Source organism: Papio anubis, chromosome 15, assembly GCF_008728515.1.
Source record: "Papio anubis isolate 15944 chromosome 15, Panubis1.0, whole genome shotgun sequence".
NCBI classification, from domain to species: domain Eukaryota; kingdom Metazoa; phylum Chordata; class Mammalia; order Primates; family Cercopithecidae; genus Papio; species Papio anubis.
Genome location: NC_044990.1, coordinates 1,805,817 through 1,877,905, shown reverse-complemented (window position 1 = coordinate 1,877,905; position 72,089 = coordinate 1,805,817). Strand labels below are relative to the sequence as shown.

The 72,089-nt window shown below is 42.8% G+C and overlaps 1 protein-coding gene across 1 annotated transcript; it reads right to left on the bottom strand.

Moving 5' to 3' along the window:
• Positions 1-34,684: 34,684 nt before the first annotated feature.
• Positions 34,685-66,898, bottom strand: FGF9 (fibroblast growth factor 9). The gene is made up of 3 exons (XM_003913664.5): positions 65,785-66,898; positions 56,818-56,921; positions 34,685-36,359 (listed from the first exon to the last, which is right to left on the bottom strand). The coding sequence occupies exons 1-3, from the start codon at positions 66,059-66,061 to the stop codon at positions 36,114-36,116; spliced, it is 627 nt and encodes a 208-aa protein (XP_003913713.1). The 5' UTR covers positions 66,062-66,898; the 3' UTR covers positions 34,685-36,113.
• Between the last annotated feature and the right edge of the window lie 5,191 nt (positions 66,899-72,089).

Sequence of the window (72,089 nt, the reverse complement as noted above, 5' to 3'; positions counted from 1 at the left end):
CAGTTCTCCCAGCCTCTGCTTCCTCATCTGCAAAATAGGCATAAGAAGAGACCCCACCAGGAGGAGCTACTGCAAAAATAAAGGAGAAAATGCAAGTTGAAAGCACTTATTGCAGTTCCTGGCACATAGTGAGTGCTCAGGGAATATTAGCCATTATTTTGACAGACGTTGAGGATTCCTCAAACTCTCCCAAGGCAGAGAGGATGCAGGGTAGACAGGTGAGATCAGGGCGATCCTGCCAGTTTGCCATTGGGAGGGAGTACCATTCGTTCATTCAAATGTGAATTGAGTCCCTACTGTGCAGTAAGTATTCTATGAGTGGGCATCGTGTCTGTGCCTTTGCCTTCCCTTGTACGAAGTAGAATTAGGTCTCTGACTATGTTCAAAGATTATAATTACATAAATCCAATCCACTAATTGGCTGATTACATTCACACAGATCATTTTCCTTTTTCATGGTGATAATGTGAATATCATTCATGGCACACAATTTTCAGAAATAAACTGAGCCTGAGAAACATTAACGTAATTGGACAAAGCAAAAACCTTTCATATATTAAGTAATACAGACAGACTGGAAATAAGCTATTTTTCCCTTAAAACTCCAGTGTCTTTTAACCACTTGGAGCAAGATGTCACTATTGAATAGAACAGTGCTAAAAAGTGGTGAGAAAGGGTCTTTTGCAGATGTAAGTATTACTGTAACCTAATGTGCTAAGATCTAAAAAATAGAGAACAAAGGGGTGCCTCCACACTCCCCGAAGACAATGGAACTGGCTCCCAACTCTTCAGCTTCCTCAGGGTGTGAGTCACTCCGAACAAATCACTTCACCTCTGCAGGCTTTCATTTCTTCGTCTGTGAAAATGCACATAATGACACCTAACTCCAAGGGTTTTGTGAAACTTCACTGAAGGAACCTGGGGCTTAGCGATGTGGGACACAGGAAGGACAGACCCTCCTATCCCTGGGGAATACCCCTCCCCCATCCAGTCTCTACCTGCGTCTCTCAACAGGAGAGTGAGAAGTTTAGGGGCCAGTCACGGGTGGCCCCTACCCCTCTGTGTACCCCATTGTCTCTACATAGACGGACTCAGATTGCTAGGAACATTAAAGCAGGGTTTGAATTTTACTTCTGCCCTCATCCCTCTACTGAAACTCGGCAAGACCTTCTAATCTCTGAAGCTAATGACCTTTGGCCAGGATTCATTTTCCTCCCTCTTTTTGCAGCGTTTGACACTGGCTGATTTCCATCTTGAAATCCTTTTCTCTTTTGGTTTCTATGATATGACACTGCTCGAAGTTTCCTCCTACCTCTCCAACACTTTCCCTCTAAGTCCTCATTATAGGCTCCACTTGTCGCTCTGATTCACAAATATGCACCACCCCAGCATTTCTAGACCTCTTCTTCTCCTCTGGGTTCTTTCCTTTCATCAATTTTATTCATTTCCATGGCTTCAACTCTCTCTTCACATCTCTCTTTCTAAGACCAAATCTTTATCTGTGGTCCTGACATCTTTTCCTAATCCTACAACAGGTGGTTGAGCACTCAAATGCCTATAGGGGCCAGGCAGGTAATATAGTAATATAAATAACAAGAACAGCCTGGACCAGAGAGGATTATAGGGAGCAGTGGGGACTGCAGCCAAGTGGAGAGCATGTATTTCACTCACAATTCCACCTTTGTAGTTTTGTAGGAATGAGGGCCCAGTAATTCCAAAGCTTGATATTTTTCAAGAGAAATCATAAATGCAGCTATAATAAGCAATTAACCTTCAACAAATTCAACTTTTAGATGTGCAGATCAACCTCATGCAGGGCCAATTGCACCTAAAAGCCAAATGTGGCTCATGAGCAACTAATTTACCTTATCTTTCTAGTCTCACAAGTTTAACTGCCCATTTTATGCCTTATTGCAAAGTCTTGCTGGAACTTCAAATTTCACATATTCAAACCCACCATAATCTTCCCTAAGCCAGCTCTTCTTACTCACGCCTATAATGCAGATATTGCCAAACCCATTCCCACAAGTATACAGGTTTGAAACTTCCGCATCATCTTTGACTTATTCACTTCTACTCTCCACTGACCAGTTCTGCTTCATCAACTTTGCAATGCGTCTTGAGTCTAAACGCTCCATTATATGCTCACCGACACCATTAATTCTCCACTGCAATGTTACAGTAGGGCTTCCTGGTCTCCCCATTTTCTCTTTTTCCCCTTCTTAATCCATCTACATACTACTGACCACCTTCCTAAAATACTCCCTTTCATGTAACTCCTCTGCTCAGGAGTTTCACTGCTTCCTATCAACCCATCAGCATGAAGTTTAGTGTAGATCCTTCTCAACCTGGCATTCAAGATCCTGCAAACTCAGATACTACCAGTTGTTCTTTAATATACATTCTCTCATGGTGTGAACCTGGGAGGCGGAGCTTGCAGTGAGCTGAGATCGCGCCACTGCACTCCAGCCTGGGTGACAGAGCAAGACTCTGCCTCAAAATATATATATATATACACATTCTCTCCTTCTATGGTAATAGAACTACCAGTGATTTGCCAGGAACACAGACATGTAAAGCACAGAGTCTGTTTCCCAGCCTCTCTTGCAGCTAGGCATGGCTGTGTGACCACATTCTAGTCAATGGAATTGACATAAAGTTTTACATGGCTGTTCCTGTAAACCTTCTGTAATAGATAAGACATGCATGCCACTTCCTCCCCTTCTTTTTTGTCCCTTTCTTCATTCTGATGTCTAAAATATGATTATATTAGTCAGGGTACTTCAGAGAAGCAGAAACAGTTAAATATAGATATATACAAAAGGATACTTATTATAGGAATTGGCTCACGCCACTCTGGAGGCTAAAAAGTCCCAAAATCTGCCGTCTGCAAACTGTAGAGACCCAGGAAAGCCAGTTGTGTAATTCAGCCCAAGTCCAAAGGCCTGAGAACCAGGGGAGCCAATGGTGTGAGTCCCACTCCAAGGCAGAGGGGCTGAGAAGGAGGGTACAGGCTTTGGTGTAAGTCTTAAGGTCCAATGGTCCAAGAACCAGGAGCTCCATTGCCCAATGGTGGGAGAAGAGGGATGTCTCAACTCCACCTTTGTGTTCTATTTGGGCCTCAACAGAACAGACAACGCCCTACCACACCGGTGAGAGCGGATCTTCTCTCTTCAGTCAATGATTCAAATGCTAGTGTCTTCCAGGGACGCACCCAGAGATGATGCCTTACCAGCTACCTAGGCATTCCTTAGCCCAGACAAGTTGATGCCTAAAATGAACCATCACAATCTTGGACCATCAATTAAAGACCCACACTGTAGAGCAACAAGGTAGAAGAAACCTAGGTCCCTGACACAAGAAGCACCATTCCAGCCTGGACCTGCTGGGCTTCACATATTTATATCTTAAGTCACGGTTGCTTTTGGTTTTCTGCCACTCTTAACCAAACCTTATTCTCATTAATATAGATTCCCCCTAACCTACCTCTTCCCACTCCCCTAACCATATCGTATCAATTATTCAAACTGTTCCCCAATATGCACCTGCTTTTCTGCCTCTCTGTCTTTTCTCATACTACATCTGGATTGCTTTTCTCTCATTGAAATTCTATCCCTCTCTTAATATCCATCTCAAATCTCATTTTTCGCTTTCATAAAAACTTTTTTCTTCCCTCTAATAGCACATGATCTCTCTCTCTAACTCTCTCTCTCTCTCTCTCTTTCTCAATCCCTCTCCCTCTCCCCGAGAGGCATTTTGTCTGTTTCTCTTTCTTCTCTTGTACATATGTATCCTAACACATGCTCGTACACACACAGCCAGCATGATGCCCCAACATCGCTGGCCTGTGTGTGTTGAACAGAGTGGGTTCATGATACAATTTGTAGAACTGAATAGAGAAAAGTCACCCACAAGGGAACAGCAAGCAGCTGAGGGGTGGGTACAGAGGAAGTTCCTGCAGGTCTCAGAATGTCTGGGGACAAGGGCGGGTGTTGAATAGGCTTCCTGTACGTCTGTGAGCTGGAGCTGTTGGATGCACCTGCTGGCAGAGCCATCTTTACATCCCTTCTTAGAGCAACAGCATGGACTCCTGCCTCGCCACGGCTCTCCCTCAGTCTTGCTCCTTCCCACTAAACCCTGGGCAAGGATAGCCCTGGCATTAACCACTAGATCATCAGACCGTTTTGATTTTGTATTTGATCAGGCACACGTTTTACAACTTTTCACTTGGGCAAACCTCCGCTGCACCCTAAGATCCACACACCCTTCCAGATTTTTCTTTTGGAAACTGCTTTGAATGACAATTATTAGAATAGCTTGGCTTGGCAGAGGGTCCAGGTTAGGATTACATGACATATGGCCCTGTTGGATGCAAGCCACACTTCTCAGATTATCCAGGGGGCTGGTCTCGGTGCCCATGAGCTACTTACCTAAGAACCCCCTTTGCCTCTTCTCACCGGAGAACTTTGACAAAAGATGACATCTGAATATAAATAGCAGAGAATGGAGTGGGAAAGAAGACGGAAATATCCTCTCCAGGCTCCAGGTTACTCTGGGGCTGAGGCTGCCAGGCAGTCAGATGATCTCCCCAATGTCTCTCCCGGGTGACATATGTTACCTCAGGAACCGTGGGCTCTTCAGCCGTCTGGGCAGGAGGCTCGCACCATCTCTGAAAACAGAGCTGCTTGCTCCTGCCTCTGTCCTCCCAAATGCACGCCTTTAGATTCCTAACCCTGGGTTAGTGCTGAGGGTCCCACAGACAGGAAGAAAGGAGAGAGCATCCGTGTCACAGGCTGGGTGCGTGGTGAGGACAGGAAGAACAGGGCAGAAGAGGCAGGAGTCGGGAAGGGGAGAATGGGGAGGAGCTGGCCTCCCCGTAAGACACTGAGTGTGGCCTGCCCAAGGCTTCTTCTCACTTCTTGAAGCCTCTGTTCCCAGCCATTGATCCCACCGTCATCACAGACGCAGAGAACATTTATCCAGGCACATTCAAAGGGACTAATTTAGACACAGACCTTCGCTTGGACCTTGAGTTTATTGCTTTTTTTTTTTTTATCCTTTGCTTTTACTATTTTTTCTATCCTTCTTTTCATGAGCTACTTTTAACTTTATTCTTTGTTTTTATTAACTTAACATTTCATCATTTACCTATATATTTTTTAAAGTGTCCAGCAGCATCCTATGGTGCCTCTAGGATGTCTTAGGTCTGGGGTCAGCAAACTTTTTCTGGAGAGGGCCACATAGTAAATATGTTTAGGCTTTGCAGGGTTTATGGTGTCTGTCGCAGTTACTCTGCTGTTGCTGTACGAAAGCAGCTATAGACAAGACGTAAACAAATGAGCATGCCTGTGTTCCCATAAAACTTTATTTACAAAAACAGGCAGCAAGCAGATTTGGCCTGGAGGCTGTAATTCGTCAACCCCTGCCTTAGATCCAGAACCAGAGCAGATATGAAGAACCCAAGAAAAACAGCTTCAGAAAGAGCCAAGTAAGTGAACAAATCTCACTGTCCTTTCAACCAGGCACCCATTCCTATTCCCAAGCTTCCGGTTCCTGGTGCTAGGATCATGGGGCCTCTTTGCTGACGTCTGAGTCTCTTAGTAACCATAGTTTTTGGTCTTCAATAATCACCCAGAAACCCTGCTGGTCAGACTGTGAACTGAACCTTTCTCATTCTCATTCTTTACTAGCACTGATCCTATACATACCCTAGTTTTCATCTCCACCCAACATCAGATTATGAGACTTCCTTCCAGACAAAATGCTAAAGAGAGCATAAGGCATCCAAAATGTATACATGAGTCAGGCAAGGTGGCTCATGCCTGTAATCCCAGCACTTGGGAGGATCACTTGAGCCCCAGGAGTTCAACACCAGTCTGGGTGATATAGCAAGGCCCCATCTCTGCAAAAAAAATTAAACATTAGCCAGGCATGTTGGTGCACACCTATAGTTCCAGCTACTCTGGAGGCTGAGGCAGGAGGATCCCTTGAGTACAGGAGTTTGAGGTTATCGTAAGCTAATTGCACCACGGCACTCCAGCCTGAGTGACAGAGAGACTGCAAAAGGGGGAGAAAATGCATCCCCGATCTTATGAAAGGCACCACAGAGGAGGGAGCATATGAGCTGAGTCTTTGCTGGGCAGAGAAGGAGAAAGCACATTTCAGGTAGAGGGGGGAAAACGACTAAATGGAAAACTGACATGATCAGATTTTAATTTGAGGAAGGTAAATGGTTTCAATATGCAAGGAAAGAGTTGGGCAGGACTAGAGGAAAGGAGACAAAACAATAGGCTGTTACAAGAGCCCAGGCAAGCGAGGATGCAGATCCAATGAAGGCAGTGGTAACAGAGCTGGGATGTCAGCTCACACATGAACAGTTTCTACTATAATACTGACAGAACTGAGTGATCCACTGAATATGGGCAGTAGGAGAGAGGAGAGCAGGGTTAGGTAGTACTTGGGTTAGGATTAGAGAAGGGTTTGGGCTAGAATTAAGACTATCACTGGTTTACTCCCCATTTGAAAACATGATTCAAAAGAGTCTCATAACCCGTCATAATTCACCCCTTCTAAAACACATTCCTTTTCCCATGTTAATATCTCTAATTGTAGGAGGTATCTTCGAACATTCTTTGCGTCTTAGTTGAATTGGCAGTATATTTTATCTCCGAGTGATAGCAGCACAACTAACCATTGTGGATCTTCAAATCGATGGCATCTTGGATTTTATGAAATGAGTGAATACATTCAAAACACAATAGAAAATCAAATGATTCGCATTAGGCCAGAGGGAGCAGAGCCATCACTGACGTGTACTGTTTGCTAATCATATTTTAAACCTTGTGTTTTAAACAGCAGATATTTTAAATCTTGTATTTTAAAGCTTGCAGAGACTATGAAGTGCTTCCTTGAAGAAAAGCTAATCAAACTCACTTATGGGTTCAGGAGAAACTACAGAGGGTCAGGTAGTTACCTTGGCAGTGTTCAGGCAACAACAGGTAAGAACACGTAAAACTTAAACAATAAAAACGGAGGTGGATTCTCAAAAACAAAACAAAACAAAACACAAAAAACACCAAAAATGTAGTTCTTAAAAAGAGAAGGTAGATAATGCAACAGAAAGCATAGGAGTAAATTATGACACAAGAGTTGTTATGGGAATTTAGTTCAGGAATATATCAAGCAAGTGAATTTGGTAAACAAAATAGCTATTTTTAAAATAACTTGTGACTCATTATCAACCTAATGTATGATTTGAGTTCATTCAAATAGGTCTTTTGTTGTTGTTCAAACCGGACCGCGTGAGTATCTAATAAACAAAGTGTCATGTGAACATGTTAATTGCCTAAATCCGGAATAGGGCTAGAAATCCTAAAAGGTGCCTAAAGAAAAGAAAGTAAAGCCTCCCTGAACAAGAATTCTGTTTTCCTGCTTCTTGGCCGCACATGTAGATGAATATAACCGCCTCCCATTGGGAATCCCTGACTCTGGTCTTACCTGATCCAACGTATGCCGCACGCCTCTACCACCCTGATTCTTCTTAAATACCATTTTCACATCGCTGTTGTACTCCAAAACCCTTAACAGCTTCCCAGTACCTCACAATTACTGTCTAAACATTTCGTCAGCGGAGAACAGAGGTGAGAGGCCTTTCTAATAGCCTTTCTCCAACCCCACCTGGAAAATTACATTAAATTCCGGGCACTTCAATACCATAAAGATGTAGGAGAGCTGAAGGGAGTTCAGAGAAGAGTAATAAAAACGATGAGGAGACTTGATTTACTAGGAAAGATTAAAATAACTAACTATGTACAGCGATTTTAGGCAAATTGCACCTAAAAGACAAATGTGGCTCATGAGCAACTAATTTACCTTATCTTTCTAGTCTCACAAGTTTAACTGCCCATTTTATGCCTTATTGCAAAGTCTTGCTGGAACTTCAAATTTCACATATTCAAACCCACCATAATCTTCCCTAAGCCAGCTCTTCTTACTCTTTCTCAATGCAATGTTACCAAACCCACATTCCACAAGTATACAGGTTTGAAACTTCCACATCATCAACGGCTTATTCTCTTCTACTCTCCACTGGCTGACCAGTTCTGCTTTATCCAGCACCTGCCGTCGTCTCTTGAGTCAGCGGCACCATTATATGCTCCTGGGCACCATTAATTCTCCACAATATTTACGAAGTAGACTACCATTCCTCCCCCCATTTTCTCTTTTTTCCCCTTCCTTAATCCATCTACGTATTACTGACCACCTTCCACAAGAAATGCTCCTTTCATGTAACTCCTCTGCTCAGGAGCTTCACAGCTTCCTATCAACCCATCAGCATGAAGTTTAGTGTAGATCCTTCTCAACCTGGCATTCAAGATTCTGCAAACTCAGATACTACTGTCTAAACATTTCTCTGCGTGAAACATGGGCCCTGATCTGGTCTATGTAGCTGACCCAAATTCCCACTCTTTCTTTCCTTGTGGCCTCCACTACCACCAACAGCTAATCTCAGTCTATCATCTGTACCTTTTCTAATATATTTTTCCCCTAAACTGATCTACCCCCTTTAAAACTCCTGCCCATCAAGGTCCACTCTTTCAGGATCTTCCCCCAACGCAGTCAACAGGTCAGTCAGGATGGTCGCGGTACTCAGAGCTCTCGGTGACACACACTTTTATGAAACCAGCCCTGGGGCCACAGCAGTCCCAAGGGGCTCCTTCTGCATGGTGACCATGCTCCATATGACCGAGATCCTTTGGCCAGAGCCGACTGGATAAGGGTAGGCTCCTAACCTAGGCCGACAGTCAACAGGCTGGCCAGGGTCCCATGAGTTTGCCAGATGCGAAAGTTCTGCTTAAAAAAGGACGATGAAGTATACCCAGACCGATGGGATCCCCTCGCTTGGAAACCTCTGCAGAAGACACAGACAGCAGGAGTCTTTCCAGGAGCAGGAGTGGAAACATCAGCGCGCAGTCAACACTCACAGCAGAGCCTGAGAGGGGAGTCCGGACCCTGCTGCGCCAGGCCACAAGACTGCCTTATAACTAGAATGCTCTTGCATCTGGGACGGCCTCCCAATTCTAGTTTCCATGGGGCCATGTATAACACTGTTTTCATTTTCCCTAGGAACCCTGTCTGAAGGACATTTTCTGGGATCTTGTGAAGCCTGATGACTGAGGTTCCTGTTTCCCATGCATATCCATACAATATCTAAGGGAAACTGAGTAAGTATTAATTCCATAAAATAAACAAACCTGATGCACACATTGACCTTCACTGTTCCCTGTTCTCTGAATGTCTACAGCATTTCCAGCCTGAGTCCATGCAATCTGGCACTTGTTTGTAACATCTTCTAAAAGTCTCTGACCTTGCATATGCTTTAATTTTGCTTCCCAACAGATTATATGCTTCCTTAGGGCAGGGTTCACAGTTCGTGTTTCTTATTTATTTCTTATCACATAATGACCTTAAATAAGGTATTTAACCTCTCCAAGCATCAGTTTTCTCATTTTCAAAATCGGAATAACAATAGTACCTACTACTTAACAGGTTAATCATGAAGAATAAATGAGAACACGTCTATAAAGCAATTGACTTTCTGCATGGCATACAATAGGTGCTCAATAAGTGCTGCTGGTGATGATACTGATGGTGGTGGTAGTACTGATAGTGGTAGTGGTTGTGATGGTGGTGGTGGTGGTAGTGATGGTGCTAGTGATGGTGGTGGTGGTGGTGATGGTGCTGATGCTGGCGTTGGTGCTGGTGCTGGTGGTGGTGATGGTGATGTTGGTGATAGTGGTAATGGTGATGGTGGTGATGGTGGTGGTGGTGGTAGTAGTGATGGTGGTGGTAGTGATGGTGCTGATGCTGGTGTTGGTGCTGGTGCTGGTGGTGATGGTGGTGATGGTGATGGTGATGGTGGTGATGGTGGTGGTTATGGTGATGGTGGTGATGGTGATGGTGGTGGTGATGGTGGTGGTGGTAGTGGTGATGGTGGTGGTGAGGTGGTGATGGTGCTGATGCTGGTGTTGGTGCTGGTGGTGGTGGTGATGGTGGTGATGGTGATGGTGGTGGTGGTGGTGGTGCTGGTGATGTGGTGGTGGAGGTGTGATGGTGGTGATGTGATGGTGCTGATGGTGGTGATGGTGGTGGTGAGGTGGTGATGGTGGTGGTGATGGTGATGGTGGTGATGGGTGATGTGGTGGTGGTGGTGGTGGTGCTGGTGATGTGGTGGTGGAGATGTGATGGTGGTGATGTGATGGTGCTGATGGTGGTGATGGTGGTGGTGGTGGTGATGGTGGTGGTGATGGTGGTGGTGGTGATGGTGATGGTCATGGTCATGGTGATGGTGGTGGTGGTGGTGTGATGGTGGTGATGTGGTGATGGTGGTGATGGTGATGGTGGTGTGGTGCGTGGTGATGGTGATAAGTAAATAAAATAAATATCGTAAAATAATAAATAAATATAAGTAAATAAATAATGTATCGTAAAGTAAAGTAATAAATCCATAAATGTCTCATGTCGTAAATATGTCATGTCTCGTAAATGCGTAATAAATGCATCATCATGTCATAATAAATAAAATGCGTAATAAATTATAATGTCGTAAATAAAATATGTCATAAATAATGTCATAAATAAAAATGCGTAATAAATAAAAATAATAAATTATGTCGTAAATATTTATGTCGTAAATATCATGTCGTAAATAATAAATAGTAAATGAAATGAAGTAATATAATCGTAAATGCGTAATAAATAAAAGCCAATAAAGTAAAATGCGTAATAAATAATAAATAATAAAATGAAATATGTCGTAAAATTATAAATAAAATGAATGTGTCGTAATGTCGTAATAAAATGTAAAGTAATGTCGTAAAATATATGCGTAAATATCGTAAATAAATAATAAATGTCATCCATGTCATCATGTCATGTCATCATGTCATCCATAATAAATAAATAAATAAATAAATATAATAAATAAATAATAAATAAAATAAAATAAATATAAATATTAAATAAAATGTCTGTCTCATTCCTGTCATTAAGTAAAGTAAATATGTCATGTCATCATAAATGTCTCGTAAAATAAATAAATATAATAAATGCAATAATGCATGTAAATAATATTAAAATATAAATATTAAATAAATATTAATCTGTCTAAAATACTTTCTCAAATAGTAAATAAATAATAATATAAATAATAAAGAAAATAAATAAATAAAGTAAATATAATAAATAGCAATAAATAAATAATATCATGCATGTCATTATAAATAAATAAAATATCATGTCGTAAATAAATATCATGTATCATAAATAAATAAATATGTAAATAAATAAAATATCGTAAATAAATAAATAAAATATATCATAAAATATCATAATAAATAAATAAATAATAAATAAAATATTAAATAAAATTAAATATCATCCTGTCAAATAAATAAATATAAATAAAATATAATAAATAAATAAATAAATAAATAATAAATCCCATAAATCCATAAATAAAAATAAATAAATAATAAATAAAATAAAATTATAAATATGTCATGTCGTAAATAAAATAAATAAATTAATAAATAAATAATAATAAAATATAAAATATAATAAATAAAATAAATGTGTAAAAATAAATAAATAATCCATAAATAATAATAAATGATAAGGTGGTGATGGTGATGGTAGTGATGGTAGTGATTTGGTGATGGTGGTGGTGGTGATGTTGTTAGTATATGCATCATATACTTCTGAATATATAGTAGATAATTTGGGAATATTTCTTGATATGTGGGTTGTCTGGCAAACTATACACTACATGAGTTATAAAGGAGATAAGAGGTAGAAATAACAAGAAATGAAAACCAAAGTTGTGAATCAACTGCTTGAATATCAAGCTCTGTGCAGGATATATTATCTCATCTATACCTCACAAAAACTGATTGGCAGAAATTCAAATTTAAAGATGAGCGAAGTTAGAATACAATAAATGTAATAACGGGCCTAATTTTACAATACTAAGAAATAACAATGGCTGTGTTTGAGATCCAATGACTCTGGTAACAGCGCCCTTCCCACTGCCCCATGCTATTGCACAAATAAGCCTCTGGGCAATTAATGGCCTGAGAGAAGAGAAGCCCAGCAGTGTTTTTTCAAGACCATAATGGTTTCAAAGCATAAACTTCATAGTTTTTCTCTGAAAGGGCCATCTTTATGCATACTAACTATATCATTTGTATCCTAATCTCCCCATCAAACTTCATTTTCCATCGACAACTGATCAAGGTTTATGTAAGTGTTAGTGGTAATAAAATTGAATACTCAGTTTCAACTTTGATGTACAAAGAAGAGGAAACACGACAGTGAGGTGTCAAGAAGCTGCGCTGAGGCTGCGAGCTGGGAAGCCGCCGTCAGGACGCACGTGGAGAGAAGCTCCACTGAGAAACCTCAGATGTATCATCAGCCAATTCTGTTCCTCAGAATTCAAATGACGGAAAGAGCTGCCCTGTCAGGGTCTGTGTTACTGAGCAAGTGAGAGAAATTAGAATAAAATAAACGTAATGACTTGCCCAATTTTGCAATACTAAGAATCTGGGGGACTCTTGAAGCTACTTTCTGGACAATTGGCGTTGAGGGAGGCAGGAGAGGGCCAACATTTACTGAGCCTCTGGGAAAAATTGAACCTCCACTCGCTTACTGAAGGAGCTCAGTGGTTCTCTGAGGATGTACATTTTCTCAGGATGAAGGAATGAGGCCCAGACAGTGCTTGCTGGGGTTCCTCGGTGAGCAAACACTGAAGCTGAACCTCACTGCCGCGTCTGTCACGGCCTCCTGCCCCTCACGTCCCCTTTGGTGAAGAGCAGAGGATTTGGAGTCAAGCTGGCTTCGGTTGCAACCCAGCGGAGCCACCTTCAGCTGAGTGACATCTGGACACTGACCTAAATGTCTCTGAGCCTCAGTTTCCTCAGTCGGCCAGATAGGATTCTTAGGAGTCTGAAATAGGAGAATCCATAAATAAGCCTCAGCACGTAGCCTGGCAAGTAGTCAGCATTGGACACAAGCGGCGACTATCACCGCAATTAATTATACAGCTAGACCTGCTCCCTGGGTCTCTGCTCTCGACTTTTCCCTCCTCAGATTCTCGCTGCTGATCCCTAACAGCTAAAAGCAAAAGCACTATAGAAGCTCCAAAGCCAGCACTAGGCCTCAAGCAGCCGCTCTGGCTGTGTGGAAGAGCTGCCAGGGTGATGGAGAAAAGCAAATGAGATATGAGTTCGTCGAGCCGATACAGCAGCAGAAGGGCTAATGCAGTTGTGGGCTTCGTTCCCAGCGGTTTCATCAGCGGAGAACAGAGGTGAGAGGCCTTTCTAATAGCCTTTCTCCAACCCCACCTGGAAAATTACATTAAATTCCGGGCACTTCAATACCATAAAGATGTAGGAGAGCTGAAGGGAGTTCAGAGAAGAGTAATAAAAATGATGGGGAGGTTGGGAGACTTGATTTACTAGGAAAGATTAAAATAACTAACTATGTACAGCACGTCTGGGTGGTGACGCTTGGGAGCAGCGGGGGGAAAGCTCGCAGCCTATAAATAATGGGGCCATGTAAACACCGGGACAGAACTATCTGCACGGTGCAAGGAGGCACAGCCCCCGGGGAGGAGGAGACGCTGGGAAAGGACAATGTATGAAGAATGCTGGGAAAGTTGTGTCGCTGGGTTTGGAGTTTTGATGTTTTGCTTTGTTTTGTTTTGTTTTAAGACAGCGAGAAAGGCAGAGAAAGTAAAGACACCAAGGAGTAATATTCCAATTCAGCAGAAGGAAAAAAAAAATGCTTTTTTTTTTCTTTTTTTCTTTTTTTTGAGATGGAGTTTCACTCTTGTCGCCCAGGCTGGAGTACAATGATGCGATCTCAGCTCACTGCAACCTCCGCCTCCAGGGTTCAAGCGATTCTCCTGCCTCAGCTTCCCGAGTAGCTGGGATTACAGGCGCCTGCCACCACACATGGCTAATTTTTTTTGTATTTTTAGTAGAGACGGGATTTCACCATGTTGGCCAGGCTGGTCTCAAACTCCTGCCTCAGGTGACCTTCCTGCCTCAGCCTCCCAAAGTGCTGGGATTACAGGCGTCAGCCACCATGCCCGGCCGAAAATCCTATTTTTCTAAATCATACTGGCTTCCGGTCTCTGCACGTCTACTACCCCAACTTATACAACACTATTGCCATTCCTTCCCACTAGATTGTAAACCCGGCAACAGAGGAAATGCGTCCGTTTTGCTCACTGTTGACTCCATAGCCCCTAATGCAGTACTTGGCTCATAGCCATGATTCCATAAATATTGGCTGAAAGAAAAACTGAATGAATGAACAGTTTTCAAAGAAATAGAATGAAATAATTGATTGCCAAAAATGATACGTAGTATTGGTCATTTTAAAGCACCAAAGATCTCGCAGGATCGTTGCTATGGATTGTAAGATATAAAATTTTGGAGTGAGATGGACCATTAAAAGTCATATTTCAATGATTCCCAACTTTTTTTCCCAAACCATTACATGTACATACCTATATTAATGCACAGTTTTCAGGACATTAATACGTTTCTGTTTCTTTCCGCCTCTGGAAATGTGTATCAGTCAATGGATGAACGGATAAAGAAAATGTGGTATATACACGCAATGGAGTACTATTCAGCCTTTAAAAAGAAGGGAATCCTGTCCTTTGTGACAACTTGGATGAAGCTAGACGACAAGATGCTAAGTGAAATAAGCCAGACACAGAAAGACCAACACCCCATGCTCTCACTCACGTGTGGAATCTAAAATAGTCAAACTCACAGAAGCAGAGAGTAGAATCTGTGGTTGCCAGAGGTTGTGGGGAGAGGAAAATGAGGAGATGTTGGTCAAAGGGTGCAAAGCCTGAGTTTGTGAGATGCCTTAGTTCTGCAGCTCTGCCATTGTACGGTGCCTATAGCTAACAACATTGGATTGTTTGCTTGACATTTGCGGAGAGGGTAAATCTTAAGTGTTCTCACCACAAAAAAGAACAAGAAAATGGTAACTATGTGAGGTGATGGATATGTTAATTACCTTGATTGTGGGGATCATTTCACATGGTTTCATATATCAAAACAGCAAGTTGTAAGCCTCAAATATATACAATTTTTATGTGTCAATGATAGCCCAATAAAGTTGTTAAAACAATTTTTCTACAGTGTGAAATAAAAGGAAAATGAAAAATAAAATTAAAAAACCACTTATCAGAACACAGTCAAATGAGAGTGGCATTATTACATGAAACACCTTGAAGGCACTCTTATCTGTTAAAAACAAATACGTGAATAATTCATGGGCTGTAAGTATTAGTCCTCCCTGACTGCCCCTGAGCATTGCTTACTTACAACCTGTGTCCCCTCCTGGGCGCTACCTTCCCTGCAGACAAGGCCTACCTGGTTCTCTGCATGTCCTCAGCCCTGAAGCAGGGTCCAGCACATTCCCAGGTGCCTGAGAATATTGTGTTGTTGTGTTTTGTTTTGCGTTTTGAGTAACAACAGTATTTGTTTCATTAGTCATGTGACAGTGACTTGTGTTTGGGGGTAAATAGAGGGCTGGAGACCACCATTCTAGCTCAGCATCTTCCTTTTCAGATTAGCTGACGTGGCGCCCCAGACAACCCAGTTCACAGCACATCCAAAACCATAGTGATCCCTTAGATTGAGTTTACCAGGCACTGTTCTTAGTATGCTGTTGTTATTTACAAATGAGGAGACTGAAGTTTAACAAGTTAAAGAGCTGCCTAGAGTGAGTGGTGAAGGCTGGCTTGAGCACCTGCGGAGCCCACCTGCCCTGCTTCCTCACAGAGCCTCACGCACTCCCCGGATCCCTCTGCACCAGGTCATCAAACAAAGCTACTGAGCGCAGGCTCACAGATTCCTGGTGAACAATTTTCTTTGTCAGCCTATCCAATGCTTAGGGCTTGTAGTTATGAAATTCGGAGGCAAAGCCCAGGCAGCCCTTGATGCAAACATTTGTTTCTGCAATAGTTAACTTTAAAGTCCGTCTATGGAACTCCAGCTCCCCCATTAACACCCACAAGAAAATGGCAAATACATCCCAGGGAGAAAGCTAGGAGAGAGAGCCCTTTCTTCAGTTTGCTTAGTACCCCTGCCTAGCGCCCCTCCAGCCCTCGGCCCTTTGAAGGCACTGGGAAGACAAAGGTAAAGGAGACTGAGCCCTTCCCTCCACCAACCTGGGGACAAAAACAAACCGCGCTGTACCACTGTGCTGCCAGGCTAGTGAGGGGAAAGGTGTGATCTTGTGGGAGCCCAGCAAGGGAGCAGGGGAGGTCCTAAGGAAAGGGGCTGCATGAGCAAAGGTGAGCAAAACATAAAGTCAAGAATCGCTGGGGTGTGCAGGGAGATGCAAGCATTTCTGGGACGCCAGGGCAGAGAGAAAGAGGAGCAAATGTTGACCCTGAAGGAGTCCAGGGAGCCCAGGTGATGGCAGATGGGATGTTCTATTAGAATTTGTCCTGCAGGCTAAGGGGAAGTTCCTAACACAGATGGGGTGGCACAGGCGCAGTGAAATTTAACTGAGGGTAGACAACTTGGAATCCGAAAAGTTCAGAACATGAAGAATTGATTCCTAACACATTGGATGAAAAAATCAGACCCAATGTAAGCGCAGGACATAGGCAAAACCTGACATGCCCTGGTCTGAAGCTATGTAGAGACTTTATTTTACCCACTTAATGTGGTCAATGTTTCCATGCAGAAATATGAACGTGTTGGAACACAAGGTGCTACCTCAGACCCTGCTGGGTGTTACATAATATATGGTGTGTATACTACATCACCTTTCTGAAATCTGGACCATTCCAAAACACAGCAGGCCCCAGAGGTACGAAGTCGCAGTTCTGTACCATCCTGGCATCTCTGTGAAGGATGGATGGGGGCCATGAGCCTAGGCGGGGAGTCCAGTTCAGATGACTTTGGGGAGCCTAACTGTGACATGACAAGAGAGGTAGAGGAAAGGAAATGATTTTGAAAAATAATTTGGAGATACATCTACAGGATGTGATGATTGTGACATGCAAGTTTGAGGGGTTGGGGATAAGGACTCTCAAGTTTCTCCCTGACTCCCAGGGAAGATGGTGGTACATTGTTGAGATGCTTCTCCCAGGAGTAGGTTCAGGGAGTAACATCATATGTTCAGTTTGGAATACACTGAGTTGGAGGCACCAAGGAGACATCCGGATAGAGTTGGATAGACATCCAACGAGGAGGTGGACAGACAAGTCATAAGCTAGCTCAGGGGAGATGTCTGGCAACGCATGCTGGTAAATTAAAATTTCATAAATTGTTCCTGAGCAAGAAAAGAGGGAGGAGAAAAGAGGCAATTCAGAGAATTATTTTCCACCTACCAAGAAGAGAAGGCAGAGAAACTCCAGCCAGCCTCTCCAGAAACTCCCTGAAGATGATCAGTCATCTATGCTGAGGCAGGTGCTGGAAGACAGAGAAGCAGCTCTTGAATTGCCCCAACTTTCTGTTCCTCCTGCCTGCCCTGTGCTGAGTTGGTCGCATACAAAGCTGCTGACTCCCGTCAGCCCAGGTCGGCACCCAAACACCTCCTCCTGGACTAGACAACCTCCACTGCCTCCCAAGGATTGTCACCCCGAAGGACCTCTTCCATTAATTCCAGAGACAAGTTATCAGGTGAGCAACAGGGTACCAATTCAAGCTCCATTATATAACTACATAAAAACACATTGTTGGGATTTGTTATTTTAGTTTCATTTATTTGTTTTGAGTTGTAGAGTTGGAAGAATGTGGGTTTGGGTATGTTTTAAAATTGGTGGAATAAGGAGTTGCGCGACCTTCTGTGCTGGGTTTTTATTAAGTGTAGGTAGAGTGAATGACTCAACATTCCTGTCTCCTCCCACCTGCACTTCTCCTAGTGCTCAGTTCCGTGTATACAGATTTGTGTACTCTTCTCTAGATATCTCTGAAGTGTTTTTAAAAGTCATTTATAAAATGCAGGCATGATCCTTAGAACAAACACCCAAATTCCAAACAGGAGGCAACACGTAACAGTATACCCAGCAAAGGGTCACTGACAAGGTGGTTTTATTCAAATGTGCAGTTCTAGAGAGAAAAACAAACAACGATTTACCCAAGGCTGCAAAGTCATTTTCTATGAGACAAATTATTCTCACTCAGTTAATGTAGATGAGCAGCACCGTTTATGAGCTATTTTTTGTTTTTGTCTTTGGGGTTTGTTACTCACTTAAAGTGGACAAAACTTCATTGTGAAAGACCCAGCATAAAGCCAAGGTTAAGGCTAAGGTAAAACAAAGAGAACCAATATTATAGTCTCAAATAATATGTCCTTGTGGGGTTTTTCCTTTATTTACTTTTTAATTGATGAATAAAATTGTATGTATGTTGTAAAACATGATGTTTTGAAAAATGTATATATAGGCTGAGCGCAGTGGCTCACGCCTGTAATCCTGGCACTTTGGGAGACTGACGCAGGTGGATCACTTGAGGTCGGGAGTTCAAGACCATCCTGGCCAACATGGTAAAACCCCAACTCTACTAAAAATACAAAAATTAGCCGGGTGCAGTGGCACGTGCTGTAATCCCAGCTACTTGTGAGGCTGAGGCAGGAGAATCACTTGAACTCGGGAGGCAGAGGTAGCGGTGAGCCGAGATTGTGCCACTGCACTCCAGCCTGGGTGACAGAGTGAGACTCTGTCTCAAAAAAAAGAAGAAAAATGTGTATATTACAAATGTGTATACTAATACTGCAAATGACTAAATCAAGCTAGTGAACATAGGTATTACCTCACATTTATTTAGTGGTGAGAACACTTACTCTCTACTCTCATAGCAATATATAACTGTACAATACATTATTTTTAACTATCGTCATCATGATGTACAATAGATGTCTTGAACTTATTTCTCCTATCAACCCAAACTGTTGTGTCCTTTAATCAGTATCTTCCCAATCCTCCCACCCCAGCCCTTTTCTACTCTGCTTCGATGTTTTCAAATATGTCCTTATGAATTTCTCTTTTCCATGAGGACGTTCAGGGAACGAAGGTCTTTTCTCTCTTGTACCTCCATCATGCCACCAGCCACTAGGCTGCAAGGTCAAAGCTAAGTCTCAAGGTCAGATGTGTTTCATGGGCCTGGCTACCCACCAGTTGGGGAAAAAAGACCCCACCTTACCGTACAGTCTGAGGTCTTCTGCCCTCATGCTCAATGACAAGTTTGGCCCAAGCCAGTGCTGCCTCTGGATCCCCTGACTACCTATGTGGCCCAATCTCCTCAGCATGGAGGAGGGAATAGAGGGATTTAGAAGACACAACAGAAGGGAGATGGCATGTTTCTGGAAGACATATGTGAGAACTGGACGAGCGGGCTTCCAAGGTGGACTGTATCTCGCTCCCAGTGGCAACCAAACCAAATCAAGTCACATCATTTCTCAAACTTCCATTTGTTTTCAATTTGGAAATAAAGGAAGCTCACACAGGGCCACTGCATCACCTCTCTGGAATGTGGTGAAGGTAAGTGAGATCGTGCCTGCCCACGGCTTTGCATTCCAAGAGGCACCACGGCTTGCAAAGAACATCATGGACTCCACATTTGAATTGCCAGAGCAGAGGCAGGAGGGGCACCCCGAAGGCCGTTACAATGCAAGAAAAATGCTAGGTGGGACTTTTTGGAAGTAGAAGTCTTAGTGGGCAGCATGCCTCAGGTGCTATAACATAGTATAGAGAAGAAAGCTAAGACCAAGTCAGAAAGCGTAGGTCCAAGCACAGATATAATATGAACCACCTAGGTTGTTACCCATAAAACAGGGATAATCACAGCTCCTTCTTATGTTACTTTAAAGATTCCAGTGTGAGGTATATAAGGACAACCAATATCTGAGAAGTGCTTACTACGTTCCAGACACTATTCAAAATGCTTCACAGACTTTCATTTAATCCTGACAGTCCCTACAGAGGCAGGGATAGAGGACTAAACTAAGACACAAAGAGGTAAGTAATTTTGTCCCAGGTCACAAAGTTAGAAGAAATGGTGAAGATGAGATTCAAATCTAAGTGACCTGATTACAGTGTCCATGCTTTTAAACACTGCTCAACCACCTGGTGGAGAATGGTGTTTAACAGATGTTGAAGAATGACACTATAATGTTACCTCCACTATCCTTAAAATATTGGTGTCTCACTGATCTTCATCAGTCAGCATCCCATGAAAATTCAAATAAATATTATTTATAAACTATTATTACCCAAGTCTGAATTTGTACCAACACAAATGATCAATATTTTAAAGGGCTCGATTCTCCTTTATAACTATTAATAGTTAAGCATCACAGTCAGAATGTGTAATTTTTAAGTCCAGAAGATTCCCCGTTAGTGTTGGGCACAATGCTACATAATGAAAAGCAAAAAATTAAAATTAAAATTAAAAAAGGCCGAATTTCCATTAAGACAAACCACAGCTGATTTATTTACTGCCCTCCTAACAAAAAGGTTTCATGTCCAGTTGTAGAAAGCAAAAATAAGGCTTTGATTGGATCTCCTCTCTTACACATAACTTGTTTTCAGACCATTCATCCATCATCCTACAGTCTTGACCTTTCTTTGTGTCATATTTTGAATATAAAGTCCTATAGCCCTAAGGATGGGTAATTCAGTCATCATCGTATTAATTTTTCCCTCATCTCTCATGAACTTCACAGCTGAACTCTGGCGTTTGTTTCAAATGCTCATCCTCTAATAGAGAGCAGTAACTGATCAAGCGGATTTGTAATGTGTTCATACATTTGTCATGTGGCCCTTAATATAGTTTCTTGAGTGTGCTCAGAACCACTGGGTGTGGTTCCTAATTTAGCCTCCTGACAGTCATGTGTTTCTGTAATAAAAACAGCTAAACAGGAATTTTGCAACTTAACTGCTGTTCTGAACTAAAAATATAGAGCTAATCATTCCAAGGCGTGTCAAAAAGATATTCTATATGACATTACATACATGACATGATGTTCTCCTTTTTTAATTTGCGTCTACATCTCCTTTACTGTATATTGTAAGTCAAGTCTCTTTGTATCAGAAGGCTAGAGTTTCCGGTATGCAGGTTCGGTAGAATCCAGGTGGAGGTCTATTTGAACCTTCACCCTCTGTAATGCTCTCCCTTTCCCCCAGATTCATCCACCTGTCTCTGGCAGATCACTCCACTCCTTAGAGGTGAATTTTAGAAAGTGGCAGTCAAGAGCAAATATCCTGATATTGTCTCCTTTCCTCTGAATTTTTTCTATCTCTGCTATTTAGCAACTTGAGGAGCACATCCTTGATGTGAAAACATCAGTCTATAGTTGTGAGGAAAGGGGGCTGACTTATATTTGGACTCCCTGACATGCCAGGATCACACCAGCATCCCTTATCTCATTTAAACTGCATGACAGCTCTGGAAGGTCATTATGGTTTGTGATCATTTCATATCATATGTTTAAAATGTGTTGTCATGGTACAATTGGCATACAATAGTCCACACACAAGTATATACTTTGACAAGGTTGACGTGTTCATACACCTGGTAAATCAAGATTGTTAACATATCCATCACCCCCAAAAGTTTTCCCATGTCTGTTGGTGATCCCTTCTCCCACCCCTGCCTGTCCCTGTCATCTCCAGGTAACCAATGATCTTTCTAGAACTCTATATTAGCTTTAATTTTCTAGAATTATATGTGCATAGAAATGTACAATGTGTACTGTTTTTTCTCTAGCATCTCTCCTCCAGCACAACTATTTTGAGATATATCAGTGCTGTGGTGTGATGCAGAAATTAATTCTGTATTACTGCTGAGCAGTATTTCACAGTATAGATATAGTGTAGTTTATTTATTCATTCACCTGTAGTGTTTTGTCCAGTTTTTGGCTATTACAAATAAAGCTGCATGTTTTTGTACGAACATATGCTTTTAGTTCTATTGGGTACAAACAAGGAGTTGAATGACTGGATCGTGTGGTAGGCATATGTTTAACTTTTTAAGAAACTGGCAAAATGTTTTCCAAAAAGATTATACAATTTTACATTCCTGCCAGATGTGTATGAGAGTTCCAGTTCCTCCAAATCCTCACTGACACATAGTAAAGTCCATTTTTTAAAATTTTAGGCCTTTTAATATGTGTGTTGTATGACTGTGGTTTTATTTTGCATTTCCCTAATGAGCAATGATGTTGAGCATCTTTCCATCTGCTTGCTTGCCATTCATATATTCTTTGCTGAACTGTCTGTTCAAATATTTGGCCATTTCTTTTCACCTGAGTTGTTTATTTTTTTGAGTTTTGAGAGTTCTTTCTACATTCTGGATATAAGTTCTTATCAGATACATAATTTACAAACATCACACTGTCTTAATTACTGCAGCTTTATATACAATGTTGAATTTACGTAGTGTCAATCCTCCAACTTTGTTCCTTTTCAGAGCTGTTTCATCTATTCTAGATCCTCCACACTTCTATATGAATTTTAGAAGCAGCTTGTTAATTTCTTAAACTAAAAAAAAAAAAAAAATGCCTGTGAGATTTTGACTGGAATTACCTTAGAGATATAGACCTATTTTAAGGAAATTGACATGACAACAACATATAAACATGATATATCTCTCCACTTATTAGACCTTCTTCAATTTATCTCAGCCATGTTTTGTAGTTTGCAGTATAATTGGCCTTGAACATCTCTTGTCATTTCTCATCTCTATTTCATTCTTATCCTATTAAATGGTACTTTTATTTCAATATCCAATTGTTTATTGATAGTATGTAGAAATGCAGTTGTTTTTTGTACAATTGATTGTTCTTGCTCCAGAAGCCTTGCTAAACTCACTTTTTGATTCCAGTAGCAACTCTGTAGATTCTATCAAATTTTCTACATACATGATCATGCCATCTGCAAAAAAACAAGACAGTTTTTCTTCTTAGTTTATCATCTGGATGTCTTTTATTTCTTTATCTTGCCTTATCACACGTCTAGATCTCCAGTACAAATGCTGGTAAGAGTGATAAAAGTACACATGTCTGTCATCTCCCTGAGTTTTGCAGTAAAGCACTCATTCTTTCATAAGTATGATGTTCACTGTAGGTTTCTCATAGATACCTTTTATCAGGTTGAGAAAGTTTCTTTCTTTCTTTTTTTTTTTTGAGACAGGGTCTCTCTCTGTCACCCAGACTGGAGCACAGTGGTGTGATCTCAGCTCACAGTTACATCCACTTCCTGGGTCCAAATGATTCTCTGCTTCAGCCTCCCAAGTAGCTGGGATTACAGGCGCCCGCCACCACACCTGGCTAATTTTTGTATTTTTAGTAGAGACGGGGTTTCACTATATTGGCCAGGCTGATCTCAATCTCCTGACCTCAAGTGATCCTCTCACCTTGGTCTCCCAAAGTGCTGGGATGACAGGAGTGAGCCACCGTGTCTGTTCACTAGTAATTAGTAAAAGAAACTTTCTTTTACTGGAAAGTCTGGATCCATATTCATGAGGGATGTTGGTCTTTACTTTAGCAGTGGTCTAGAATTTTTGACATATTGTAGTTTAATTTTTATTCAATTCAAATTACTTTATAATTTCACTGTTGATTTCTTCTTTGAACCTTGGGTAAAAGGATACCATTTAGTTTCCAGTATTTGGGGATTACCCACAGATCTGTCCAGTAACTGAATTCCATTGCCAGAGAACATACTGCTGTGAATTCTTTTAAATGTATTGAGATATGTGTTTTTGTTTTTTGTTTTTGTTTTGTTTTGTTTTAATTATACTTTAAGTTCTAGGGTACGTGTGCACAACATGCAGGTTTGTTACATATGTATATATGTGCCATGTTGGTGTGCTGCACCCATTAACTCATCATTTACATTAGGTATATCTCCGAATGCTATCCCTCCCCCCTTCCCCCACCCCACGACAGGCGCAGGTGTGTGATGTTCCCCTTCCTGTGTCCAAGTGTTCTTGTTGTTCAATTCCCGCCTATGAGTGAGAACATGCGGTGTTTGGTTTTTGTCCTTGCGATAGTTTGATCAGAATGGTGGTTTCCAGCTTCATCCATGTCCCTACAAAGGACATGAACTCATCCATTCAGGACATAGGCATGGGCAAGGACTTCATGACTAAAACACCAAAAGCAATGGCAACAAAAGCCAAAACTGACAAATGGGATCTAATTAAACTAAAGAGCTTCTGCACAGCAAAAGAAACTACCATCAGAGTGAACAGGCAACCTACACAATGGGAGAAAACTGTTACAATCTACCTATCTGACAAAGGGCTAATATCCAGAATCTACAAAGAACTTAAAGAAATTTACAAGAGATATGTTTTATGGCTCAGAATACCTTGGTAAATGTTCCTTGTGTGCTTGAAAAGACTATGTAATACACTATTGTTGGATGGAGTGTTCTATAAATATCAATTAGATCATATTGTTTGATAGTATTGTATAAACATTCTATATTCTTAATAATGTGTTACTTGTTCTATCAATTATTGGAAGAAGGTTATTGAAATCTGAAATTATAATTGTGAATTTGTCTATTTCTCCTTGAGGTTTTATCACATGTTGCTTCATGTACATTAAAGCTCTGTTTGTTAGGTACACAAACATTTTGGATTTTTATGTTTTATTGATGAATTGACCCCTTTATTATTTTGACACAGTCTTCTTTATCCCTGATAATATTCTCTTCGGTGAAATAATCTTATCTGGTATTAACATAGCCACTCCTGCTTTCTTTTAATTATTGTTAGCATGGTGTATATTTTTTCGTTCTTTTACTTTTATCCTATCTGTGTCTTTATATTTAACATGTCTGTCTTGTAGGCAGCATACAGTTGGTTCTTGCTTTTCCTATCTGTGTCTTTATATTTAACATGTCTGTCTTGTAGGCAGCATACAGTTGGGTCTTGCTTTTTCAAATCTGACAATCTCTGCCTTTGGGTGCTTAGGCTATTTACACTTAATGTGATTATTAGTACGGGTAGGTTTAACTATATCATCTTGTTATAACTCTTTATTATTTTAGTGATTGATTTAGGATTGATACCACACATCTTTTAACTTACTGTAATATACCATCTCAGGTGTAATATGAGAACCTTACAATAATAAGTTTTCATTTACACCCTCCCAGGTTTGTACTATTGCTGTCATCTATTTTACTTTTACATATGCAATAAATTTCACATCACATTGTTATGTTTAAACAGTCGATTATCTTTTTAAATGATTTGAATAAAAAGAAAAAATATATGTATTTATTCACATAAATACATGTGAAGTTATTTCTGGTGTTCTTCATTCCTTTGTATAGATCCATATTTTCATGTGGTATCTTTATCCTTCTTCCTGAAGGATTTTAACATTTTAACATTTTTAACATCAACAATTTTTTTTTTTTTTTTGAGACGGAGTCTCACTCTGTCACCCAGGCTGGAGTGCAGTGGCGTGATCTCAGCTCACTGCAAGCTCCACCTCCCAAGTTCACAGCATTCTCCTGCCTCAGCCTCCCGAGTAGCTGGGACTGCAGGCGCTGCCACCACGCCCAGCTAATTTTTTGTGTTTTTAGAAGAGACAGGGTTTCACTGTGTTAGCCAGGATGGTCTCGATCTCCTGACCTTGTGATCCGCCCACCTCGGCCTCCCAAAGTGCTGGGATTACAGGTGTGAGCCATGGTGCCCGGCCAACATTTACAATTTTAACATTTCTTACAGTATGTCAGGGTCAGCTGATGAATTCTTTCAGTTTTTGTATGTCAGAAAAAATTTTCACCTTTGATTTTGAAATATATTGTTGCTAGGTAGGTAATTCTATATTATATAGAATTTTGACAGCTTTGTTCTTTTAGTACTTTTAAGACACTACTCCTTTAATAAAGATACTAAAGATATTACTCTGTTTTCTTGCTTATATTGTCTTGCTTATATTGTCTTGCTTATATTGTCTCTGATCCTTAACTCTCATCCTTAACTTTGTTCCTCTCTAAGCAGTTCCTCTCTTAACTTCTGATCCTTAATCTCTCATCCTTAACTTTGTTCCTCTCTAAGCAGTGTTTTTTAAAGGGCTGCTTTTCAGATTTTGTCTTATCAACGGTGGTCAGCAATTTGATTATTATGTGTGTTGGTATAGTTGGTTTTCTGTTTTTCATTTTCCTTATACATGAGGTTTATTGGGCATCTCAGATCTGTATGTCTACAGTTTTTATCAAATTTAGAAATGTTCTGACCATTATTTATCCAAATATGTTTTTCTCCTCTTCTCTGTTTCCTCTGTTTTGGAGACTCCCATTACACACATTTTGAGCTACTTGAAGCTGTCCCACGGTTCAATATTTTAAAATTATCTTTTCTCTGCTTTTCATTTTAGTCTCTTTTGGTGTAATTGCAAGAGAATTTATCTTTTCTTTTGCCTAAATTTGTCTAAATTGCCATTTTTAAAATACACTCTAGTGTATTTTTCACCTCACACATTGTAGTTTTCATCTCTAGAAGTCAAATTTTAATCTGTTCTTGTATCTTCCATGTCTGTCTTTGAAAATGTAGAACACAATTACAAAAACTGTTTCCATGTATTTTTCTACTTATTCTAACATCTTTCTATTTCTAGGTAATATAGTTTGGTTTGTCCCACACAATCTGATGTTGAAATGTAATCCCCAAAGTTGGAGATGAGGCCTGGTGGGAGGGGTTTGGGTTATGGGGGTGAATCCCTAATGGCTTGGTGCTGGCCTTGTGATAGCAAGTTCTCATGAGATCTGGTTGTTTAAAAGTGTGTAGCACTTCCCCTCCCCACTTTCTCTCTCTTGCTCCCACTCTCACCATGTGAGACACCCAATCCCCCTTCATCTTCCACCATGACTGGCAGCTTCCTGAGGCCTCACCAGAGGCCAGAGGCCAGCACCATGCTTCCTGTATAGGCTGCAGAACTGTGAGCCAAATAAGCCTCTTGTCTTCATAAGTTATCCAATCTTAGGTATTTCTTTATAGCCATACAAGAATGGCCTATTCAGTCAAGTTGAATTGATTGATTCTTTTTCTCCTTAGTATGAGTTACGTTTTCCTGCCTCTTTGCATGTCTGTTGGCTTTTGGTTGGATGCCAGGCATTATTTATCTTCTTGGGTGCTGGATTTTTTTATTTCTAAACATATTGAGATTTGCTCTGGGATGAGCTTCTGGAATATAGTTTTATCCTTTTTGGTGTTGCTTTTAAAATATGTTAGGTGGGGCTGGAAAAGTGTTTAGGACTAATTGTTCTCCATAACCAAGGCAAAACTCTTCTCTGTACTCTACCCAGGACTCTGTGAATCTTGAAGTTTTCTATCTGGCTGTAGGAACAAGCACTATTCCTGGCCCTTTGTAAGTGCCAAGCACTGTTGCCTCTCATATTTTAGGGTGGTTCTTTCCCTGTCCTTTAGTAGTTTCCTGAAACTCATGCACTAATCAATACACGGCCCCTTTCTAGAGAGTAGCAGCTAATCAAATATATTTATAATTGTTCATACATTTGCCGCATGCTCCTTAATATAGTTCCTTGAGCGTGCTCAGAACCACTGGGTGTGGTTCCCAAATAAGATAGCCTCATGACAAGCTGTCACATGTTTCTGAGATAAAAACAGTCACATAGTCACATAGGAATTTTGAATCTTAACTACTGTTCTGAACTAAAAATGTAGAACTAATCATTATAAAACATGCCAAAAGGTATGCTAAATTACCGCATATTGACTTTATGTATGTTTTATTTTTCAGAAGCACAGTTCAAAATCAAACCAAGAAGGAATTATTTGGGGAAAAATTTTAAACACCCAGTTGAATGAGAAACAAAATATTTCCAAATGATCTAGGTCTGTTATTTAAAGTACTTACTTTAAAGAGATGGTGTCTACTTTAAGTCATATCCCAGTCCCTTTCCCCACCAAGAAGAGATATTCTCCATAAGGAAGACAATAAAAAAAAGCTCATAAAAATTAGTTTACCTCACTTCTGCAAGAGGCATGCAAAAACCGTATGGATCAATATATATCCATATTGTACATGAAAACAGATTTTAATGTTTTTACTTTAATAATCTTAGAACATAGTATTTATCAATAATTGCTTGCTGAATATATTAATAAGTTTCAATGATAAGTTCCCTTCACTTGAATTTTGGTCAGGTTCTAAGCTATATGGGAATTACAGACATGTTGAAAAAATCGTGGGTTTACCTAAAACTAAACCTCAACTGTTGGCCAGTTTTTAAAGGTTTGTTGTTGCTGTTGTTGTTTAAAAAGGCACCAAATAGGATTCATGACTACAAAAATAACCTTTATTATTCATACTACAATATTTGCTATTTGTATTTTAATTCTCCTATAAGCTGACCTTTTGATATTTGAAAAAATATATACAACCCAAGTTTCTATTAAAATCAGTTCATTAGGACATAACTCGTTTGAGATGCAATTTGGCCATTTCAAGGTACTGATACTTTTGAAAGACATTTAGGACCACATGGAATACAGAATGGGGCCAAAACACAGAAATCTGCTTTTGGGCTGATGGATAGGGACTAGAGGTGACTGGACCATATTTTCAGGCAAGTGAATTTATCCACTTCAACAAAAAGCATTGTTAATACAACTCTTTCACCCAATAATCTATATTTTAAAAGAAATAAGCATTTTGCATCTGGAAGAAAATGAATGCTCTGAGATGAAAATAGTAGAATTCAGCCTGTTTGCATAGGAAATATGCCAAGAGGAAGAAAGAGGAAACATACATTAGGCACATTAGAGTCACTACAAAATTTTAAGTTGCTTCTTTGAAGCAAATAATCAGAAGAAATGGCCTGATTTCTAATTTTGTGCCCACTTACCAAGAGTCATTCATAACCCTCATCTATCTCCAGATGGCACATCAGATGCTAGGTGAATGGCAGCATCGTGGAAATATTTAGGCTTTACTCAACCAGTGTCAGTCATGAAGTATCTCCTGAAGAATGGAGAGTTTCTTTGCTTGCCAAGATGCCCTGCTTTAAATACTGCTCTGATTCAATTCACTATTATTTCCTAAGCCAAATTTAAGATCGTAAGACACTTCTGAGACAATTCTAAAGACCATCCATCACGCTCTGTCAGTTCTACTTATTCTGTAATATGAACCTAAACATGTCTACTCTTTAAACATGGGATAGGGAGAGGGAGACCCAAGAGAGTAGGAATCCATGGCACCCTCACAACTAGGAAAGGAAATCAAAGTAAGCCACAAGGAATCCAGAGACAGATTAATTACAGATTTGTCATTCGATGAAGATGAGCAAAATGAAAGGTTTCATCTCTCTAACCAAGATGTACAATTTCATCTCTCTGGCATTAAACCTATGACTATATATTAGATGGCCATTGATATTTCAATGAGATGAGTTCAATGGGAGGAGAGGAGGCATTTTCCAAGCTCCATCAGTCCTTTTAGCCCCACTAGGTGATATCTTCACTGAGCTCTCATACCCTTAAAAGACAGCGCAAATCTACAACTGAAAAACTTGGAATTCCATTGCCTTTCCCCTTGAATTTTCCCAAGAAGGGGAGGTCAGAGAACAGACTGGCCTACATTCTGTTTATTTCAAAAGAAACTCATTTTTTTGCCAAGCAGTCGCTCATTTACTGAAACAATCTGTATCATCAAATTTGAGGACATCTTTCAATGCCATCCTACTTAAACCAATAGAACTTGAATAGGGCTGCTTCAAACTGAGTTCTTACACATTAAGGTATATTAAATACATAGTTGAAGAAGAGCAAAGTTCATGAAAAATTGCCGAGGCGTCCTCATTTCCTCTGGACGTGGGCATCCCAGTCCCACAGTTTCTTGAGCAGGTACCACGTGTCTACAGATTCAGTGACATAGAATCCAGCACGGTATTTACGTAACAAGATCAGAATGTTGTCTTATTTTGTACTACGATATCCCCAGCCCTGTTTCATATCATATAGCAGTTACTCAATACACATTTACTGAAAGAATGAACCAGATATTTTAAAGATGATATTTTTGCCTCTCTTATTTTCCTATATTTTAATGATTTTTATACTGCAGATTTTGCCTGTGACATGAGGTAAATGTGAGAGAGATAATTAAAATAAGTAACGTTAATAAAAACATGGCGGGGCGCCGTGGCACATGTTTGTGATCCCAGCACTTTGGGAGGCTGAGGCAGCTAGATCGCTTGAGCTGAGGAGTTTGAGACCAGCCTGGCCAACACGGTGAAACCCCATCTCTACTAAAAACACAAAAAATTAGCCAAGTGTGGTGGCGCATGCCTGTAATCCCAGCTACTCAGGATGCTGAGGTGGGAGAATCGCTTGAGCCTGGGAGATGGAAACTGCAGTGAGTAGAGATCGTGCCACCGCACTCCAGCCTGGGCAACAGAGTGAGACCCTGCCTCAAAAAATTAAATTAAATTAAAACAAAAATGAGTAGGATAACCTTTCTCTGGAAAGAAACCAAGAACAACACAAGAGCATTCTGAAGGAGGCCACAGGTGAGCCCAAGGCAACAGAGCTGATCTGACGCAATGACTGTGTTCTGATTGTCTCCATGAGCCAACACCCCCACACAAGGCTTAGGAAGCCCTGCAAGTCCAAAGCTGGCCCATCGGCCAGCACTTTTTACCTCAGGTTTTTAACGTCACTTTTACTTCAGGCTCAGCCATGGTTATCTGGGAAACACCAAAGATAGAATGAGCCCAAATTCACCAGGGACACAGCACTTTCTGGACACACATAGAATGCCAGAGAATCTATAGCTCTCTTTTCCATTGCCCTTCTCGTTCTTTGCATTTCACCGTAAACATCACATCCCTGGACCCTCATAAGTCCGGATTGCATGCAACTTACTTTCCACAGCCCCCACTACCTTCCTTATCCCAGTATTCATCACAATGCACCATGATGTCTATTTGTCTAAACTGTGTGTGTGTGCCACCAGTGACAAGTCTGTCTTCTTCATCCTGACTCCAGCTCCACATATTGAAATTAAGGAAGGAGGGAAGGGACTGAGAAGAGAAATAAGCAGGCAGGAAAGAGGGAGGATGAGTGTGGTCAACCACAGAGCAAGGGGACACCTGGAGTAGTGCTGCGCTCTGAACAGGAGTTGTAATTCTAGTATCTTCACAGACTAGGAAGAGCCCTCTTATTAGTAAGTGGTAAGAAACAGAAATTTCACCAGGCTGCAACCCTGTGCCTGTGTATACACTAGGAGCGAGAGGCAACAGCTAGGAGGAACTTAGAGAACGTTTTGCAACATCCCACAAAATGGTAAGGAAGAAGCCTGCGCTGTGTTCCCAAAAATAAGTTTCTCCAAGCTGGGCCTTGAACATTGTCGGTAATGCTTGCCCTTCCCCAGAGTGAGGAGGGCAGCACCGGTCGTTCAGTTCTGAATGCTCTCATACACAACTTTTTCTTTTAACTCCTTTTAATTCCAGATTTTCCTAAGTCTACTAATATCAATGGCAATAACAACCAAAACAGCAGAGCTAGAAGGATGTTCAGAAAGGGACAGGAAAAAAAAAAAAAAAATAGCAAGAGCACAGTTTGCCAAAGGCTATTCAGATGTCCAGTTATGCCCACAGGTTTTTTTTTGCTTTTTTTTTTTCTGAGGCGGAGTCTCGCTCTATCACCCAGGCTGGAGTGCACTGGTGTGATCTTGGCTCACTGCAAGCTCTGCCTCCCGGGTTCATGCCATTCTCCTGCCTCAGCCTCCCAAGTAGCTGGGACAACAGGTGCCACCACCACGCCCAGCTAATTTTTTGTATTTTTAGTAGAGATGGGGTTTCACCGTGTTAGCCAGTATGGTCTCGATCTCCTGACCTCGTGATCCGCCCGCCTTGGCGTCCCAAAGTGCTGGGATTACAGGCATGAGCCACCGCGCCTGGCCTATGCCTACAAATTTTTTAATTAAAATTAAATTTTTAAAATATTTTCCAATATATAAGCTGGAATATGGTTGGAGAATAATGAGAATTTTAAGTAAGAATGTTCTTTTCCCATTAACCCAAACGGCAAAGAGGCCTCATAACTGACTGACCTAAGAGTCTGTCTAGCAACCCGGTGACTAAGCTGGTGGAGAATACACATTAAGAATATTCGTTTTCCATTTCTTCCAAAAGAAAAGTATAGAAGTGTCTATTTCTTATTTCTGCATGTTCCTCTCTAATGAAGGGTACATCAAAAAATTTTTTCTAAAGACCTCAGGGAAACGATAGAAGCATGCGGCAAGTAAAAAGCACAAATCACACTTTGTGCCATTTATTCACACATTTGTCACCAAACATTCTGTGGCCAGGGTCCATCCTACAAACCTGAAGCCCTGAATTCTGGACTGTGTACTAAAGAAGTCAACACGATGTATTGTTATAATTCCTCCCCATTCCACTTTTAAGAATAAAACATAAATTTTAAAATGTGAAATGTCTATGGATACATGTGGGTGTCATAGAGCATGTAGGCCACATGTATACACACGTACATCTGAGAAGGCCTTGGTGGCTAATGTTTCTTTCTAATTCATCTGGCATACTCCCCCACCCCCACCATTTCATTGCTTTTTCGTGCAAGTGACCACAAACAGTGGGTCTAAATTTGGCACATTTCAAGGTCAAGTGAGGCAGCAAACAGAATCTGACCTCAAACAATATGCCTTTGTCCATTCACCCATCCACGTAAATGTGCACACACACTTAGCTTCGCTTGCTCCAAGTTCATAAATCTTCATCCCAGAACATTACTTGCTTCTTCACTGAACACTTACAGAGATAAGACATCTGGATATGTTTGTTCCTTCCCCTCCATCCCCCATAACCCTCAACCCCTCAACACACAGCCCAGCTGTAAGAGCAAGGAGAATATGCTTTTTAAATTACACTGGCTCACGCAGGCACAGAATCTGAAGCAGCTCCAAAATGGACATCAAGTAAAAAATACCAGTTTTCAAAACTCTGTAATTATGTATTTACACAAATTACATAATCCTGTATGTATTTACATACAATTACAGATTATCAAGTAACTAACACAAGGTTGTAGTGTTAACGAGATGAGATAGAATAAAAACACCAGAAGGAAGCCATTTGTGTATCTACAAAACAGGACCTGGCAGGGCAGGTTCCCCAACACTGACCTGGCATGTCCTTCACCACTGCTTGGGGACATTCGCATGACAGATGGGAAAGTTGTTGGGTCCATGCTCGGTAAGTCTTTGACCGTGGTGCAAGTGTTGGCACCAACAAGACAGTGGTTTGGCTATCGAAGCATCTGTTTGTGAAACCAGAACCCCCATTCCACAGTGGCTCAGGGCTGCCATTCACTGGGTTTTGGGTCTCTTAAGACAAGAACTGGATGCAAACCCGTGAGCTGAGGATGACTCACTCTACCGCCCAACAGACAATGCCCACGTCAAAACCCTGAGCCATCCACTCTCCCGGTTCGACTATTTACATAAATCGCATGAGTCAATATTTATTTATTTACAGACCATTACAGTTTATTGTATCAATTGCCAAAAGCATATAACATTTTGCTTGTCTTAAAAAAAAAAAAGTACCAAAACAAAATTAACTCCAAAAGTAGACATTAAAGTAGCATTTTCTAGGAATGCATGAAGATTTTAGTCTTTTTCACAAATTTCTTTCTTTTAGGTCGATTATCTAAGGTCTCATGCTACTTTTAAGACTACTTTTGGCTGTCGCCTAAAATCAATTTTTTCAGTGCTACATAGTATACCTATGATATCCTAGAAACTTGATTCTTCCCTGTGGTCAAATGTTTAATATTTTTCAGCCAAAAAAAAAAAATGCCTTTTGGAAAAACTAAAGCCTGAATATGTGCACATTTTAGCAGCAGCAAAGGGTTAAATAATAAATAAGAATAACTACTTTTTGGAATTAAATGCAGTTTCTGTTTAGAAAGGAAAAAAAAACAAGAAAATAAATGAAGAGGACATTCTGAGCTTTATCATAAATCAACTATTTTACATTGCTTCTGTCCCCTCCCCCTAAAATATCTCTTAATTCCAAATATTAGACTTAGATTTTCCGTAATGCACATCAGCAGGCGGGCATTGCCATGTACTCCAACTTGGACCACAGAAAGGCAAGACATCGTCACAACAGTAAGTCATGCGCTTCTAGCTCATAACAGCTGTCACTCACCAGTGACACACTTTTATTTTTCATAGAGAATGTGCATCAGAAAAAAACAAAGTTTGAATAGTAAATTTTAAAATTAGTTCCATAAATCCCAACACATGTTTAAACTGTCACTTTCCACTTCTCAACACACCTGGCTAGAAAGTATCATATGTAGATGAGAATTTGTTATAAATTCCTTTTTTCTTAAATATTGCTTTAAGAATTTGGCTCTTTTCTCCTTAGTATATAGTAAGAAATAGTCTCGCTTGCCCAAGGGCAAGTTCCAAAATTATTGCTACTAAAGAAATACGTATTCTTATGCTTTTCAGCATAAAATGTTATAAAAGCCTTGTAAAAGATATTCTATATAGTAACACCCCCGCTAAAAAAATTGAGCGCTTGTGGAGACCATTTTAAAAAACAAAACACAGTCAACAAGTGTAATACTTTCCCCCTCATTGTCATTATTGATAACGATTTATTAGTTTCATTTTGCAAGTTTTACTAAGGGTGCTATTACCACGTAATTAGGACAGTTCACACTGAAAGCCATTTTCTCTAAAAGATGTTACAATGACCCCTATGATCCTTCCATAATTTCATATTTGATAGCCAAGGGAACCAAAACATGTTTATAAGTATGATCCCGTTAATCTGATTCTTACGTCTTAAAAAAAATAGTCTGTGCTACATACTTTTTTTTCCTTTTTTGAGAATTCTAAATCAATACAATGTTTGATGTTAATACTGTCATTCTGGAGATCGGCTAAAATAAAAGCATAGTTATTATTTAGCTTTGGTATATTCTGCGATAGATTTGAACAAATAAGACATATACCAACCCTCATATTTTCCAACCATGAAGCTACAACAGTGGAGTCACTTATGAGAGAGGAAATATTGCAGACACAGAATCGAAGTTTGAGACCCAGTTTATCTTTAATCCTCTGGGATAAGCTATGAAACAAGCAGTCTGAAGAGTGAATACTCAGTGTCATGAGCGATGTGCATAAGTTTACAATAATACGGGCACAAAAGAGATTGTCGCCTTTAGTACATTAGGGTCATCAGAGTTTCTCATATCCATGCACCATTATATCTACTTGCATGAATTTACCACAGGTTCATAGCAGACTTTGCCATTTAATGCTTACAGAGCCTAAAGCTTCCAAAATGCCTATCTGGCCTGTACATGTTTCATTAAAAATAAACTCTATATAATAAATAAATATATAAAATAAATAAAATGTTGCCTTTGGAATTTCTATAAATAAATTTAACTTTTTTTTTCTTTTTCTTTTCTTTTTTTTTTTTTTTTTCTTTTTTTTTTTAACTAAGAGGTCTTTGCTTTAAGTTCACTGGGATGATACCAGTGAGAATTAACTGAAAGTCTTCTAAGTAAGACCGCACCCTCGCGCAGGCCACCAGCCAGAATCCTGATGAGTCGGAGTATGGCAGCTGTGCTGATACAGGATGAAGTACAACTGATCAGAAATGTAAAAGCGTGTCTATTTCCAGCATGCATCAGGCCGCAGTCCTTTCGCTCTCGCTCCGCCCGCCTCTCCCGCTACACACACACACACACACACACACACACACACACACACACTCCTAGCACTCAGTCTCTCTCTCTCTCCTCTTCTCCCATGATAAATCAAGCAAGTGGCCCTAGGCAGCCCTCCAGGAGGAGGAGCCTTTAAGTGCAGAACAAAATCAGCATGTTCCCATCCAAGCCTCCATCATACATTATGCATGCGACAAAGTTTGGCAACAGTGGAGTGATGTGATGGCACAGCTAATCAATAAGAACCCACCGCGTGAAACCTTTATAGTGGTTACTTTTTTAAGGGCTCAAGTGAAGAAAATGTCTTTGTCAACTTTGGCTTAGAATATCCTTATACAGTTCAGGTACTTTGTCCGGGTCCACTGGTCTAGGTAAAAAATGTGTGAATTTCTGGTGCCGTTTAGTCCTAGTCCCTTCTCTTGGAGTCCCATCTTTATTTAATGCAACATAGTATCGCCTTCCAGTGTCCACGTGCTTATATAGGTTTGATGAGTACGTATTGTACCAGTTTTCTTCGAACTGTTCTCTGAATACACACTCTTGGGTTAGTTTTTCCTGTAAAAAGAAAAAGAGGGAGAACGTCAGGAAAAATAGCTAATGCACGCTGGGCTTAATACCTAGGTGATGGATTGACAGGTGCAGCAAACCCCCTTGGCACACGTTTACCTATTAACAAACCTGCACATCCTGCACATGTACCCCAGAACTAAAAATTAAAATTAAAAATTTTTTAAAAAGATAAATGTTGCAAAATTAGCTACATTCTATATTAAAAGTAACATTCCATTGCTACACAATATAACCCCCATGAGAAAATACTGATGTTTTAGCCCATTTTACCCATTTTAATGCATTTTGCAAAAACTGCCTAACCCTACAAATTTAACTACATTCTAATCTCTAACTCATAATGACTAAAGCGCAAGAGTCTAAACATTTTCTAGTTAAACTGTTGCATATACAATCATTTGAATGAGTCAAATGCAAGGAACACCTAATGTGATACATTGTTCCCATTTTTCCTAGAGCAGCTATGTGGTGACCACACTGAGAGGGAGAGCCTATGCCCGTGGCAAGGCTCAGATAACGGCTTTAACACCAGTATATATTTTATAAAGTACCTGCTGCAGAGATCAACATTAGCAACATGACCAGTGAGGTCAGATATTTTCTGCCCTTTTTAGCAGCAGCATTTACTTACTACTCTCTCTGAGTGGTTTTTAAACTTCATTCAGTGTGCAGCAGAATCACCTGAGATGCCTTTTCAAGATGCAGATTTCTGAGCCCAAAACCTTTAAAACTCTGATTCAGCAATTCTCAAAATATGCATTGGTAACAGGCCCCTGGGAGAATTCTAAGGCAGAATCCTAATTCTCAGTCTACATTTTAAAACATAATGCCTCTATCATGACTGAGTGAGTTTTCCTGAACCCAAAGTAAAAGCAAATATCCTGGCCTTCCTTTCCCTTGAATTTAGATAGAAGAAGAGACCCCTAACTAAAAAAGCTACATTCTCAGGTTCACAGATACCAAGAAGAAACGTACACTGATCCAGATCAGAAAGGTTCTGCGTCTCCCCAGATGGACGGCACCTTCTCTTCTTGAGCGTTATGAAAGCTGGGGTCCAGTTGAACCCCACAACCGAGGGCTCCTGGGGTTGCAAGACTCATGGGCAGTAACAACAAAAATAACACACTCACACACACACACACACACACACACACACACACACACACCCCACATCCCAAAGCCATGAACACGCCCCAGGCAAAAACATGTGCATCGAAGCTGACCCCTAGAGAAATAAGGGTGACTGGACTTACTGGCCTTTTCGCTCTTCTCACTGTTCAACTGAAACTTTTAAAATCAGTCTCTTTAGTGTTTAAAACAGTAAACATGAAAATAACTTGTTAGAAATAGTTTCTTTTCTCTTACCTACCTGGCGCCTTATATAAATAAGAAAACAAATAAGCAAATACAGATAAGGGCATTCGTTTCTGTCATGCAGACCCACGGGACAGACAGTAAACTTTGTACATCACCAAAATACAGATGTTCTCTTTCCATGTATGTAGTTAAGGACACAGTTTAATTTTTTTTTTTTTTTTTTTTTTTTTTGAGACGGAGTCTCGCTCTGTCGCCCAGGCTGGAGTGCAGTGGCCGGATCTCAGCTCACTGCAAGCTCCGCCTCCCGGGTTCCCGCCATTCTCCTGCCTCAGCCTCCGAGTAGCTGGGACCACAGGCGCCGCCACCTCGCCCGGCTAGTTTTTTGTATTTTTAGTAGAGACGGGGTTTCACCATGTTAGCCAGGATGGTCTCGATCTCCTGACCTCGTGATCCGCCCGCCTCGGCCTCCCAAAGTGCTGGGATTACAGGCTTGAGCCACCGCGCCCGGCCTAAGGACACATTTTAATACAATGAATTCACAGGTATCAGTTGGGTAGAATGCATCATTCCCAACTCCTTGCAGAGTAAGTCAGGAGAGCAAAGGAGAGGACAAAGGAAGAGAATTTGACAAAACCAATCAATAGCCCATCGTGAGGCCACCTTTTCTAGGTCTCTTCTCTAATCCAAAGGCTTAAACCACACTCAAGAGGTTGTGAGAGCTGGCACTTCCTGATAGGTGCTCTTCTACGTGTCTGGAAGCACTGAGTAGGTTTTTTCAGCAAAATACTATCTCACTGGTCAAGCTGTGCTAAGTGAGCTGAAATGGGGGGAAGCAGAAAGGAAAAACAATGCATCAGGCAAGGACAAAAAGGATGGGAAAACTTTGGACCTCTGGTGCTGGGTTCACAGGGACAGAAACAATCGTAGAAACCAAACCCCACCCCAAACTGGACTACTCTCATCTGAGGGTGGCCGGGAGAAGCAGCTCCCCCCACAGGAGGGGTGCACGGGAGAGAGGCACTCCTGCACCCTCCTCTGCACACGGCCTAGAGGGGTGCTCTTCTGGGGAAATTCATCCTCCTCCTATGCTGGGGAGATGGGGCTGAATGTGACTTCCCTCTCGTCTCTATCGAAACTGATAAAAGTTTAAGTGTGTTAAAGACATTAATGGCTATTTTAGTCCTTACTTCCATTTGCATGACAGTCTCCTCACAGGCAAGATCATTCCTGGCTAAAAATAGCTGGTTTCGGTTTGCTGTAATTAAGTGAAATTTCTAAACAAATATGTGCCTTTATTTTATCATTAATAAAATAGACCAAAAGATGGGATTGGATGAGCCTTTAGTTCTACAAGGGACAAGAAAAAGGAATTCAAAGTAACCTTTCTTTTTTGCAGCAGGAAATCACATCACCTACAAATACTATGAAATTGAACTTTATTTTAAATGTAGAACACTTCCTCCTCCTTTCTGAGCCATGAGTGAGGTGCCAGCATGTACTTCCTCTGCATACATCTCATACCCACAGCACAATGGTTTTTCTTGGATCAGAAACAGACACACAAAAATCCCAGCAGAAGATAATGAGTTTATGTGACAGGAAAGCCTGACTTTGGAGTGAGAAGCCTGCTCCTATCCCAGCTTCACCATCGCTAGCTGCAGGGCTTTACAACTGGTTCTCTCACCTCTCCAAGTCTCAGTAACCTCACCTTTAAAACAGGTTAGTAATAAGTGTCTTGAGGCAGAGCTGTGACAGAGATCCAACCAGAGAGCAGTGCTGAACACCGAGGAAGCTCCCGGGCAACAACAGTGTTGTTAATATCACAATAACATCTCAACATCTTAGAACCTGAATAAACCTTAGAAAACAGCAAATGCAACTTTTCCAGTTAAATACATGGGACAGCAAGGCCCAGATGTGAAGCAATTTGCACCTGGTCTGTGCCACAGCATCTTGTTATTATGTAATGAAGCCACCAGACCAAGAAGTTTCCAGGAGCCCTACCTAGCACAGCCACCACACTCTCGGGACCAGGCCCTTCCACTTTTCACTTTTCACTAAGCAGAGTAAAAAGAGTCCTATGTGTCTCTCTATTTCCAAATGTAATTTTTGAGTAATTCTATTTATCTGCAGGAGGAATAAGTGGAGAGGGCAAGAGAACAGCAATCATGAACAAAATTCCACAGTGGTAGAGGTATCACTATCTAAGAATGAAACATGAAATTGTTTTCAGTGCTTAAGAAAAGATTCTCATTTTATTACTTTTTTAAAGAATATGGAAACCCCCCTTTTAAAAAAGTAAATATGCTAAGAAATTGAACTGACCTTTTCACTGCCAGTTAACACTGCCCTATTTTCCTAGCAGGCTATTAGAGCATCGTTCACACACACACACGTAACTTAGAAAATAAAGCGAATTATTCAATTTAAAACAGTATAATTGGCCAGACACAGCAGCTCATGCCTGTAACCCCAGCACTTTGGAAGGCCCAGGCAGAAATATCACTTGAGGCCAGGGGTTCAAACCAGCCTGGGAAACACAGTGAGTCCCTATCTCTACAAAACAAAAAATTAACTGGGCATGGTGGTGCACACCTGCAGTCCAAGCTACGCAGGAGGCTGAGGCAGGAGGGTCACTTGAGATAAGGCTGCAGTGAACTGTGATTGTGACACTGCACTATAGCCTGGGCAACAGAGAGAACCTGTCTCTAAAAATCAAACAAAAGAAAAACAGTATAATCTACAGCCAGCATTTTTTGTGATGGCTGAGTCCAATTCCAATTGTCTCATACACACGAGGGTTATACAACTTCAGTCAACAAGTTAAATGAGATTGTGCAAACATGACATTGCAAAACCACTGGTACATTTAAGTTCCTGCAATTACACCAATTATGCCACACAGATCAGCTTAGATCCCTTAAAAATTAAAATTACCATGAAAAGTTATAAAGACTGTGTTACTCGTCGAAATCATACACGTGCTTTTAAATAATTTCTTCCTTTTATTGGGGATTATGCCAATGTGTGATTTTTGTTTTAGAATGAGTAGCAAGATCTACAGAAATAATCTCTTTACGATCATACTTCAGTACTTAGTGATACAATATTTAGTTGAGGTGAAAATATTTATGTTATGTATTTATACTCCACAATCATTTTTCTAAATAAAAAATAAGTAAATGAATGCAAATGTGGAGAGCAAAAAATATTAACCTGTATTCTTATATAGATGTGCGGATGAAGGGAAGGGGTGGGGGAGGGCGTGTCTGCCTTCAAATAAACTATACACTCTAGAATTATAGAACTCAGATGTTTTAAAACTCACCACATGTTTCTAATGCAGACAGTTTATAGAGTATTCCACTATAAAGTGATCAATTCTTGTTTTATTGTATTTCCATGTTTTAATTTTTTTTTAGATTATTTAACTATAGCTGTTTATGGCATACCTATCTTTGAACTGTTGGATTATATCACTAGGCTTGGGTGGAGAATGTGGATTTAATTCAAAAGTCTACTAAAGTCCATGCTTTGGAACAAAATCTGGTGAATGTTAGCAACTATGGAAACCTCTTTTCATTTTATATCATCAAATTCCAAGCGGTGGGAAAAACTGAAATTAAAACTTCAAAACTTTTACCAATCCTATTAAAACCAAAGTATGAGATAATAATGTGAAAATTATAGTACAGCCCAGAGAATGCTTAGGAATGTTATAAGACATAAACTTATACAGACACTATTTAAAAATATGAGACAATTTGCAAATGTGTAATCCACATGGGCAACATGATGCTCAATTCGTATCTATGCCCACTTAAAACATGAAGCCAGAGTTGGTTCAAAAGTCAAGACTTAGTAAGAGTGATTGAAAACGTATAGACTTATGCCATGCTGTTATTTTAAAACATAATTTCCATATTAATAAACCTATGGTGTCGTTTTGTCCACATGGTTGCATTTATTCTACTCAACGGGCTGCTTAGACTACTTGCTGCTATGCTGTAAACTACTACAACACATCAACTTAGGATCAGTAACGGTATAGACACTGACTTCACTGCAGAGGTCCCAAACATTTCATAAGTTAATGACTTCAATGTAATCATTCATTCTCATATCTACTGTTCATTACAGTCAGGATATTTTAAACCTCCCTTAACCACAATTACTCGTACAGATGTACTCTTCCTCGTTAATAATCTAGCAGTAAAGCCTTAAGGGGAGTTGTTGCAAGGATCAGGGTGATTAAATATAATGACTAAAGGACCATTAAGAAGCAGCCAGGTCTCTTCACTCTTCTCTCATGGGAGAAGTCCCCAACTAGACAGAAAGCAACAAACACAGAGACACCAAGCAAGAGGACACTATTTATTTCATGAGAAGCTCCGACCCAGACCCAACCCAATATGGCTCACCTTAAGCCAGTTTTCCAAAAACTCTAAATTCCCCAGTATTCCAGATGGGCCTGTTTTTATATCCACATTCCTGGCCGTCAAAATTGCCACCAGAATTGTAGGAACAATTGAATCAGTTGTGTCTGGTCCACATACACAAAATGAATCAAGTCGGCAGGCCATTTTGCATTTTGTCTCATCAAAGTATATAGGAAACTAAGAATTCCTAAATTCTCTCCCCTCCTCCTCCACCTAAAATACAAAAGGAAAACAGAAAAGACCCTTTCCCAGAAGCTGCTTACATCAGTATTTGGGAACTCAATGATAGGGGTCCCAGGCTGAATCTAGTCACATACACACAAACACACACACACACACGCACACGTGCACACACACATCTTCAGTGCTGCATGCTCACCAACCATGTGGTACCTAGTCTGCTGCCAAGGACAGAACCTGCCAAATATACCACAGAACAAACTAGACGACTGAGAGGCCTTCCTTGGAAGCTGCCTATAAAAATGAATGTTTGTTTAGCAAATCATATTAGCTCATAAACTTTTAACACATGTTCAGAGGGGTATTCCCACAGAGGAAAGAAAGTCTTGTTCAGGGAATAACAGAATTCAAATTTTCAAAGTGTAATATTTACTTTGAGAAGCATTTTTGCTTGTGTTAATGTTTAGCCAATGTACATTTAATCATTCCATAAACAAACCTACAGGAAAAATTCATCACATTTAACACCTTACAACACCAAGTTGAAAAAAAAAAAAATCACGTGTAACATTTTTCCCCTATAGACTAGTATCTGGTAAGAGCAGTAATATAATTCAATGATCACTTAAAATGCACATCGAAGACACACAAAAGCTGAAAACACTTCAAATTAAATATTACTCAGTAAAAGCTGAGAGTTGAATGCCCTTGAAGGATCAGACTGGCAGACAACGGAGGAGAAATGGAAAGCTAAAAGGCTGAGAGGTAAAATTACGGAAATAAGGATTCAAGAAAGACATTCTACAAAGACAATTCACTGCATCTACTTTGTTCCCATGATAATCATGGGAGATACTGGAGGAGGCAGAATTTTTTTTAATGTACCAGACTTTCTACGATAGAGAAAGCAGACTAAATTCAGCACATGATCTGCAGAAATAAAATGACAGAAAATGAAAGATTAACAAATACAACGACAGCATAAGCTCAAAGACAGATTTTGAAAACCTAAAAGACGCACAGAGTGTCCCTAGCAGAGGCATGCTGACCTTCCAGTGACACAGACACCCAATCCGGTGACTGTGGGTGAGCTGATTAACATTCCCGGGGCTCCATTTTCTCCTCTGTGAAAATGAAGAAATTGGACTACGATGTCTAAGGTCCCTGTAAGTCTAAGATTCTAGTGATTCAGTCTTGGAAACATCAAAATGTGGAAAGCGAAGTTATCCACAGTAACTCTGGAAGGACATATTGAACAGGAAATGAAAAAAGAGAGTCCGGTGCAGTTGGAAAACAGGGAAAGAAAGCGAAAGAAATGGGCTGCATCACTGCCCACTGCAGCAGGGAGGGGGCAGAGGATGGAAAGCACAGACTGAGTTCATGCTTCCAGAAGCTGGCAGAGAATGAGATCGCTGTTTCAAGGAGGAAAGGACAGGGAAGAAGACAGCCACTTTGGCCCGAGGGGCTCTCCTTCTCTTCCCTGGGAGACCACTGGGAGGATACAGTCCTCCAAGGCATCGCCACTTCCTTGCACTGTGGGGCCTGCCACATCCTCTTCCCAACGTTGGCCTCAACAGACAGGGCTCATTCATGAACTGTCTTCTTGACCAATAAACCCTACACCATGAACTGCCCAAAGAGAACCTACTGGGAAAAAAAGCCAAATCCCGTAAGAAAACAAAAAGTTAGCTACGTCATAGGACACTCAAATCTGGGGGAGCAGCTGGACATGAGCATCAGGCAGAGAAGACGCACCCTGAAGATCAATGATGCCAGGGATCCCTGGACACTATATATTTCTATGTGGCTCTTGAATTTCTCAGACACCCACAGCGGATGCCCATGTCCCCTCAGCACCACCATGTCCACCTGATACCCACAGAGAAGTCCTAAGCAAGAATGCAAGGGAGATGACGCCGTCCCTGGCACCCTCCCCACTCCTTGGGCCCCAACTCCTAGCCCCCAGTATACTCACGTCAGCCCTGATTTCTCCGGAAATCAATCCTTATGCTGACTCCACCTTTTGATAGATCAATAGAAATGGCCCTTCCCCTCCTCAACACTGCGGTAGGCTATGTCTAATTCTCTCAAGGATAAGGTGACCTGACCATCTGGTCATTCCATTCCTCCAAGACACCAAATGAATATGCTGACATGCACCATTTTAAAAATTGTGCCTTAACCCTAAGAGACCGTCTTTGATGACAGCATTTTGGGTGCTATGGCAGCCTGTGAGTTCACCATTTAAAAAATAATAAGTATAATCACAAAGTAAACAAACCCCTCATAAATCTCTTTAATTGAGCAGATAAAATAATCATGAGCAGCATATGAGAATAAAGTATGTAAAATTAATCTTGGTAAATAAGGCTTTATTGTGGACATTTTAACATATAATTTGAGGAATGTCATGTTTTGATCTGAAGGAAATTTTTCATTTATCTTCGGAGGCCGTGTCCTGGGTCTTAATTTCAGAATTCAAACTCGCAAGAAACAGTGTCAGTGTGTCTCTCGCCTGAGTACAGCATTTCCGCCACCACCACACGCTTGGGAGCACGAGCCTATGCTGAGCAGACACAAAAGCCAAGCACTACGTGGGCCACTTTGTAGGTGTCATCTTCTCTAATCCTCACAGCCCAGCTATGAAGTGTCTATCATTAGCTCGTTCTACAGCCTCAGCTCAGAAACAGTGAGAAGATTGCCCACGGCTACAGGGTCAGTGAGCGACAAAGTGGCGATTCCAGGGCCTGCGTTTCCACTAACCATGCTTCATCTCCAAGTTGCAACTGGTCAGCATGCAAGTATACACTAGAGTCTCCCATCACAACACCGCAGAATGAAAATCAGCTTGAAAGACACAGAGAAAAAAGGAAAAAGAATACAAGCCAAGTCAACACAACCAGAAGAAAAGTATCTGCAACACAGAAATTCACGTGGAAAATGAAAGAAGGGGAAACAGGAAGGGAGGAAGCAAAGTGGGGAGGGAGAAAGAAAGGAAGAGAGCAGGAGAACCTAAAGCTGAGAGCGGACAGCTGATTATGTGCGAACACACAACGCAACATGGCAGCTCAACAGGCAAAAATAATTCGGGGCTACAGCAAAACAATCACGCTACCTACCATGGGGACAGGGATGTCTTTGGTATGACCCTGGCAAGTCTGTTCTTAGAATACTGCATTGAGCTTGGGGCACCTCATTACGTAGAAGCAGCAAACTTCAACAGAGATTGCAATGAAGAATTACCAAGCAAAAAAAAGATGCAAAGGGAATCAGCCAGTGTCAGGATTGTAAGCATTTACAGACAGCATGAAGAAAGACAGCTCTGAGCGTGGCTCTCACACTTAGCACCATAACCTTTTAGTCCTCGGGGGAAGCCCTCTGCAATGGGGGTATCAGGGATGCGGACATTTTTCTTGGCCGGTTGTCACAGTGCCACTGAGGCACACCAGGCCAGCAGGCTAACAAATGATGTTTCTGTGCAAGTTCAAGTCAGTCCATGGTGAGGGGGATTCAGAAGGGGTGAGGCGACCAGGCCGCAGCCAAAGCTGGCCCAGGGCAGTGGTTCCCACTCTGCTTTGTAAGGATGGAGGGCATCTCTCGGGCCAGGACACTGGACAACAGCCCCAGAGGGGCTGTTGATGCTGACAGGGGAGGACTCTCTAAATGTCAGCAAAGATGCCTCTGGTAGCAACTAGGATAAACAGAAGAGAGACAAGATGAGACAGATGAGGCAGGGACAGAGGAAAGACCACAGAATCCGGGACATCCAGAAGCCTCCACATTTCTAAACCCTGTAGCAAAGGTGCCTTCTTGGCTGAAAAGCTTTCTCTACTGAGAACACCTGCCTGTTTGTCTCCATCTCCTCTGTGAATAATCCTGACATTCTCTCCTACTCCTAGAATTAAGCTCCCTCCTGCAAGCTCTCCAAGCCCCTTTTGTTTATAATTCTATTATAACATTCATCACACCAAATTATAATTCTTGGTTTACATGTCTGACTCCCTCAACGAAGTGGCAAGTTCTTCCTGAATAAGTTCTAAGATCACCCACACGAGGAAGTACATTTGCATTTGTAGGTACAGCTGATTCTCTTTACTTGAGGTAGTTAAGTTCTATAAACTCTCCTACAATACTGAACCATTGCTCCTGGGGGAAATACAAAGTTGGGTTCCCGTGAGCCTCTGGTCATAACATTTTTGTCAGCCAACAGATACATAACCTTGTTTTATGTGCGTTTCTGTTGAACGATACCTCATTTAATATCTGTTGCTGATTAATTAACATCAAACTCACAACGAATGGCTTCTCTAACACACGTATTTGCTCCTTAAGCCGCATCACAGCCTTCTTGCACTTAGCAACACTCGACCGCACTTCAGCACCACACTAAGAATGTTTTCTACAGCAAAATCACCAATAAAAGGCACAAAACGTGACACATGGCACTAAACAGATCCCGAAAAGGACCCTTTGCTTCCAGCAGAGCTGAGACAAGGAGAACAGCGTCTTCTTCAATCTCAGCTGGGAGCGTGTGCATGGACGCTACTCACATTTTCTGCCCATGTCCATAAATAACCATGAAAGTCAGACAAATATTGATTTGGGGGTTACAAGCAAGTTTTACCAAGTAGGCAAATTCAAAAAACCAGAATCTGTGAGCAATGAGGATCAACGTATTTCCAGCACCTACCAAAGCACTCAGCATGCATTATTAGCAGGTCATCAATAAGACTTGTTCATTTTGGGAAAGAACAAGAAAGAAGGGGTCGTGAGGTAGTGCATGAGTATGAGGGTGTGTGTGTTGTAGGTGAATGCTAGTGTGTGACTGGGTGTGAGCAAGTGAGTGTGTGAATGTGTAAGCACGTATGCCTGTGAATGGAAGAGTGAGCAAGTCAGTGTGTGAGTGAACTGTGAAAAGAAGAATGTGTGAGTGTGAGCACGTGAGTGAGTAAGCATGGGAGTATGTGTGTGAACAGAAGAGTGAATGTGCACATGAGCATGCAGGCATGTATGTGTGCATGGAGGAGTGCGTGTGTGAGCGAGTGTGCGAATGAGTGACTGATTAGAAAGCGCTTCCAATTGGAGCCCTATTCTGCATCAGGCTGTGCAACAGCATTAACTCAGGGAACACAGGGAGACTGCGCTGCCCTGGAGAGAAGCAGGAAGCTCTTCAATTCAGGAACTGTCCATGACACTGAGGCTCTGGTTGAGGGGTTCTCCAGGGTTCCATGCGATGAACAACCTATTCTGAAAACAGCAGTGATGTGGGAGAGGCGAGAGGAAGGAGTGCCAGGATTTAGGAGGCCAGGAGGGGGAAGAAGCAAGAAGACCTTGGAGACACTGAGCTTGTGCCTCTGCTGTCCCTGAAGCTACTGTCACCCGGTTATCCTTGCAGACCCTAACTTACAACCTGATCAGACTTCTCCAGTGTGCCTCAAGGCTCAGGATGAGGGGAAGCAGGAGTCAGCACCGTCAGCAAGCCACAGACACGGAAGACCCTCACACAGACTGCTCAGTGAGGAATTCATTTGAAAGTGTTCATGAATTCAGAAGAGTTGCCGTCATAATACATCCTTTCAATCATAAGACACTTAGAAGTGCAATTACTAGCATGTGGGGCTCCCTAATACTTTTTATCAAAAAAGGAACCTTATACTCAAAATCAGGAACCACAGGTCTACATGTCAACTCCTCCAGCTCTCAAATACCTATTCACGAATCAAGTATTTTATCAACTAGGGTCTGCCTAGTCCATTTTTTGTAGGGAAAAAAAAATTTAAAAAGGTGATTTGGGATCCCACCGACACTACATTCATTTATGCAATATTCATTAGGTGCCAAGTGCATGCAAGACTCGATTTTAACTACTGGCAGGACCACGGGAACCACAGTCACCAAGTCCCTGCCTTCACAGAGCTCTGCTTTACCAAACGGGGCAGCTTTAATAGGCATCTGACTCAGGGCTTCCCAAAACTACTCTCAGGCTATCGGCTTCTCTGGCAGGGACAGAGGCAGAGGGACTTCAGAAAACGCAGCAGTGTGAAGCAGGGAAGAGAGTAAAACCCAGGGTGGGAAAGAGGGGCATTGGGCTCATGTACGAAAGCTGCACCTGGTCATCAGGAAAACTCTGCTCTGGGATTCCCGAGCATGTTCCTGAGGACCCACAGCAACGTTCCTCCAAATTCCCATCCCAGACAGGAAATGCCTCTGCTGGGCAACTAAGAATTGAAAACAACCCTTCCCCAAACCCGGAAAATCTCCAGACCTGTGTTCTATACTAGCTCGGGATGTCTTCAGTATGCCTTAGACAATTCGTAAATGTAGCTACCACGCTCAACACCATAACTAAAATCAAACAGATACATGATTTTAAAAGATGACTGTCCACTAACTAATGGCCAGCAATATAGATGCTAAGGAAACAAATGAACCACTAAGTTAAAACCAGGCTACTGGAAAAAAAAAAAAAAAAAATCCTCCAAAATCACATCTGTGTAAGAAATGTTAAAACCCTGCTCCACTATACAGTTAATTCCAGTTAAAAATATTCATGTGATTAATTCTAGTAAATATATTTTTATTCACAAAAATGCATGGCCACTCTTAACATATCAGACAAGATTTACTAATTTACCTACATTCAAATCCTGACTTGTCATCATCTATGTGACCTTCAACAAGTCATTAAGCCACTAAAATCTCACCTCCTCATCTCTCAAACCAGGACGATACACGGACTCAGTCACACAGCAGAAGCTGCCCTCCGTATCATCTAAGAATTATTATTCAATTCTTTGAAAATCGGTCATGCACATATGAAACACAGCATAAGGCAATGCTCAATTACTCAAAATATCTGTTGAAAACCACCCAACTCCAGAGCATGCCTGTTATCAGGTAGGTGACTAAGGAAATGAACCTATTCATCTCCTTTATGTGAATTGCATTCTTTGTACAGGACGTGTCTGAACGTCTCCCATCAAAGCAATCGGAACTGAACCACTACAGTGACAAATCAGAAGCTGAGTGGTCCTTGCCATGTGGTGTGGTATCCCGTTCCACGAACACATGAGGTTATTCTCCTTGTTCAAAAGTGGCTCCAGATTGCTCCTGCAGAGCACCTGACGGAGACGAGGAGGTCTCTGACGAATTGCACGGGTTGGCCTCCGTCCCCAACTCTGACCCTGCCCAGAGCTTCATGCCTATGCAGTGTTCTTCAACACTGGCACCGCAGATACCTAGAAGGCAAAGGGCGTAATCTGCGGGGCCACAAGTTCTCTCCAAGAATGTTTTCACGTTGCCTTTCCATGTCAATGAAAAAGTACTAGAATTGTTTTAAGGGTATCCAGGAGCCCACCGATGGCCATCCCACAACTACATAACTGCCCCCCAAGAACGGACTGGGGTTTAAAATTACTGCCAGTGGTACACAGTGCTACAATACTTTCACCATCGGGACCAATAGGAAAAAGAAAAGGCACACTGAGTACATTGGTGGTGTGTCTGAGACACGTGAAGATCACATGAGATCATTTGTTGTCCCGGGAACTCACATAGGAAGAAGTGGGGCAGGGGAACAAGTCATCCTGAGGTGCTCTGCAGACAGATGCCCTGAGTTCACAGGAAGCTGCACCAAGCGCCAAGGCTGGATTTACAGTGAGGCAGCATCTTCGTCTCAGTCACGGAGCATCTTCCTCCATGTGAAATCCACTGTGTCAGCGTGCATTTTACTGATCTTGCCGTTCAACTTGAATTTTGGCATATAAATGTTTTGAATTACAGTTTTCAAAGAGGCATAAGGAATTCCCATCTAGTTATCTAGTTTTATGTGTGCACATATTCAAATAACATGACAAAAATAATCTAAGTCAACATAGGATTATAAGGATATGAGATATACTTCATTGTCTCCTTTTAAAGAGGCGGATATGTCCCTCACTTCTGGGACAGAGGGACCTACAGGGTTCCTCCCACCTACCCCACAATATGGAACACCAAGCAAGAAACTTCTTTGACTCATATATGTCTGCCCAGCAGAAAAAACTGCCCCAAATGAGGTATTCACTAAAAGAAACTTTCTGTGCTTTGGAAACAGAGTTGAAACCCATCACACCTTGGTTACTGATTACACGGAGCCATATAAACCAAGGCCCTGTTGTGTCCTTGGAAACATAACCAAACGCACTAGTAAACACCTGCTTTAAGAAGCACCTGTCAGGATGAGGCTAGGAATGGCTGCAAAGCACTGGTCTGAGGCAGTCAGTCTGAGGCTGGTCCTCACTCTGCATCTACAAGTTTTGGGCCTTTGAGCAAGTCACTTAACCTCTCTCATTTTCAGTTTCGGTAGCTGACTAATTCCTATGGAAACACCTGGGCTCTACAAGTTCATAACCCTGTATCAGTGCTATCACTATTTCATGCTCATGTACAGTAGACACCGCATGTGCGCGTTCATGACGGAGTGAATAATTGGGTCAACAAACATTTACCATGTGCCAACTGCACATAAATTGCCCTGCCTGGCCTTCAAGAAATAGAAAAATTACAAAGCCAAAGACTCTGACTCCAAAAACCTTCATCTAACAAAGAGGCCAGCAGGAATTACAATTCTGGGCAAAATAATGTAAGTGCTACAAAGGGATACAAACCAGAAATGTTGGCACCTCCCCCATCTCTGCGCCATCCTCCAGTGTCACTTTTACAGACTCCATGCCGTATGTTCCAACATCCTTGCAATGCCAGTACCTGTGCCAGCTATCTTTTTTAATGAAAAGGTCAATTCCTTTTGTTAAATGCAAGCTTCCTGAAGGAGATTAATTTTTTCATGGCATTCTTTTTTAAGGAGGCATTTATTATGGTCAATTATTCTTGATGTTTTAAAGCATCTTGAAAGCTGGGCATGGTGGTTCATGCCTGTAATCCCAACACTTTGGAAGGGTGAGGCAGGCAGATCACTTGATGTCAGGGGTTCAAGATCAGCCTGGTCAACATGGTGAAACCCCGCCTCTACTAAAAATACAAAAATTAGCCAGGCGCGGTGGTGCTGCACACTGTAATTCCAGCTACTCAGGAGGCTGAGGCAGGAGGACCCCTTGCACCCAGGAGGCAGAGATTGCAGTGAGCTGAGATCATGCCACTACACTCCAACCTGGGCGAGAGTGAGACTCCATCTCATAAAATAAAAAAAAAACTTTTTAAAAGTATTTTTATAATACTCAAACAGCTTAGATTAAGACTCTAAAAGTCACTATCAGAGCCACGCCTCTAATCTTTTTGATAAGAACAAAAGTGACCAATGTCAATGAATACTCTAATCCCCTGGCCAAGTGTGTTGTGTGTGTAGTCTAATATCCTCTCGAAATTTCAACCTGGCAGCATATTTTAATTGTCACATTTGAAGGGTCATGTGACCTAACTTGCCTGCCCTTCCTTTTCTGAGGCTCCTATTTATCCCTCAAGACCCATTTTAAATGCTACCACTCAACCTCCCCAAGCAGTTATTTAAACACTCCTCTGGGATGCCAAAACATCTGTCCATTCCTCTACTATGGCAGATGTCGCACGGCCCTGAATTATTTACAAGTATAGCTACCTGTTTCATTGTTTTGCACTCATCATAGTGCTGGAGGAATCATAGCTATAAATGTGAAATAAACAAACAAATACATGAATGGATACACGGACAAATTACACATGCATATAATAATCAAACACCATCCCCAAGTTAAAATTATTCATGTTCTCCTTCTAATCAAATCATTATACCCATTAGCAATATAGTTTTTCTTGTTTCCACATTCTAATAGGATATCAGATTCCTGTATATTTTTCTGACGAAGTATTAACCCATTTACCTTTGACCTCTTAGATCGACTCTCAAGGTAAACCTGGAGACAAAAAACAAGCAAACAAAAACTACATAGACGAAAAGAGAAAATTAATCCCTAAATAGGAAAATATACTTTAAATGAATTTCACATTTACACATTTACTTTATAAAAGTGATTTCTCCAAATCTCCTATTTACCTTCTTTCATAATGAGATCAGTTTCTAACTGTTTAGAAAAAAAAAAGAAAATCTCCAATTTAGTTTACTGAGCTTCATGCAACTTCACAGAGATAGATTCCTGGAGGCTCCAAATGTTAGTGTATTTAGTAACACAACCATTGCTTGTTTCTTTCCTTCTCTCAATCTCATCACAATGAAAATGAGATATTTTAGTCACTCCTCATTCTCACTGCCGCACGAGGCAGGATAACCGCAAACCCAATGGGAAATATGAGATTCCAGCCCCTGAGGAACAAGACTTTCACTCTCGCCCTCTCCCTCACCTGCAGGAGGAACAGACCAAAGGGAAATAACCTCCTGCCCAGAAGCCTCCCTCCCAGCTGCCTACAAAAGAGGCAAAAAGGTCTCACTGCACAAACACTTTGTGTGCACAGAGAACATCACGGGTCAGACAGAGAAGACCTGAGAAAGAAGCCTGAGATATTCAAACTACAGAATTCTTGGGATCTGTCCAGACTGGGAAGAGACATTCCAGATGTCTAACTCGAGCTCTTCATCTTACCGAAGAGGAGAAAGAGGGCCTGGTGCCTACTTCGTAGCAGATACAGGAGAGTTAACCACGCTCCTGACACTATCTTTCCTCCAGCCTCAGCCTCATCCCCCTCGGGCCACACACACCAGAGACAACACAGGCAGACACAGGCCAATTACGCATAGAAATGGAAGAGGGTGATTCCTCCTTCAACTGGAGACCTAAATACACAGTAACTATACAAGGGAGATACTGCGAGGCCACATCAGTGCACCCAATGAGGAACAGAAATAATCATAATTTTTAATTCAGTTCAAGCCAATGAGCGTTCATCGAGCACCTACTATGTACAAGAGCCATTGCTGTGTGTTAGGAAACCTTAAAAAAAAAAAAAAAAAAGAATGTGGTCCATGGCCTTTAGATACATTAGGGAATAGAGGAACACAATTGACCACACTGTAAACTGTACTGTGACTTATGTAATAATGGGAACAAAGCACTCCTAGGGGCCCAAAGGAAAACACCAGAAATGCTAACTAGAATAAATAGGATTAGAATTGGGGGTGTAATGAAGGTTTTGCAGAAGAAGTAATATTTCCATTGAATCTTAAATAGAGTCTGCTGCTTCAGGTGGAGAAGGCAAGAGCTTTCATCTGAGAGAGAAATTCACTGGACCACAAATACAAATCAGACTGCATGATGTGTTTGGAAAACAGCAAACAGACAGACTCCAGTTGCACAGGGAAAGAGGCACACGGGGTGCCCCCGGCAAAGCAGATCCAAGCCGCGGTTCATCCTAAGCACTGGATGCCACATTAAAGAATGTGAGGCCGGGCGCGGTGGCTCAAGCCTGTAATCCCAGCACTTTGGGAGGCCGAGACGGGTGGATCACAATGTCAGGAGATCGAGACCATCCTGGCTAACCCGGTGAAACCCCGTCTCTACTAAAAAATACAAAAAACTAGCCGGGCGAGGTGGCGGCGCCTGTAATCCCAGCTACTCGGAGGCTGAGGCAGGAGAATGGCGGGAACCCGGGAGGCGGAGCTTGCAGTGAACTGAGATCCGGCCACAGCACTCCAGCCTGGGCGATAGAGCGAGACTCCGTCTCAAAAAAAACAAAAACAAAAACAAAAAAAAGAATGTGGGCACTATCCTTCAAAAGCAAGTATTTGAAGGGATCTCTGCGCACAACTGACACTCCTGTCTAGGTTTTGAAGGTACTTCTGGCATCAGTGTGGAGAATGGAGACACAAGACGAGGGATGCAGCGAAGCAGCTGAAGATGTTTCCGCAAGGAAAGCATAATACGGGAAAGTGTCTCTCGCAGCCACCTTTCCTCGGAGCAGTTTCCAGGCCCGGGCACTCTTCACGTGAGAAGGTGTGCGCTTCTCACGCACACACGGAAGAAGAGTCATTTTACCCTTTCTTTCATTGCCCTTTGCCTGGCTGGGACTCCATGACTGGACTGCCGGCAAGCTGTGCGGTTGTATGGTACTGGTGACAAGTCTACTTCTGCCCACGCACTGTGTGTGTGTTCAAAAAGCCCAAGGTGAGGCAGCCAGGAGTCACAGAAAACCTAAGAAGACAGCTGGGCTTCCCAGAAAAGGGGAAAGATGGTGCTCTCCAGCTGTCTACCTGGCTGCCGCTTCCCGCAGTATTGTCACCGGCACTCCGTGGGTCTACACTCAGTGTCCCTTTCATGCTGCCCCAGGCACTGTGCTAGGAACTGGGGTGTGCCAGGCAGGAAGGCATGAGTAAGAAACCATTTAAATCATCCAGAAGGAGAGATGAGACTCAGCCCGGGCAACAATCCTACCAGCAGCTTTGCTGAACACAAAATTAGACATGCTTTCCTTGTCAACCAATAAACCACAGGAGTCTGAATCATGCTGGTGATTTCATCTGAAAGACTGGTCAGCTCTCAACTGGGAAGAATTCAGAGGGATGTGCAAGGTGATCCTTGGAGCAGGGAACAAATAGCAGGGCCCCTATTTAGGTTTCCTCATTCATTCTATTCTTTAAAATTGTTTTCTTTGCTGTTATCGCTTATAAAATAACATATATAAACTATACTTTGATATATACAATTTTAAAATAATTTCATATTTGAGATGCATACTCTAAGTATATTTATTTGAAATGCATATGTTGAGATGCATATTCAAAAAAATCTTTTTTGGTGGGGATACGTGATCAAAGAAGTTTGGAGGCCACTGCGATAAAGTTCCGTCTACACACCAAAAGTCAGAACGTCTCTTTTACACACACAAAAAAAGCATTTTATTGAGTTCAACTGTGACCCACTCAAACCCACATTACACACCTAAAAGTGAAAAAAACAAAAAACAAAAAACAAAAAACTAAAGGTGTTACAAAAAGGAACATCATTTTCTATTTTGTTAATGTAAAAGTTTCCTTTATCTTGTATCTCATCTTTCTTCACACGTAAAGGTATTCACAAAAGTTGTGTAGGGAGTTCATAATTTTGCCTAAATCATCCACTGTGTTTAAAAAGCTAAAGCCAACCCTACACTTACAAATACATTTTAGCATTTTATATATATGTATGTGTGTATCCATATATACGTATTTTTTACAAGCCTAATGGTAGAAAATTATATCTAGAAACATTTTTGCCCTTCATTTCTGTGTATTGAGAACTCCAAAACTTTTCTCATTCTAAGCTTCTGTTGATTTTCAACTTTTTATAAACTAAAGTTCTCATATTTCAGAAAATATGGATTAAATTCTCATTTGACTACCAGTAATTGCAATAATAAATTACTTTGGGAGACCAGAGCAAGAGGATCACTTGAGGCCAGGAGTTCAAGACCAGCCTGAGCAACATAGCAAGACCTTGTCTCTACAAAAAAAAAAATTTTCGTTAACCACATGTGGTGATGCACACCCACGGTCCCAGCTACACAGGAGGCTGAGGCAGGAGGAGCTTCTGAGCCCAGGAGTTCCAGGCTGCAGTGAGCAATGATTACAATACTGCACTCCAGCCTGGGCAACAGCGATACCCTATCTCAGAACAAAAGGAAAGGAAAAGGAAAAGGAAAAGAAAAAGGAAAAGAAAAGGAAAAGAAGGAAGGAAAGAAAGAAAAGAAAAGAGAAAAAGAGAGAAACACTAAAGATTAATTTCATTACAAGTTTGAATGTTGAATACAAGTTAGTATATATTCTTCATACTTACACATTAAGCAAAATGTATTAAGTCCCTGCTACGTACCATGCACTGTGTTTTAGGTGCTGCCTTAACAGGAGTAAAGCGATACCATGATGGAAAGTTAGTCCCCCCCACAGAGTGGAAGAGCAGACTTTGTCTCATTCACACCTCAGCACCTAGAACAGTGCCTGCCTGGCACCTGGCAGGGCACAATAAATACTTCTTCACTGTCTCCCCTGAGGACCTTACAACCCAGTGGGGATGGGGAGTGGGGAAAAAAAGAAATTCATAACATTTGCAAATAATTACAATATTGTAATATTCCTATTCATATACAAAAAATATCTGACAATAATTTCCATCTCCCTTCTTCTCTGCACAATGAAAATCTTGGATGTAGCTCAGAGAGAGTTTAGATTCACTGCATGGTCTATTTCTAGTTTTAATTACAATGCTTGGCAAAGCTGAGGAGGAGATCATTTCAATTCATTTCAAAAATAACTCTCATTCAATACAAGGAGATGGGATTTTTCACACTTGTAAATTTTTTTATTTACTTGATAATTAAGACGGTTTGGCATATAAATAAAGCATTTTCTTAGCAACTTTGGTCTAGCGAAGATGCAGAGCTGTTTATCTATTAATAAAAATAAAATGGCTTTCCTCGAAAAGTAAAAACTTACCCTTGCCTTCCAAACACACTCAGTTTCATTTCTGGCCCTTTTTAATCCAGAGAAAAGACAGCTGTTCAAATCAAACATGGAACATAAAGCTGGATGAAGTCCCTCCAGTACTTACTGATCCATACAACTCCCCCTTCTCATTCATCCCGAGGTAGAGTCCACTGTCCACGCCTCGAATGCTGACCAGGCCCACCGCTATACTGATAAATTCCAGAATGCCTGTAAACAAAGGGTAGAAGACAGAGGACAGGTCAGAGCACAGAGCATGTCCTTAGAGTCCCAGCATCCCTGGGGTTTTGGAGAGGACACTGAGCCCACCTCCCCACTTGGACAACCCCATGCTAGTTAAAGAAGTGTCTTCTCTTTTAAAATCACTGTGTAAAAGAATTGATTTCCAACTAAATTCTATCTTATAATGATACAAAAATACTTACCAACATGACTTATGCAATAAACAAAACATTTTAAAAATTAAAAAGCTAGTATCTACATAGATATGCCAAGAAGTAATAGGACAGAAAAACCAGTGTGTACATAATCTAATTAACTTAAAAGAGTAGAATTTAAGAGAAAGACAATCTACATCCACTTTGTAAACATGAAGTTAAGTATCTGTGATTCTCTTATTTTGAGAGACGTAAGACCATTCGCTAAACAGAATACTTTTTTTAAAAAAGAGAATCTACTTCCACTTTATAAACATGAAGTTAAGTATCTGTGTGTGAGTATCTTGCTCTTGGACTTCCCAGCCTTTAGAACTGGGAGAAATAAATACCTGTTTAAGTAGCAAAAAAAAAAGAAAGTATTCTGTTTAGAGAATGGTCTGTCTCTCAAGGAGAATGAGGTGCTAACTAAAGCTTTGACTGGTTTATACAGAGAATTATCCAGCTCTGTATTGTGTAGCTTTTTTTTAACTCTATCTAGAAAACTAAAAATGCCCACATACATCCCAAATATTTTTGCTTAAACAAAGTATTGGTTTCTGCTATGCTTATCTAAACCTCGAATAGATAGTTAAGCAATTAAAATAATAATATTCTGAAGAGATAATACTGCTCTTGATTTAAAGTAGGCATGGAATGCTGTATCCCAAAATCAAATCAACACAATGATCTTCTTTTACTTCCGTCTTTCCCCTTGCTTACCTCACTAAGAATAACACCTAAGCTGGGCATAAATCCAGAATTTTATGGCCACACAACAGCAGCTTCAATTTCTCTAACTATATTGTGGTTATAAGATGATTAGCTCACAGTATATTTAGGACACTGCTATTTTTTTTTTTTTTTTGAGATGGAGTCTCGCTCTGTCGCCCAGGCTGGAGTGCAGTGGCATAATCTCGGCTCACTGCAAGCTCCACCTCCCAGGTTCACGCTATTCTCCTGCCTCAGCCTCCCGAGTAGCTGGGAGTACAGGCGACAGCCACCACGCCCACCTTTTTCTTTTTTGTGTGTGTATTTTTTAGTAGAGATGGGGTTTCACCGTGTTAGCCAGGATGGTCTTGATCTCCTGACCTCGTGATCCACCCGCCTCTGCCTCCCAAAGTGCTGGGATTACAGGCATGAGCCACCACGCCCAGCCAGACACTGCTAATATTATTTGTACTCAGCGATTTTTTTCCTTTTTATTGTAAACTAAAGTGCTACATTTTATGTAGACCTTACATTAATACATATCAAATACTGAGTTATTTTAAAAATACTTTCAAATATTAAAAATTTTACTTACATTTAAGAGTTCAGAAAAAAACTTACGGTAACAATGTGCTATAGTCAGTCTCATGTGACTAATAAAAAAGCACTTACATGAATTTTCAACAATTAATTTTGCAACTCTCTCAAAATACACTGGTGCTGCAATCAAAAGAAGACATGAACAGCATAAATCTAATAAAGGATTAACTCAAGAGGAAACTATTCCAAGGTGAAGTCAAAAGAAGAACTATTTCTTCTAAAGGGGTATTCCTAATTCTTTTTTAAGGACAAAATGTAACAAATTTATCTTGTGCTTACAGTTTACAGAATATCTGAAGATTCAAATTTAATTATTTTAATAGGATGTTAAATGGTATATAAAAAAATAAAGTGAAATTACAAATCGTGTTTTGAATCTGATAATCTATGACTCTGATGGAAGATACATCCAAAAGAAGCCAGTTTATTACCAGCTTTCCCTACTCACAAAGCAAATGGGAATATAAATAAAGCCGTATTTCCATGAGATTCATTTCTCACGAATCGCTCCCTTTTTGATGCATTTTATTTCATTGTACTACTTCTAATTCTTCTGAGTCAAAAATAATTAAAATTGTGGCATTTTATTACTATTAGCAGTCACAGGTATGTGAATATCTTCTTAGTTACCTGAAAGCACAACAAAATGTGGGTCATACATATCCTGAAATTAGTGTAAGGAGTTAATGTCCAATTTTCATCGTAAGATGAAATGCAGAAGTATCTGGTCCCTTTTGAGGTCTGAACGATTTAATTTACCAGATCAATAAGGAAAGGTTTAATCATAAAACTAAAAGATATTTGCAGCTTCTAAGGGGGCATGTGATTATCTTTGTTTTCTCCACACATGGAGTAGCTGAGAACTAATAATGAGTATTAGCCAATGTTGCCCATCAGGTCCAACAAAGAATAAGGTGTATGATTTCACAAAACCATTTCACTGGCTGGTCTGCAGAACATCAAGAAAAAAAAAGTAACAACAGCAGCAGTGATAACTGTAATAGCGAAAATTCTTGAGCATTTAGTCTATGCCGAATGAGAGGCCTTCTCTCATTTAATCCTCAGAACAACTCCAGGCATTACAATATTCTAATCCCCAGTGTACAAATGGGGAAATTGAGGTTTAAGGAGGTTAATAATTAGCCCCCAAGCAATTGGACTCCAAAACCTATTTCCTTAACTATTATGCACATCTTACATTTGGTTTTACCTTTTTTAATGTTTCTGTGATTTCTGTACCATTTTCATATAGTTGAGTTCTGAAAGTATTATCATATAATTTGGAAATGAAGATATTAAGATATCTATCTAGTTTCTTTTTCTGGCATTGACAAGACAGCTGTAATTCATATTCGTTCATTTTTTCATTCAAGAAGCTATTATTGAGGGATTATGATAAGCCAAGCACCATGCCATTTATTGAGTATATAAAGATGAACCAGATATAGCCTAGGTCCTATTACTCTCAAATTTTTGCTCACCATCTGTTGGGAAGAAGGACACGTAAACAGATAAATATAACAAGAGTGTGGCGAACGCAGTGAGAGGGAACTGTTCAGGGTATGGGCAGTCCAAAGACAGGCAGCTCATCTGGGTTTCTGAAGGCAAGTCAGAAGCTTCCCAAGAAAATAAATACCTGAGATAAGTCTCCAAAAAGCTATCCAAGTGAGAAGGAACTACCTAGTGACCCCTGGTGGAAAAGATTTCATCACCTCAAACCACCACCCATTTCTCTGCAGTTTCTTAAAAATAGAGACCTCAAAAGAATAGCCCAGCTTTTTATGTGGTCACCTCAGTGATGCAAGGACAAGTAGACTACCTGAACGTAGGGGTCACATTCATTCTCCCCCATGCGAAGAATTCCACTGTTGTAAGGTCAGGAAGATCTGGCAACCTCGCAACAGGATCCTAGCCCAACCAGACCAGAAACCTCATCATTCCTGTTACCCTCTTGTTCACAATAAATTCTATAAACTCAACCAGGTCCATTCACCTCTCTCTGGGGTGGAGCTGGTGCCAGGCAAGTGCTTCCAACTACACTCCCTGAGTACAACCTGCTCCACATGTTATCTGCTCACATGACTGGGCAGCACAGGGGGGCTGGATCAGTAATAGCCAGAAGTCTGTGCAGAGACGTCTGAATGTTTAATGATCAAGGAGAGAGAAAGGGAAAGAAGGAATGAGCAAAGAAAAGAAGGAAGGAAGAGGGGAGGAGGGAGGGAGGGAGGGAATGATGAGATTGTGCCTAAAATTAGAACTATGGCACACACGTGTACCATGGCAGCCTGCCCCTCATTTTGGACAGACACAGCCTTGACATCCTTAGCTCAGAAGGCCCACAATAATGGGTAGGGTGACATGGGAAGCACAGGGTCGGTGACTACTGTCATTTCTTTATTGTCTTCCACAGCAGTCAGCAGTTCCAAATGAGGACAAGCTCATTGGGACCCCACTGGATTTGATGAGGTGTGAGATCATCCATGGTCCATGAGAGACCAGGTCAATGCCTGGACTATTTCAAGAAAATCACCACACCAGACCTTGCCCGTTGCTCCAGACTCACTGTTAGTGACTATCCCCAGAGCTGATGGGCTGCCCCAGTTCTGTTCTCATGGACCATTATCAAAAGCTGGCACCGCCCCCTACAGCCCATCTGTGCTGGGCCTCACCTCCAAGGCCACGCGAGGCCAGCAGTGGGAGAGCAAGGCAGTCAGAGCTGCTCCACTCTGGCCCTCATGACATGGTCCTCTGACCTAAGAGCTCCCGACGCATTACAGAAGTGCACTCTTCAGGCCACGCAAGTATATGCAGACTGTGGAGAGGGGCAGGGCATGAGGCTGCAGAACATTCATGATTAAGCCTCTTCCCTGCAGAGCTTCCTGCTCACCCAGAGAAGCTCAAACCAGGGCTGCCAGATCAACCATCTCAGATCCTGCACCGGGGTAAATTCGGATCTGTAGCAACTTGAGCACATCTCAGAGTTTACATAGGAAATGACTAACCGAATGGGAGTTATAACTTCACCAATTTTTCCAGAACCTGAAGCAATCCTAAAACCATCTCCTTAAACACCCAGTGTTTTCCTGAGACATTGAAGAGTCAGATACATAGAACAGAATTAAAGTTCAAAACCCAGGAAATAAGTTTGAAACACCCGTTAAAAAAAACACAATCATACTATCATATACTATCATATTTCTTCCCTCTAGTAACACTTTCACCTGACCCCCCTTTGAATAGAAGCCCCAGTTTGGGTGCTCATCTGAGATCCTGAAGACCGGCCTTTCAGAGCTACCTAACCCCCGCCAAAAAGGGAACACACTCAGGCTTCCCAAGCAAGCTAAATAGCATATCAGGCCCAGCGTTCATGTTTTTATTATTTTACATGACTTTTTCCCCAAATGATTTTCTGCTCACTTTTTTGCCCATCTAGCAAGGCTGGAGTGCTTTAAAATTAAAAGGGAGCTATATATACATATAGGTATATAGATATACAGATGAAACAAGACATCTCGCTTCCCCAGCCTACTGCACAGAGATACAATTGCGAGTTCCTTTTCTCCTTGTTCAATCTTATCTCCACACCCCCAACCCCGGGGGGGGGGGGGGACCCACAAAGGGCTCCTTCAAGGTCCCACCTAAGTTGTCACCTCCGCAGCTCCTGCTAGAACAGTAAGACTCCCCCACCCCCAAGTCCTCTGCACTGCCGCTGCTGTGTCACTGCCAAGCTTGCCAGCGGCTGCAGTCACCTGCGGCTGCATGGGGGCGGCAAAAATCCTTTTTCCAGCAGGTTTCCTTCTGCTGTTTCATTTCAGGTAGAAAATGCACCTTCTATTTTAATCAAGGTGTAAACCCACCCCGCCCCCCACCTACAGTTACTCTTTTCTAGAGAAACTGAGTGTGAGGACGAAGTCCCCAGAGGGGAGCTGGGCTGCGGAGGGGAGGCTGCTGCCAGAGGAGGAGGAGGGCCGAAGGTGAGGCCGCGGCGGCGCGCGGGAGCGCCAGGTGTGCCAGAGCCTGGGCGCTGCAGCCCCCTCGCCCCCTCCCGGCGCCCGTGCCCTCCCTCCGCCTTCCCCGCGCGCGCCACGGGGTCCTAGCGCCGCCGCGGCCTCGTTCCGGGCGGGGCTGGGAAGGCGAAGGTAGGAGGCTCCCGGCACACGCACCACCGCTCTGCGGAGGTTGCTAATATTGGGACCTGCCGCAGCGGCAGCAGCGGGAGACCGCGGCATTGCTGTCACCCCGGGGGCCTGCTTCTCACTGCAACCGGATGAAAGACTTAAATAACCCTCCTGCCTCACCCTGCTTCCCCACCCCCACTGCGCACAGCCACCCACTCAACTCCATCCCAGCCAGGGTGAGTGGCACAGCGGAGCGCCAGGGCGCCCTTCCCCCTCGGCCGACGCCAGGCCGACGGGCTAGCTCGCGGCTCAGCGCCCCCAGTCCCCAGCTCTGGGCCGGGGCTTCCGCTCCCCTCTCATCCAACACTACCCCCTCTCCCCTACCCCCAGCCTCTACATCCACCCCACCAACACAGTGCCGAGAGTGCCTAAGGAGTGGAGATGCCACTTCCTTGGCAACACCTTTCTCCGACCTCTAGGGGTGAGGGGTCTAGCTTTTTGTTTGACGGTTTCTATCGAGCCACTGTAGCCCGCCGCGGTCCTCGTCGTTCACCCTAGAACGCGCCTCTCCTGCCCTCCCCCGTGACCCCCGCCCTTGCATCCGCGCTTTCCCCAGTGGCAGAGTTACGGGATTTCTAATGACTCGATTGCGTGTGGCAAACGTCCTATTCTAAAGGTGACTGCATCAAAAAAAAAAAAAAAATGCTCATGGAGGGAAGGGGTGCGTGGAGGAGCCCCAACTGGAACATCCCATAATCTCTGCACACCAGGGCCCAGTCGTGCTGCACCGGAGTTCCAACAGGGTCTCTCAAAGACAAGCTCGGCCGATCCACACAATAAAACCGGCTCGGGCCTGCCGCGGCGCCCCTGCAGCCGTGCGCCCCCGCCGCGCTCCCGCGCGCACCCCGGGCTCCCCCGGCTGTGAAGCCGGAGCCGAGGCGGGGGCGCGGGAAAGCCAGATCGCGATCGGCGAGCTCGCGAGCTCTGCTCTCGGAAAGCGGTTAACAATAGCACGCCGCCCCCTCCGCCCGCCTCCGCGGCCCTTTGTCCCCCCACCCCCACTCCTTCCCCTGCGGCTCCGGCCAGGGGCCCCCGACCCACCTCCCGGGCACCACGGAGCCCTTCAAGTCTCCACAACCCGGCTGCGTGCTTCAGAAGAAGGGGAGGGACACGGAATGTGACAGGGGAGCTCAGGGGTCCGACCTCCAGCCCGTCCTCTGTCCCCGCCACCAACTCTCCTGCCGCTGCGCGCGCCTCCAGCCGTTCCCACACCGCAAACCACCGCGCTGCCTGGGGCGGCGGCTGTCAGCCCCGCCAGACCCACTCTCACACACAAAGAGAAAGCGAAGGGGCTCAACTTGGGCCAGAATGAAAAACCGGATTCCCTAAACGCGACCAGAAGTGTTTCAGCCCCTGCCTGCCGCCCCCCGGCCCCCGTGGTCCCCGCAGCCCTGAAGGGTGCACCCGAGCCGGGCGGAAAGGGAGCCAGAACGCGAGCGCGTTTAGGACCGCGCGGAGCCGGCCAGGCAGCCGCTAAGTGCGCCGCGGGGCCCGGGCGGCCGAGCGGGCACCTGCCGGCCGCGAGCGCGGGAGGGCTGGAGCTCCGGCAGCCTGGCACACCTAGGTCGGCCGCCCACGCCGCTCGCCTCGGCCTGCGCGGCCCCGACACCCTGCGGGTGGCCGCCGCAGCCCCGGACACACTCGCTCGCCCACCCAGGGCCGCCCACTGCCTGTTGTTCTGGTATCGAACGCTAGGCAGGGTGGCAGCCCTTAAAGAGGCCAGATGGAAACAGCACTTTACTTAGTAAAGTTTAGTCTTCTCTTTGCAACAACCAGAATCTACCTTTACGTCTGGGGTGGGGAGGGGATAGTTATATTTCAACTGAATAATTGCAAAGCGAAGAGCTATAACTTTTTTTTTTAAGCAGCGAGAGGAGACAGCCAGAGCAATTTCACACTACTAGGCTCAGCTGTGGGCTTAGGCTCAGGGGTGAGCACGAGGAGCAAATCCTGGGCCTCGTGGATCTGGGACCATACCCAGCCCAGGCCTGAATCCTCCTCACCTTCTGGCATCATCCGCAGCCGCACGAAGCTAAACATACAGTTTAGATTGTGTTCAACATCTGGCACTAAAGCATGAGGAAGAAAAATCACCACAGGACTTTATTTTTTACGACCTAGTTTAAGTGTTGTCAGGTGGGTTCACTCAGAAGTTAACTCCTTCTAACAGTCTAGTTGCCCAAACTGGCGCTTAATTTTTTTTTTTTTTTTAAGTAAGGAAAAAACTCAAGAGTACACCCAATTATGACTGTTAGTTGACTTCGTGCTGTTGGGCTCAGGGTGCCCAGGCAAGCACGTGTGTGCAGGCATAAAGTGGGCAGAGCCACCAGCCCTCGAGTCTGCAGCCCTCAGTGCTGAGTCACAAATACCCTCCGCTGAAAAATGAAATCCTCGCAATGCCCTTTAAAATTAGCTCGCAGCGTTTGCACGCGCGCACACACTCACACCAGAGAGCCACGCAGGAGACACACAGGGCTGCACACTATGGAAATTTAAAAGCAGAGGTTGTCACTCGATAGCTGGAAGGACAAAAACCCCCGAGCGTCCTGCCTCTTCCCAAGTCATTTTCCCCACGCCTCTGCCCCAGCTTTTCACGGAGCCTAAAATATGACTTTAGTCCTCTCAACAGGACAATCCGTCAGCAACCTTCGCCTATGGGGCTTTCAGACCCTCACAGGGGGGAATAAACAATGCGCTTAACATACAATTCAAGCAGTATACTTATTAGAGGAAAGCGGGAAAGGAAAAAAAAAAAAACCTTAATTTGGGTACAAGATACCCACTGCCTTCAAGAAACTGCATTAAGTTCTTAGGAGTTAATGATTACAGCTTTAAACTCGTGCAATCAGTCCATTCAAAAGAAACTTCCTAAACCCGTGTATCTGATGCAAAAGAACTGGAAACTTGTATTATATTCATAAATTATGCCCCCCTTTAAATTAAAAGTAGGGGGCCTTTCAGGGTATACTTGCATCAGTGCCAGCGGCAGATCTGCAATTCCGGAGGCATTTTTTTTTTTTTTCTGAGCTGGCAAGACAGAGAGAGAGATACAGAGAAAGAGGGGAGGAGGGGAGAACCCTTCCCACGTCCCCCACCCGGCCACCACCTTCTTGGTAGTTATAATTTCAACATGTCATCTCATGGACACTAAAGGGTTAATGGTATACCTACCAAATCGGCTGTGGTCTTTCCTGGTTCCCTGGATAGTACCATTGGGGAAGATTTCTAAGTGAAATCCAGTCCTGCAGTATAGCTGCCTCCGCCTGAGAATCCCCTTTAAATGATCCAAGTCCGTGACTGCGGGTCCCCTGGGGAGCCCCCCTGCTTCGGACTGACCCAGGTGGTCACTTAACAAAACCGGGCTGTCCACCGGCAACACGGGCACATTCCCAAACGGAACCGCATCCTGCACACCGAAATAGTTCCCAACTTCACCTAAGGGAGCCATCGGAGGACTCGGCTTTTGGAGCACAAGAATAAACAATAATGATGGTGTCAACCAAGGAGATATTAGGCGAGGTATATCCAACTCCCCTCCCTTACTGCAGTTGCAGAGAGAGAAAAAAAAAAAAGGTTCTTTTCTTCAATCCATTAAATGCATAAATAAAAGTAATCTGCTGTTTCACTGGCACAGGTTCAAGGTCAAACCACTGATAGTCTAAGAAACCACCACTTTATACTCACACACTGACATACTGATAAACGTATCTATGTATCTCTATAGACAGATCCCCAGCTCTTAGGAGGCAGGAAGGTCTTCATCCCATCCGACCGTAATAAGGAAAAAAAATCCGTAGTTTCTCCATTTGGTTTGAGATCAGAATGACCATAGCAACTTAAATGCCTAGGCGTTATTATAGGGATTTTTAAGATGCACGGGCTACGTCAGAATTTACGGATCCTGACTCCAGGAAGGCATGCGCTGTTTTTACTCTCTAACCGACTCTGCAGACATCAGCATGAATCCTTCAAGGGGAAAAAAAAAAATCTCACGTTGGTGGCGGCGACAAATCTCCCCTCCCGGTCCCCCCTCCAAAAAATGATAATAATAATAAAACAAAAAGAAGAAGAAACTTTAGGCGTCCAAAGCTAGTATCCAGGATTCTCCAGAGGCTCGGCAGATGTCCATTGGCTTAGAACGGGTGGCGAGCGGCGAGCGAGGAGAGCCGCGTCCGGGAGCTCGCGTGCCGCCCAGGCTGCCGCGAACAGGTGTTGCCGCGCCGGCTCGCGGAGCGTTGTAGCCGGGCGGAGCGCTCCTCCTGCGCAGCCCCCGCCGGCGCGCAGAGTGGCGCAGGCAGCGGCATTGGGCTGGGTTTAAGGTAGCGCCGCGGCCGCCCGGGGTCCCCGCGGTCCTAGCGCCCGGCCTGCTGCCCGCGCCGCTCTGCGGCAGGCGAGGTGCGGCGCGCCAGAGCGCAGGACTTCCTCGGGAGGCAGTCGAGGAGCCCTGGCTTTACAAAGAAAAGCAAATGAAAGATGCACTGCGAGAGGCGGGAGGAAGAAACACTGAGTCTCCCGAGACTCAAAAGTTCTCCTGCAGAACAGAAGCCGGTAACCTAAAATCTAGCTGGCTACATTGATGGAGGGTCAGAGTGAAACTGGGAAACAAGTTTTCACGTGGGCTCTGTAACCTTGCGTTGTATTATAGAATATGCCTGAGTTGAGAGAGTCGGAGGGAAGGGGAGCTGATTTAATGGGCTTGCATGGCCATGGCAGTTTCTCTTCCATTCTTTGGCCACACACGCAGAAGCGCAAACTATGTTGCAAGTAAGACCAACCCCTCTTCCCAGTCACACACACACACACACACGCACGCAGATGCGGCCACCGTTTCGGTTTTGTTTGGAGCGTTCTGCTGGGCATCTTTGGGTTGGGGCTATGTTTAGGTCCCGCCCCGCTGCTCCGGTCCCGACGGCCGCAAAGCAGTCGGCAGGGGGGCGCCAGAGAACCTTCTCTGTCCCCGACTTCGACTCGGGCGCGCGTCTTCGGGAGTCTGGGTGGAGGGGAGCGCTCCAGTGGGCTTCCTCTCGCCCCAAACCACGCTGCTTAGGACGAGCCGCGCCAGCCCAAGCCCTGCATCGGCTCGGGGAAGCGAAAGGCGAGCGTCTCACTCCACCGTCCGAAGCCCCCCGCGGAGCTGGGAGGGCCGGGCACTGGATGCTTGCTGGGCGCCCGGGGGCCGCAGCCGCTCCTTCTTGCTCTGCCCCGCGGGGCCGCACGTGGAAGCCTGAGCTCCGTTGCGCGGGCTCGGGTTTCTGCTAGCCGCCGGAGGCCTTCGCGCCCAGCAGGAGTCAGGGACAAAGAAACCCGCCTCCCGGGGCCGCCAGGGGCCCTGCCGGGCCGGGCCCGCCCGAGAGACTGGAGGCGGCGCGCTCTGCACCCGGACAGCCTGCCTGCGCCCGGATCTCCACTGGCTGCGGGCGCGGAGTGCGGCGCCCCCCAACACACACATACATACACACACACACACACACACTCGCCCACAGCCTTCCCGCGGGGCCCCCCTTCCCTCCCCCTGCTCCTCTTTGTTCACATTGTCTTAGAAACGGCCCGACTCTCGGGTCAAGATGGTGAAAGTTGCCGAGACTTGAGCGCAGCTCCAGACTGCGGGGCGTGCAACTGAGAAGCAAAGTCGAAAGCAGAGACTGAACCCCTGCGGTGGGGAAGCGAATCAAAACCTCTTTATGGGGGAGAAGTCGGATCCGCCTTAGTAGTCAGCTAAAGGCTGGAGATGCAGAACTGCGGTTGGCCCTACTCCGGACGGGAGGGCTTCGCCTGAAGACGAAGCGGAGCGATGAATTTGCAGATTTCGGGGGCGCTGGAGGTGCCAGCGACCTGGAGCGACCTTCCCCTGCCCTCCGGGGAGGAAGGCGTGCTCCGGCCCCGGCGAGGAGGAAGGAGAGAAGAGCGAGGTGGTCCTCCCCTCTTCCTTTCCCACCCCCCTTTGCCGCAGTCCAGGGTCATTGGGTGTCCGGGGCTGACTCGGTGCGTCTTGCTTACGTGTTTCTGAAGCATGAGAGCCCTGCCCCGTGGTATTTACAGCAGTCACATCCGCGGTGGTACAGAGCGGGCTTTAACGTTAACTGCTCGGCGGCAGATACAAGAAGCTGGGTAGGAAGTGTCACTTCTCATAAACCACCCGAGTCGCTCGCATTAATCTCCCAGGCAGCCAGCAGCGATGGGTACAGCAGGGGCGTTCCTCGACCGGTTGGGTACAATGCGCCGGGATGGTTACTTAGTGGGGGAGAAAACGATGGAAGAAACAGAGACAGGCCCAGAGAGAGACAGGGAGACGCTTCATAAGAAGAGAAACGAGCAGCACGTGGACATTGGACATTTCCAGTGAAGACAAGACTGGGACCATTTCCACCAGCTGTCTCCAACCACATTCTTTCGGTCTGAATTTAGATTGTCATCCAATGAGCAAAGACCATTTCCGCTTCCGAATCCTGCAGCGTGTGACTGTCGCTTTAAAAAGCGTTGCAGCAGCGGGAGAGAGGGCGAAGTAGCTGATGGAGCACTTTCCCAGGTTGAGCAGCCTCCCCCACTGCAGTTGGCTTGATCCACATTTCATCCGCATCCCTAACTCCAGCTGCAAGAAGCTTTTGCTGCTTCCTCGCCCCTTTGCCTTCCCCATCAGATTTCTCTTGCTTGGTTTTGCTGGTTGGTTTGGTCTGGTTGTTTTTCTTATTATAGTAAGAGAAACAATGTGCTTCCTTGCACTGGCCACATCACATTTTTCCTGTACTCACCCCTCTCGCTAGGGCTGACATCCTCAAGGTTCCTTCACAGCTCTGGCAAAACCATGAGCTCTCATGTCCAGGACTATGAGTATGTTTTACAAGTCTTCTTCAGTGAGTATATAGATGTTAGTATTCAAAGAAGACGGAGGCCTTGCCTTCTAGAGACACGTGGTTTAATTGGGTTAATAACTCCTGCCTGGAAAGACTGTTGTTAGGAGTAAAAGGAAAAAAAAATGCACACGAAACAAGCAGCACATAATAGACCCTCAAGACATAGTCGCTATCATTACACTATTCCTTATATAGTCCCCCCCATGGATTACCCCCATGGGGGTATTCAGCAAACACTGTTATTTATTTTAATCCCAAAGCTCCCTGAGGCTCTCTCTTCTCAAAACGTTTTAACTCCTCTTACTTTCCTTCTTCCCCTTCCCTGTGTTTTCTATCATGTTTGTCACCTGTCTTTTCTGTCGTCAATTTAGTACTTAAGCGCAAATGGGAATAAAGGACAAGAGAAGTAAAGAGGGCTGTGAACAGGAATGAGCACTGGAATGGGAGCCCGCAAATCTGAAACACATCGTCTGACCCTCTGCCTACTCCCTGCGTGGCTACGGGCCCTCTCCTCACGGGTCCCAGCTCTGCTAGGAAGACTGGTTCATGTAGGTTAAAGTGGCTTGTCAGCTATAAAGTCCTATGCAAATTGGAAGTGGCCCTTTGGAAAAGGTCCACCTTCCCCGCTTTGTTCATTAGTTTGTCTTCCTTCAGTTTCCCTGGACCCCAGATACAAATCAGTACAGGGTCATTTCATTCCTTCTCTACAATAAAGGTGTCACTGGGCCTCTGCCCTTCCATCTGTATCCTTCCTTCTCCTCCTCCCCACCCCACAACCCTTCACTCTATTTACAGGCTTTTGTTTAGGAGCTGTAAGGAGCATGGGATGGAGGACAGTGGTTTGGGAAGGCTGAAGTCTCTTCCCAGTGTGACCCCAGGAACTAGGTTTGAGTTTCATGGTAAGAGGATAGACCCCTTGCAGCCACCACTTATTGACTGCTGACTGTGTTTCCAACACACTGCTAAGTGCTTTTGTGTTTTATCTTCTTAATATTGAAAACTGTCCTATGAGGTATTATTTTATCCCATATTATAGATGAGGAAACTGTGGCTTATAGAAATTAAGTAGCATGCCTATTGCCTCGGTGCTAATAAATGGTGGAGTCAAGTTCATAGACGTCAGACCTTCATTATGTAACACTGCCCTCAATTATAACAGGCATATACTTTTAAATTTTTTAATAGCATGTCTTCTCAAAATACACAGAAACAAATGATAGTAATATATACTTGTATAAATCAACAACCAGTTACACCGAGTGTATATAAACAACAACTAGTTAGAAGACAAAATGAAGGAAGGAAAAGACCCCAGTTACAATATGTTTTTTAAAAAGGAAAGGAAAGTGAAGGAAGGAAGGAAGGAAAGGAGAGATAAGATCACTAGGGATAGAATTAACAAGAAGCAGCAGCTGGGTAGGAAGTGTCACTTCCTACCTATATGAAGATCTATATGAAGAAAAAAAAATTTATTTTTGAGATAAGGTATCACTGTGTTGCTCAGGCTGGTCTCTAATTCCTGGGCTCAAGAGATCCTCCCACCTTGGCCTCCCAAAGTGCTGGGATTACAGGCATGAGTCACTGCTCCCGACCAAGAAATACATATGTATGTTTTTTTGTTTTTGTTTGTTTGTTTGTTTGGAGACACAGTCTCACTTTGTCACCCAGGCTGAAGTGCAGTGGCCCAATCTCGGTTCACTGCAACCTTGAACCTCCTGGGTTCAAGTGATTCTCCTGTCTCAACCTCCCAAGTAGCTAGGATTACAGGCATGTGCCACCACACCTGGCTAATTTTTGTATTTTTAGTAGAGATGGGGTTTTGCTGTGTTGGCCAGGCTGGTCTTGAACTCCTAACCTCAGGTGATCCGCCAGCCTGGGCCTCCTAAAGTTCTGGGATTACAGGCGTGAGCCACCACACCTGTACAAAAGATGTCCTGAACAAATTGAAAGGCATATCATATTCTTAGATAGAAAAATTATATTTCATAAATATATAACCCTTCCTAAATTAATCTAAAAACAATAACAATAAAAATGTCATATTGTTTAAATTAGATACACTGATGCCACAGGTGATATGGAAAAATAAAATTCACAAGAAATTTTTTTAACAAGAAAAATTAAGGGGTAACTAGTCATACAATATTTTAAAATATTTTTTAAAGCTATAATAATTAGAACAGAGTATGATATGAATTATTTATATTAGCCTGTGAATAAACAGATAAAGCAAGAACAGAGTAGAAATTATAAAGATAGATCCAAATACATATTAGAATTTTATATATGATCATCAACTAATGGGGAAAAAAATGAACTATGAGTAAATGGTTTTGAAACAACAGAATAAACAAATAACACAAGTAGTATTTATTCTTCATACTTTACATGAGGATAAAACTCAAATGCAAATATTTTAAATGTAAAAAATAAAACTATAACAAGTCCTAAAGGAAGCAATGAAAGAATTTCCTTTTGATCTGATCTGAATTGTGAAGGCCTTTTTAAATGTATCATAGAATCCAAGTGCCTAAAAGAATATTGATAAATGCAACCACACACAAAACATTTTTTAACTGCATGGGAGAAAAACATGAATTCAAAAGATAAATGATGAAATGGAAA

What these genes read in the sequence shown, in the direction of transcription:
- FGF9 (XM_003913664.5), bottom strand. Translation starts at nt 66,061, where the DNA reads ATGGCTCCCTTAGGTGAAGTTGGGAACTATTTCGGTGTGCAGGATGCG. An exon ending in GAAAGACCACAGCCGATTTG is followed by an intron (nt 56,922 to 65,784) that starts GTAGGTATACCA and finishes CTTTGTTTACAG; the next exon opens with GCATTCTGGAATTTATCAGT. An exon ending in AGGGGGAGTTGTATGGATCA is followed by an intron (nt 36,360 to 56,817) that starts GTAAGTACTGGA and finishes TTCTTTTTACAG; the next exon opens with GAAAAACTAACCCAAGAGTG.